Here is a 72,089-nt window from a genome sequence, read left to right on the forward strand (position 1 = left end):
GTGAGAGTTCCTAGTGTACTGAAAAATTGAAGGAAGCATGTGTTCAGCTTCCCAGTATGTGCTCCCAAAGATCAAGGCCCTGGGATGTGAATAAGAACTCACAATATTATCCCTATAATATGGAAGACAATATGAAGGAAGTAATGTTAAACCTGTGCAATGCATTAGCTGAAATATTACTTACAGTATTGGGTATCCCATTATAGGAAGGATGTGTAAGAAGCAGTGCAGGTACTCAGAAGAATGTCATCAATGTGGAGGAGATTCTGGAGGATGTGTGACTGCAGGAGTAGATGGTCAGTGGTCTTGTGCCTGAAAAAAACAGATGACAATCTGTACTTCATTGACACAGGAGTCAAAAACAAAGATTTGTGCCATAATTCAGGAAAATTGAAGGCTCTGCGAATTGACCTAATTCTACGATCAGAACAGTTGCAGAGCAGCTTCATTACGATGCTGCTACAGATAATGGATTTTTATTATAAAGAGAGAAATAGGAAGCTATTTTTCTCTTTCACTGGGGCTGAGCAAGTTAACTGGTGACCTAATAGGGATCTCCAAGATAAGAATGGGTTATTGCATGGTAAATGGTCATTGAATGTTTCCACTGGTTAACATGACTGCAACAAGAGGTCATTGATTTAAAATAATCACTGCTACTTCAGTTCTCTGCCCAAAGACAGGTCCAACCCACAGCTTCACAACCTCCACCCTGGGCAGGGCAAGGGGTCAGGCCCCAAATCCACCCCAGCCAGAACAGAGATCAAACCCCATGCTGTTGGCACCAATCTGTGGCAGTGGCAACATGGACTTTTACATACATGTTGTAGTCCAGGGCTATGAATAGTGATGGTAGAGGCTCCAATTTTCTTTCCATCACCGAGCTAACTTCTCCTGCTCTTACTACCACCTGCCATTGGCATATGTTGGAAGGATTTACAAGTTGATACCCAATGTGCTTGGTTACATTATGAATGCATCTTCCTTGGTCATCAAGGCCTAGAGTAGGGATTTGAACCCAGAGCTCCTGTCTCAGGGGCTGGGACACTACCCACTGTACCACAAGACCACCCAAAGTAATCACTAAAACAATGTAAAGGGAGGTTAGAAAAATATCATTATGTGTGGGATTCAGATTGTGGAATTCTCTGCCACAAACTAGAATGAAACAGTCTATAAATTACTTTAAAAGGCAACGAGACAGTTAATTGAAAAAAAGGAATATTAAAGGCTATTGAGGGCAAGTCAGAGAGTGGGATTAAACTGTAGCTCACATAGAGAAAAGCACCTACATAGAGTTAATCAGTTAAAATGCCCGTGTCTGTTTCGTAGTATTTTATGATTCTATGCTGTTCCTCTTTTAAACATCGTTTATGTCTCTGATGTTAATATAAACCGGGTGAAAGGGTGTGACAGAAATTAAGTGCAATATAAACCATTGAACTAGAGAGCAAAGCAATGCAGGAAGGCACATGTTGAAGAAGTCATAATGGAGTCGAAGAAGTCCGAAGAAGAGTCATATGGACTCGAAACGTTAGCTGTTTCCCTCTCCCAAGATGTTGCCCAGACCTGCTGAGTTCTTCCAGCACTTTCAGTTTTTGCAGAAATTGGAAGTTTTCCACTCCACTGAACAAGAGTTGATGAATCTCAAACCTTAGATCTGGATTCTGAGCCTGAGCAAAATATTCCCTAAATAATTACATGGTACAGAAAGTAATTATTCACTTGCACTTTCATGTGTGTCCATGTAAAAGCATCAAAAGCGTGCCGGTGTAATACTAAACTAGATCAGAAGATGCCGCTCTTCACATACAGTTGAATAACGCGCGAAGGGCAGTGAATTTGAACTAAAGGCGAGGAGCTCTCGAAGTTGTTCAAATGTCACATCCAGTGCATAAAAAGATATTCAATCTATCGTTCAACGTTTAAATTTTGGAATAAAAATATAGAACCTGTAAAGAATAAAAATCCATAACATCAACACATTTAGATATTATGATGTAGTTATTTTAATGTATATACCCTCGGTCTCATTGTACATGGTAGATTGTGGCAGTAATTGAGTTACGGTTGGCGACGGTCGTAGAAATGGATTCCAATTAAAATCGCCTTTAAAAGGTGTATTTTCTTTGAACTCCGCTCGTTATTTAATGAAGAAGTTGCAGTGGCTAGGGATCTGTTCAATTCTTATCAGGTCTGAAAATCATGGAGAATTCCGCTTCCCTTGGGGAAACCGCGAGCAAGGGATCAGCGATGGACTAAACGAACCACAACGCCAGGAAAGTATAAACGCGAAACGTACAGTTTATTAAATAAAGGCTATCACAGAAGGGAAATACACAATTCACCTGCAAATAATTCTCAAAGCGATCCACATCTTATGCCAGGCAGTTTTGTCGATAACTTTCGTTTTGGGTATTCATTTTATATTAAAAAAAAACCAATTCAGAAAATGAGCCTTTTAAACCGTTGTTGAGGAAAGGAGTTGGATTATTTAATGCACTTGATCTTACAAGTGGCCTGATCGATCCCCTGTCCCCACTATTAACTGTCCCAGTCTCCTTTTGATGCTACCCTATATAATAAGCCACAGTTTGCCTTTCGTACCACTTCCCCCCGCCCCGCCCCGGTGGACCTGCTCGCTGTGAACAGACCCGAGCCTCTGGGTCTGATGTGTGTTGATTACATTACACCGGCAAGTAGTAAATTTACTAAATGCCCGGTTCGATGACAGTATTATGGCCCAATATATTACTGTAATATCCATTTGTGTCTTGCTGGTTGAAAAGCGCTCGATTGGTTAGCAGCCACTTGATGTGTAACACTCATGAAGCAGACACGAAAACGAACGTGAACAGCGGCACGAATTAAAAAGTGTGAGTCCGTGGGCAGCCATATTTCACTCCGACAGTTCCGAGGGTATATTTGTTCGCCTTTTTTTAACTTTCCACCTTTTATCCTGACATCATTTCAATGCACCGCACATTTGTTCTTAAGGAGTCCAGGCGGGCGCTCTCCCAGCTGCATCAATCCTACTTACTGCATTTTCTAATCACCCCCTTTGTACTTATTGTGTTGTTTGTTTCTGAGGAATGTCGCTCTTGACCTGTTAGGTGCAACCGCCTTTGTGGTTCAGTGTGTCGCCCTGAAAGGAACGATATTGGCCGACCGCTTTAACAATAGCATGTGCTCACGGGGAGTTCTTGAAAGAAAACTGTTAAACCCCCAAGTCAGCACCGTTTCCACAGACCTCGTTACAATTTTAATTTCCAGAATTATACCCAGCCCGTCTCGTATTTTTTTTTTTCTGTAATAAACGTATAGGTGGCGAATTGGTTAGACAAAGGAGTCAAAGTTCTGCCTATAGACCTATTCTAAAGCACCTCTTACCTGATTAGAATCGATCTGGATATTTCACGTGTCTTACAGTGGAATAACCGCCTTGTGATAATGTTGCTTAGACTCTGCATTGATTTTAAAACGTGCCCCAGTGTGATAAAAATACTGAGCTCGCTTTTTTTTTTGTTAGCTCAAAACTTTACACGTTCAGAAGCTGCTGGTAGGTAAATGCTGAAAACTGGGCAGACAAGAGGGGGGTGGGGGGCCCTCGGTGTACTGCAGATACCAGGACCTCCTCCTCATTATCATCAAATGAAACCCATTACTTATAGAAACAGCAGCTTCCGATATATCAACCACTTGCCCTGACGGATTCTCACATTTCACAATGTAATAATACTCTCGAAGTGGCTTTTCGATCCAACAGCGAGCGCCATTTGGGCGGAAAGGTTTCATGCAAGAGTCTGGAAGAGAACGAGAGGAGGGGAGGTTTCCGCGGACAGAGCGGTCGCATTGCACATTGCAGCCCCGGACCGGACCCCGAATTTCGCGCGGACCCTCAGATGAATGCGGGACAGCGGCACGGGTTATCTGAGGCTGTAGGGAGACGCTGGTCCCGAGCCGGGGTTCAGGGGCTGTTCCTCGTGTATCACTCGCTCCGTCAGGTCATGGGAGGGGTTTAAAAAAAAAACCCCTAAGATTCAAACAGCATGGGGGTGGTGGGGCGATAATGACACCCCCGACACTCACCACCAGGACATGGAAATACATGGTACCTGCTCACTTCGGCAGAAGAGCTGAGGGATAAGTGAAGGAACGTGTGCCATGCCCAAGAAGCAAATATTTTGGAAGCCTCGCATTTGATGAGTGAAACGCAGTAACACAGCGGCATCGAAGAGTCACATCACCCGAGTAGGGGGGTACACCAAGAGGCACTGCTCGCCCAACAGCATCTCCGATCTGTTTGTCCCAAATGTTACACAGCAGATGTCAATCATGTACCAAAAAAACTAAAATCCTAGTGCGAACATTAAACGAGGGGGAGTGATCTTTATGTTTTGGAGTGCAGAATAATGGTTGGAATTGCATCCTTATTCAGAAGTCAGTTGTGAAGTAACGCTATCCCGGGAGTTATTTCTCAACCCAAATTGTTACAAAAAAAAAAGTTATTTTTTTTGGGGGGGGGAAAAAAAGTTTTGCTGGGATAAAGTTTGAGCCAATCAGATTCGCAGTGGGATCGCCCTGCTCCGCGGATGCCTGCCGTTGCTGCAGTTTGAGCGGCGCTCTCTCTCTCTCCAATGTAACCAAGTCAGCCATCCGGGGCGAAGGTGAGTGTGCAAACTCCCATCCAGAGCCATCCAGGCACCGGCTTTAAAACCCTCCCGACCTTGGACACCAGCTCTTCCAGAATGGACATACCGAAGGCTGCAGCCCTTGTGTGGTGTACCCTCTGCTGCTGTTGGGATTTTCTTTCTGTTCTCGAAGCTGCTACGCTGGGGTCTCGGCAGAATTCCTCTCCTCGGGATGGTCCTGGTTCCTCATCATCCCTGGGCAGGAAGCACGAGCGGACCTTCAAGCGCCACCGCGCCGGCACGGTGGTGCCGCATGAGTACATGCTGTCACTTTACAGCAGCCTGTCGGAGAGCGAAAGGAAAGGGCTCAACAGCAGTCTGGTCCGTGCCCGAACCCGTGCCAACATGGTCACCAGCTTCGCGGACCAAGGAACTGGTGGGTAATGAAGGGCATTCCGTTAACTAGCAGAGAACCCGCCGTTTAGCTGGCAATGCGCTTTTAACAGTAGCCGGTAAAGGACTGAGTGGCGCGAAATACAAGTATGTATTGTTTCCATCCCCAGCACTCATTTCAATTCTACTCATTTTTCTCTTACACAAACAATTAGAGGCACGGGTTAATGGCATATCTATAGATTTCGATATAGGAATACAGATAGGGTCAGGGAGATACATGAGCTCATTAACCTGAACTCAGGCAGATATCAGGCTAAATCTACAGCTGGGATAAGTCTAGAGGAGGAGACTTTGATCCAAAGTTACGATAAGAATTCTTAAAAAGTACTCGCCAGAAGCGTTTCTGCAGTTAAATTCATAGAGCGAATGACTGAACCAATCGTTTGTTGTAATGAATGTTTGCCAATATGTATATATATATATATAAATATATGCCAAAAAAACATATATATATATATTTATGGCGCTTGGCAATTTAAATGATCTTGAGTGTGTTCCTTAACTCAAGATTAATTTTATAGATGTATGTTCGCTGACCCACTATTGATGTTCCAGCAAAACTGAGTCGAAAAAGCGACAGCATCTTGTCATTAAGCGTGCCCGAAGCATACAAAGGTAGACTAAAGCTCCACAGATCCGCAGTCAATCGTGTACCCTATTCTGGACAGTGGATCTCAGTTGTATACATTTTAATTTCTGGGTGTATGAGGCCGCTGCGGCGGCCGATCTCACAGTAAGCAATCAGATACATTAGATGTGATCTGCAGATTGTCTGCACTATGTGGGCGACGCATTAAGCAGATACTGGCACGCGTCCTTCAGTGTCGACCACAATATCCTTTGAAAGGTGGAACCCTCTCCAACATTTAATAATAATAAGACAAACACGACACATGTTTCCGGTTTAATGTTCGAAATTACATAAGCCCCACACAATCGCTCAAATCTGCTTAGGTCACTGTTCAAAACCTCTCGACACAAATTCGCCAAAAAAGAAAAAAAAAAACACTTTGGTGGGGGGGAGGGGGCGGCAGCCTTAATTTTGAGAATGATGTGAACGTGTATTGAATGAAACCCATCAAATAATGGACTTTTAAGACAAGGAGAGAGCGTTGAAATCGGGAGGATGTCAACTTGTCAAGATTCTGTTCAAGGGAGACACCGGTTATATCCCGTCTCATTGCGCCCACTTCCCTTGTATTAACCAACAGCAGAACAATGCTAGAAATACACTGTCGGTCCGCCAGGAACTGAAATAAAAGGGCGGTTAACGTTTGGGGTATGGCTCGGACAGCTGTTGTTGGCGCGGTGTGCATCTCCAGCACTTGCAGTTATATTGTCTATCTTTATGCCGGCGAATTAGAGGTTGCCAGGAATAAAGCTGCAGCATTGCCGATTTAAATTAAGTTTAACTGGGTCCCATCTGGGTTTTATTAATCTCTGCTGGAGCATCATTAGAACATGCAGCAATGAAATTGACTAATTTCAGACGGAAATACGATTTTATTGTATTCCTCTGTGGAAGCGTGTTTCCACTACTTAAGGGCTAAATGATGGATCTGTAAGGAAATAAAGCCACTGTGAATGGCCAAGGTAGCGCTGAGATTGAGGTCCCCTACTGTAGCACCATCTTAGATCTCGTTCCGATCAATCTGCTGAAGATCGCCAGTGAAAATGAAACAGGACGCGCGATTACTCCAGATGCCATTTGGAGTTTGTTGACGAGTTCCTGCGCATCCCTTCGAAAGGATAAATAATATTTCAGCTAGAAATACGGCCTTTTATTTTTCAAACAAATAGGTGAGCGATGTGTGGATGCCATTTGAAAGGCAGCCAAAATATATGTTGCATTTTTAACTGTTTCTTAGAAGGTTACACGGCAGTTCTGACGCCCCGAGACAATGTTTGTATTCTGTATAGAAAAGAAGCATAAATAATGGCTGCAGAGAAATGATTTCTGCTTGCCAGGGACTTTGGCTTGTCAGGATTATCCACTCCCTTGCCTTCGAGAGGGGGAAAGCATTACCATATTACCGCCTTCTACACACACACTACTTCACCTCGTGAAATATCGCATTTCAAGAGCTGTAAACAATAACCAACCCCCACACACACACACACACACACACATGTTCTGGGTGAGGTACTCTAATGTTTCAATGCAGCAGTGCCTGGGAATGTGGCACCAAGTAACACGCCAGTGCAATTAAATGAGCCATTGTCAATTAAGTAGGAATGAATCCCAGGTAAATTTAAGGCTGGCCGGCAAGATGCTGTGGTTTATAATTCGCTTGACACTGCAGCTCCGTTAGTACTTGTGCTGAACCGAGCAGCCTAGAGGCTGCTGAAACAGTCGAAGTCAGTCCAAGAAATCAAGAAGGGGATAAAATGCTTGTAAATATGCATTTTAAAAGTCACGTGTCTTGTTCAGACGGGAATCCCTCGACTAACTTTATTTGCGTGAGTTTCTGAAGACTGTTTTGACGACTGGCATTTGGTTTTAACACCACTTTTGTGACGAGGCTTTTTCACCCCGGCTAAGCACCCTTCACAGTGGCTTGTGTCTAACTCCAGTGTCTAACCTCTCAGAAACCTCGCCAGGCAGAAATCCATAAGTCGAGCATGACACCAGTGTTAAAATATTCCTAAATTATTTCAACCATGTCAAATAAAAGTATGATTTGTTTCATTAGAGGGAGGTGTTCTGGCAAAGGTTCGCCCTAAAGTTCAGTAGGTTGGCCACTAAGGCGGCTCATTCGAGCATCTTGACAGCTCAGATGCGAATGGAAGGAGCGGAGAATCTGCTCCCACTCGGACTCTCGGCTGTAAATCACAGTTGTGGCTTCTGCATTGCCTGAATGTATATCCTATACACTCTGTGGAAACTATTAAACGAGAAGCCTCCATAGAACTTCTGGATGGATGTTAGATTTCCAGACATTTGCTGGCGTCCCCTCTCTAATTATTATTACAGGGTGAGCAGCCCAGGCACAAAGGCATCGAACAAAAGCAATTCGCGCCAGATTCCCACCAAGTTTTCTTGTTATTTGTCCTTTTCATTCCATTCCGTCTAGTTAGGGGGTTCAACTTTTGTGCTTCATGCCACCCACTTGATCCACTACTTTGCGAATAAGCCCAGATGCTAAAATTCTCCTACATGGTTCATGCCATTAGTTACCTGCGCTCATCTTGTCGGCCTGTATTTGGGAAAAAAAAACCTAAAAATAAAGGGATAACATCTCTTTGTACAGTACCTTTCGCGACCCCACAATGTCCCGAAAACGCTTCAATAACTAAGTAGTTATTGAAAGTGTCATCACTGTTGTAATGTAGGAATGAATCCAAACAGCGTTTGAATTGATAACGAGTTAATAAATATAGTCTGAGTGACGTAGTTGAAGAGGTAACAGCTGATAAACAATAACCACACACAGGCTCTGAATTACATGTTGTGAGCGAGATACCCCAATGCCTCTGTGAAATGGCAGTAAAAAGGGCTGTTCCCGTAACAAGTGCTGAGCACTTCTCCGGGCAGCTTTGTGTCGCTTACGTTCTCTTGAAGTGACCTGCGATTTTTAAAGCACCGAAGTATTTTCTAAACGAGCTGCATATCTGGGAATTGATGAATACGGACAGTGCTCGTGGGTGAAGGCATTCCAGCCGAAAATGTTAAAAGGAGGTACGACCTTCATTAAGTACCTGTTAGGGCGCACCGTGAGACACAAATCCGGCTTCTCCAGCAACATTCATTGTAGGGCAAGCGGGCATCAGCACTAACATTATCACTAAAAGGGATATAAAGACCGCCTTCTATTCACAAACCGTCTGTTACTCGCGTCACCTGCAAAGCATATTCTATGTTCTGAGAAAATGGTCAGGGACTTACTTGCTCTGACGATAACGCTAAAAACACTGTACGGCTGGTATTGTGCGAAGTGGCTGTATTTCTTCAAACAACGCGCGGACAGTTGACGATTTTTTTTAAACGTGGCCTTGTTTAATATTTGATGACCTCGCTGATAAACGGGATTCACACAAAGGACAATTTGTGCATTCACATTTCAATCATTTTCTGGCAGGAGACAGGCTTGTAAAAAATGTACAATGAATGTGCTATGTGCAATTTTTATATTAGATTACCAGTGACATTAAATAATCGGTTGGGCATTTTATATAGTTCAAACCCGCAGAGAGAGAGAGAAAAGGTGGAGTAAATGGGACTTGGTCCTCACACAGCGCAGCATTGAATCCGGATTAAACCGCGGGTTTAAAGTTTCTGTTGAGTCATACGGACTCGAAACGTTGACTGTGTTCCTCTCCGCAGATGCTGCCAGACCTGCTGAGTTTTTCCAGGTATTTTTATTTTTGTTTTAAACCACGGGTTTCTGTCCATTAGAACAACTTCGGTTTACATGGTTACTCGGTGTAAGGCCCACGGGCACATTAGACAGCCAGTTGGTTGATTATAAAGTTGTAGCGAAAGTAACCCAACCCACTTCACACAAAAGGACGCCACGTCCACATTGTTTCATAAATACAAACTTGAAGTCTTGGATTCGAAGCTCCTGATTCAGATCCTTAACATGTCCCTGTTCAGTGTCATTACTCAGATTTCAGCTGCGGGGGGCTGGGGGTCGGGAATAAGGGGGGAAACCGCTCTCCTGGAGCTGGTTTCCAAGCTATTGCGGGCAAATATATGGTAGCTGCAGACTACCCCTTTAACAACCCAGTTGTCATTCTGATCCAGATTGATGCAACAGAGAGTTGTACGAGTTAGGACTGTTAAATAATCACAAGAATTATATTGGACCTGGGCGTTCTTCAAACAAAATATGCCTTAACTAAAGACCCAGCAAACTCGTGAGTCCAGCGCCATGCCCCTGCATTACACCAATTCAGATTAATTTCCTAGTCAAGTATTGCTGAGATGAATTTACGAGGGGGAAATCCCCGAGGAGACCCGAGCAGGGACCGAACTGTATTTAAGTAACAAGACTATGATGTGAGAAATCGATACGACTGGGGAGCCTGACCCGGTCATTGATTTGTTTAAACGTATTTCTTTTACCCACCCTCCGTAATTTATTATTCAGTTCACACAAAAGCCGAATGACCGGTAGCAGCGGGCAAAAGGTGCGCAGGCAACCTCTTATCTGGTTTGTATCTTAGTCAATTGTCAGAAATAAGTGTGTTCCAAATGCGGTTCACCAGAAGGCAAGAGGCTAACGTGCAATTAGCGTTTCAGCTTTGTGTTCAGCGGCGAGGGATGTCCTGTTCCTCAGCACTGCTTTTCCATCCCTTTTCAACAGGAATCAACGCCCTCCGCGCCCTGGAACGAAACTGTATGAAAGATTTTCCCCTCGCAGCTGGCCATGGCTGCTCAGCGAGGGAGCATGAATGCAAATCAAGGGGCTTCTATCTCAGATTCCAAGGTGCCGGTCTTTTCCCTTGAATAAGTTAAGCGGGGTTTACTAAACGATTCCGCCCCCCCCGCCCCCAGAACCCGGGAACCAAATAAAGCAAACTGGCGGCGGGGAAAGTGTCGCACCGCCTGATGAGTACAGAGCTAAACTTAGGTAAAAGCAAAAATACTGCGGATGCTAGAAATCTGAAATTTTAAAAAAAAAACCCAGAAAATGCTGGAAAAAATTCAGCAGGCCTGACAGCATCTTGTGGAAAGAGTTAACCTTTCGAATCCGTACGACCCTTCTTCAGAGTTAACGTCTGACTTCTCCTACAGACTCGAGACATTTACCTGCTAAGCTCTCTCCACAGATGCTGTCAGACCTGCTGAGGTTTTCCAGCATTTTCTGTTTTTTATTCATGGCTAACCATTCTTGGGCTCCTCGCCTTTTTTCTTTGACATAGCTAAAAAAAATCCATAGCCTCTTATGCTAAACTACCCGCGGACAACCTCGGAAATAAAGTGTCGATTGGTCTCCCAAATACATGCAAACAAGACAGGTGACAGCACTCGATTGTTTGCTTGTGGTGCTCGGTGCGGTAGGACCTTTTGTAAATAGTGTACTATTCAGTGAATACATTAAATTGTACAAATTCATTGAAACCTGTATGTGAGCTGTATTCTAAACAGCAATAGAGCTCATTGTGGTACAGTGGGTTTAGACTGCTATGAAATGGATTTTTTTTTAAAGTTACTAGGCAGTCCAAATGATTATGGTTCCAATCTTAAGAAATTGCAGTGCTTTGTTTACATTCTTGTGATTGTTTCTCTTGTGCCCTTAAATTTTCTTTTGATGGATACCGTTGTGAATAAAGTTTTGATTGCCAAAAAAAATATTTCAATGAAATAGCAGCCAAAGACGTTAAGCGCTGGAAATCTGAAATTTTGAAAAATGCCATCGCTCGGCTTCTGAAAAGAGAGAATACGGCTCATGCTGTTACAGGCTTTGCCGGCATTTTCTGTCTCTGTTGAACTATAATTTCTAGCCTAGTGCAAAGTGAGACTTTAAAAGTGACCAGATAGTCCAATGGAACTCACGGGAATGTTAGAAACATACATCTTTTAATGTTTTTAATACTGTTAAGACTTTGAAACTAGACACTTCTTCCTGCACTTTCTAATGGAGGAGAAAGTGCCACTTCTTCCTGTCCTCTCTAATGTAGGAGAAAGTGTCACTTCTTCCTGTCCTCTCTAATGTAGGAGAAAGTGCCACTTCTTCCTGTCCTCTTTAATGTGGGAGAAAGTGCCACTTCTTCCTGCACTCTCTAATGTAGGAGAAAGTGCCACTTCTTCCTCTACTCTCAATTTTAGGAGAAAGTGCCACTTCTTCCTGTCCTCTTTAATGTAGGAGAAAGTGCCACTTCTTCCTGCACTCTCTAATGTAGGAGAAAGTGCCACTTCTTCCTGTCCTCTTTAATGTAGGAGAAAGTGCCACTTCTTCCTGCACTCTCTAATGTAGGAGAAAGTGTCACTTCTTCCTGTCCTCCCTAATGTAGGAGAAAGTGTCACTTCTTCCTGTCCTCTCTAATGTAGGAGAAAGTGTCAGTTCTTCCTGTCCTCCCTAATGTAGGAGAAAGTGTCACTTCTTCCTGTCCTCTCTAATGTAGGAGAAAGTGCCACTTCTTCCTGCACTCTCTAACGTAGGAGAAAGTGCAGGGAGAAGTGGCACTTTTTCCTACATTGGGGAGTGCAGCAAAAAATGGTACTTTCTGCTACATTAAGGAATGCAGGAAGTGGCACTTTCTATTACAGAGGAGAGTGCAGGAAGAAGTGCAGGAAGAAGTTGCACTATCTTCTGTAATAGAAAGTGCCACTTGCTGCATTCTCTAATGTAGCAGAAAGTACCATTTTTTTGCTGCACTCCCCAGTGTTGGAGAAAGTGCCACTTCTTCCTGTACTCTCTAATGAATGAGAAAGGGCCACTACTTTCTGCACTCTCTAATGTAGGAGAATGTGTAATTTCTTCCTGTACTCTCAATTGTAGCAGAATATGTCATGTCCTCCTGCATTCTTTAATGTAGGAGAAAGTACAACTTCTTCCTCTACTCTCAATTGTAGGAGAAAGTGTCACTTCTCCCTGCACTCTCTAATGTAGGGGAAAGTGCCACTTCTTCTTGTGCTCTCTAATGTACGATAAAGTGCCACTTCTTCCCATGCTCTCTAATGTAGGAGAAAGTGTCCCTTCTTCCAGTGCTCTCTAGTGTTGGAAAAAGTGCCACGTCTTCCTGTACTCTCTAATGTAGGTGGAAGTGCCACTTCATCCTCTGTTCTCTAATGTTTGAGAACGTATCACTTCTTCCAACACAGCTATTTTAGCAGAAAGAGCCACTTTTTTCTGAACTCTCTAATGTAGTAGAAATTGCCACTTCTTCCTGTACTCTCTACTGTAGGAGAAATTGCCACTTCTTCCAGTGCTCGCTAATGTAGGACAAAGTGCCACTTCTTCCTGCACTTACTAATATATAAGAACATGCCACTTCATCCTGTACTCTGACATGTAGGAGAAAGTGCCATTTAATCCTCTACTCTTTAATGTAGGAAAAGTGTCACTTCTTCCTGCACTCTCTAATGTCGGAGATAATGCCATTATAATGTTTGAGTAAGTGCAGCTTCTTCCTGTACTCTCTAATTTTGGAGACAGTGTTACTTCTTCTTGTACTCACTTATGTTGCAGTCTCTAATGCAAGAGAAAGTGCCATTGCTTTCTGCACTCTCTCATGAAGGAGGAAGTGCCACTTCTTCCAGCACTCCCAAATGAGGGAGAAAGTGTCACTAATTTCTGTACCCTCTAATGTAGCAGAAAGTGCCATGTTTTCCTTAACCTTCTAATGTATGGGAAAGAACCCTTTCTCCCTGCACTCTCGAATGTAGGAGAAAGTGCAACATTTCCTTGCACACTGTAATGTAAGAGGAAGTTCCATTTCTTCCTGTTCTCCCTAAGATATCAGAAAGTGCCACTTCTTCCTGCTCTCTAATGTGGGAGAAAGTGTCATTTCTTCCTGTGCTCTCTAATGTAGCAGCAAGTGTGACTTCTTCCTACACTCTAATGTAGGACAAGGTGCCACTTCCTCCTATGCTCTCCAATGTAGGCTAAAGCTCCATTTCTTCTTGCACTCTCTAATTAGGAGAATGTGCCACTTCTTCATGTACTCTTTAATGGATGAGAAAGTACCACTTCTTCCAACACTAGCTATTTTAGCAGAAAGTTCCACTTCTTCCTGCACTCTCTAATTTATGAGAAAGTGCCACTTCTTGCTGTACTCTGTAATGTAGCAAAAAGTGCCACTTCTTCCTATACTCTCTAATATAAGAGAAAGTGCCACTTCCTCCTGTACTGTCTAATATAGATAAGTATAGATGAGAAAGTACCAGTTCTTCCAACACTAGCTATTTTAGCAAAACTTTCCACTTCTTCCTGCACTCTCTAATTTACGAGAAAGTTTCACTTGTTCCTGTACTCTCTAATGTAGGAGAAAGTGCAGCTTCTTCCTTTATTCTGTGATGTAGGAGAAAGGGTGACTTCTTCCTTTATTCTGCGCTGTAGGAGAAAGTGCGACTTCCTCCTTCACTCTCTAATGTAGGTGAAAGTGCCACTTCTTCCTGCACTCTTTAACATAGGACAATGCGCCACTTCTTCCAGTACTTACTAATGTAGGAGAAAGTTCCACTTCTTCCTGTACCCTCCAATGTAGAAGAAAGTATCACTTCTTCCTATACTCTCCAATGTAAGAGAAAGTGCCACTTCCTCCTGTACTCTCTAATATAGATGAGTATATATGAGAAAGTACCAGTTCTTCCAGCACTAGCTATTTTAGCAAAACTTTCCACTTCTTCCTGCACTCTCTAATTTACGAGAAAGTGCCACTTCTTGCTGTACTTTCTAATGTAGGAGAAAGTTCCACTTCTTCCAGTACTCTCTAATGTAGGAGAAAGTGCCATGTCTTCCTGTACTCTCTAATGTAGGTGGGAGTGCCACTTCATCCCCTGTTCTCTAATGAAGGAGAAAGTGCCACTTCTTCCTTTGTACTCTAATGTAGGAAAAAGTGCCATTTCTTCCTGTACTGTCCGATGTAGCAGAAAGTGTCATTTCTTCCTGTACTCTCTAATGTACGAGAAAGTTTCACTTGTTCCTGTACTCTCTAATGTAGGAGAAAGTGCAACTTCTTCCTTTATTCTGCGATGTAGGAGAAAGTGCGACTTCCTCCTGCACTCTCTAATGTAGGTGAAAGTGCCACTTCTTCCTGCACTCTCTAACGTCGGACAATGCACCACTTCTTCCAGTACTCACTAATGTAGGAGAAAGTTCCACTTCTTCATGTACTCTCTAATGTAGGAGAAAGTATCACTTCTTCCTGTAGTCTCTAATGTAGTAAAAAGTTCCACTTCTTCCTGTACTCTCTAATGTAGAAGAAAGTGCCACTTCTTCCTGTACTCTAATGTAGGAGAAAGTGCAACTTCTTCCTGTATTCTGCGATGTAGGAGAAAGTGTGACTTCCTCCTGCACCGTCTAACATTGGACAATGTGCCACTTCTTCCTGTACCCTCCAATGTAGGAGAAAGTTTCACTTCTTCCTGAAATCTTTAATGTAGGAGAAAGTGCCATTCCAAGGTTGGAAAAGTGCCACTTCTTCCTGTACTCTTTATTGTAGGGAAAAGTGCTGTTTCTTCCTGTACTTTCTAATGTAGGAGAAAATGCCACTTCTTCCTGTACTCCCTACCATATGAGAAAGTACCACTTCTTCCAACACAGCTATTTTAGCAGCAAGTGCCACTTTTTCCTACATCCTCTAATGTAGAAAAAAGTGCCAGTTCTTCCTGAACTCTCTAATGTAGGAGAAAGTTTCACTTCTTCCTCCACTCTCTAATGTAGGAGAAAGTGCATCTTCTTCCTGTACTCTCTACTGCGGGAGAAATTGTCACTTCTTCCAGTATTCTCTAATGTAGGAGTAAGTGCCACTTCTACCTGTGCTCTCTGATGTAGGAGAAAGTGCCACTTCTTCCTGCGCTCTCCCATATATGACAACGTGCCACATCATCCTGTACTCTCACATGTAGGAGAAAGTGTCACTACTTTCTGAACTGTCTAATGGAGCAGAAAGTGCCTCTTTCTGTACTCTCTAATGTAGGAGAAAGTGCCACTTCTTCCTGTACTCACTAATGAATGAGAAAGTGCCATGCCCTCCTTCACTCTCTAATGTAGGTGAAAGTGCCACTTATTCCTGCACTCTGGAGTGTATAAGAAAGTGCCATTCCAAGGTAGGAAAAGTGCCACTTCTTCCTGTAATCATTAATGTAGAAAAAAGAGCCACTTCTTCCCGCATTCTCTCATGGAGGAGAAAGTGCTACTTCTTCCTGTACTCACTAATGTAGGGGAAAGTGTCAATACTTCATGTACTCCCTAATGTAGGAAGAAGTGCCACTTCCTCCTGCATTCTCTAATGTAGGAAAAAGGTGCCAATTCTTGCTGTACTCTCTAATGTCACCAAATGTGCCACTTCTTCCTGTGCCCTCTAATATAGGAGGAAGTGTCACTACTTTTTGTACTCTCTAATGCAGCAGAAAGTGCCACTTCTTCCTGCACTCTCTAATTGCGGAGAGGGAGGCACTTCTTCTGGCACCCTCTAATGTAGGAGAAAGTGTAACTTCCTCCTGCACTATATAATGTAGGTGAAAATGCTCTCTAATGGCGGAGAAAGTGCCACTTCATTATTGCTCTCTAATGTTGGAGAATGTGCCACTTCTTCCTGTAGTCTCTAATGTAGGAGAACGTTCCACTTCATCCTGCACTCTCTAATGAATGAGAAACTGCCACTTCTCCCTGTACTATCTAATGTAGGAAAAAGTGGCATTTCTTCCTGCACTCCCTAATGTAGGAGAAAGTGCCACTTTTTCCTGCACTTTCTAATGTACGAGAAACTGCCACTTCTCCCTGTACTCTCTAATGTAGGAGAAAGTGCCACATCTTCCTGTACTCTCTAATGTAGGGGAACATTCCACTTCTTCCTGTGACATAAGTTCAAGGTGAGGGGCAGGAGGTTTAGGGGGCATGTGAGGCAAAACTTTTTTACCCAGAGTGTGGTGATGGCCTGGAATGCACTGCCTGGGAGGATGGTGGAGGTGGGTCGCCTCACATCCTTCAAAAAGCACCTGGAGGAGCACTTGGCACGTCATAATATTCAAGGCTATTGGCCAAGTGCTGGAAAATGGGATTTGGTAGGTAGATCAGGTGTTTCTCACGTGTCGGTGCAGACCCGATGGGCCAAACGGCCTCTTCTGCACTGTGATTTGGTGATTCAGCGATACTCTCTAATATAGGAGAAAGTGCCAGTTCTTCCTTCACTCTCTAATGTAGGTGAAAGTGCCACTTCTTCCTGTACTCTCTAATATAGAAGAAATTGCCACTTCATCCTTTCTTTCTAATGTAGGAGAAAGTGTCACTTCTTCCTGTTCTCGCTAATGTAGGTGAAAGTGCCACTTTATCATTGCTCTCTCATATAGGTGAAAGTGCCACTTCTTTCTGCACTCTCTCGAATGTAGGAGCATGTTCCACTTCTTCCTGTCCTCTCTAATGTAGGACAAAGTGCCACTTCTTCCTGCACTCTCTAATGTAGGAGAAAGTGCCACTTCTTCCTGCACTCTCTAATGTAGGAGAAAGTGCCACTTCTTCCTATACGCTCTAGTATAGTAGAAAGTGCCACTTCTTCATTGCTCTCTAATGTAGGAGAATGTTCCACTTCTTCCTGTCCTCTCTAATGTAGGACAAAGTGCCACTTCTTCCTGCACTCTCTAATGTAGGAGAAAGTGCCACTTCTTCCTGTCCTCTCTAATGTAGGAGAAAGTGCCACTTCTTCCTGTCCTCTCTAATGTAGGAGAAAGTGCCACTTCTTCCTGTCCTCTCTAATGTAGGAGAAAGTGCCACTTCTATGGGCCAAGTGCTAGTAAATAGGATTAGGTAGGTAGGTCAGGTTTTTCTCACATGTCGGTGCAGACTCAATGGGCCAATAGGCCTCTTCTGCACTGTGCTTCTGTGATTCTGTGATACACTCTAATATAGGAGGAAGTGCCACTTCATACTTTCTTTCTAATGTAGGAGAAAGTGTCACTTCTTCCTGCATCTGTAATGTATGAGGAACTGCCACTTCTTGCTGTACTTGCTAATGTAGGGGAAAGTGGCACTTCTTCCTGTATTCTCTAATGTTGGAGACAGTGCCACTTCATCCAGTACTGTCTAATGTAGACGAAAGTGTGACTTCTTCCTGCACTCTCCATTGTAGCTGAAAGTGTCACTTCTTCCTGTACTCTCTAATGTAGGAGAAAGTGCAACTTCTTCCTTTTATTCTGTGATGTACGAGAAAGTGCCTCTTCTTACTTTACTCTCTAATGTAAGTGCAACTTCTTCCTGTATTCTGCGATGCAGGAGAAAGTGCCTCTTCTTACTTTACTCTCTAATGTCAGTGCAACTTCTTCCTGTATTCTGCGATGTCGGAGAAAGTGTAATTTCCTCCTGCACTCTCCATCGTTGGACAATGCACCTCTTCTTCCTGTACCCACTAATGTAGGAGAAAGTGCCACTTCTTCCTGCACTCTCTGTTGTAGGGGAAAGTTTCGCTTTCCCTGAAATTTTTAATGTTGGAGAAAGTGCCATTCCAAGGTAGGAAAAGTGCCACTTCTTCCTGAGCTCTCTAATGTAGGAGAAAGTGCCACTTCCTCCTGTACTCTAATGTCGGAGCAAGTGCCACTTCATCCTGTACTCTGTAATGTAGGAGCGAGTGCCACTTCTTCCTGTAGTCTCTAATGTAGGAGAACATTCCACTTCCGTCTGTACTCTCTAATGAACGAGAAACTGCCACTTCTCCCTGTACTCTCTAATGTAGGAGAAAGTGCCATTTCCTCCTGCACTACCTAATGTAGGAGAAAGTGCCGCTCCCTCCTATACTCTCTAATGTAGGTGAAAGTGCCATTTCTTGCTGCACTCTGTAATGTAGGAGAAAGTGCCACTTCTTCCTGAACTCTCTGATGTTGGAGAAAGTGCCACTCCCTCCTGCACTCTCTAATGGAATAGAAAGTTCCACTTCTTCCTCCACTCTGATGTACGAGAAAGTGCCAATTCTTGCTGTACTCTCTAATGTCGCCGAATATGCCACTTCTTCCTGTGCCCTCTAATATAGGAGGAAGTGTCACTACTTTGTATACTCTCTAATGCAGCAGAAAGTGCCACTTCTTCCTGCACTCTCTAACTGCGGAGAGTGTGCCACTTCTTCCTGCACCCGCTAATGTAGGAGAACGTGTAACTTCCTCCTGCACTATATAACGTAGGTGAAAATGCTCTCCAATGTCGGAGAAAGTGCCACTTCATCATTGCTCTCTAATGTTGGAGAAAGTGCCACTTCTTCCCGTACTCTCTAGTGTAGGTGCAAGTGCCACTTCATCCTGTACTCTCTAATGTAGGATAAAGTGCCACTTCTTCCTGCACTCTAATGTAGGAGAACATTCCATTTCTTCCTGCACTCCCTAATGTAGGAGAATGTGTCACTTCTTCCTGTAGTTTGTAATGTAGGAGAACATTCCACTTCCTCCTGCACTCTCTAATGAATGAGAAACTGCCACTTCTCCCTGTACTCTCTAATATAGGAGAAAGTGGCACTTCTTCCTGAACTCTCTAATGTAGGAGAAAGCAGCACTTTTTCTTGTATTCTCTAATGTTGGAGACAGTGGCACTTCATCCTGTACTCTCTAGTGTAGGAGAAAGTGCAACTTCTTCCTGTAGTCTCTAATGTAGGAGATAGCGGCACTTCTTCCTGTATTCTCTAATTTAGGAGAAAGTGCCACTTCACATCCTGCACTGTCTAATGTAGGCGAAAGTGTGACTTCTTCCTGCACTCTCCATTGTAGCTGAAAGTGTCACTTCTTCCTGTACTCTCTAATGTAGGAGAAAGTGCAACTTCTTCCTTTATTCTGTGATGTAGGAGAAAGGGTGACTTCTCTCTGTATTCTGCGATGCAGGAGAAAGTGCCACTTTTTACTATACTCTCTAATGTAGGTACAACTTCTTCCTGTATTCTGCGATGTAGGAGAAAGTGCGACTTCCTCCTGCACTCTCCAACGTCGGACAATGCACCACTTCTTCCTGTACCCTCTAATGTAGGAGGAAGTGCCACTTCTTCGGGCACTCTCTATTGTAGGAGAAAGTTTCACTTCTTCTTTAATGTAGGAGAAAGTGCCATTCCAAGGTAGGAAAAGTGCCACTTCTTCCTGCACTCTTTATTGTAGGGGAAAGTCCCACTTCTTCCTGCATTCTTTATTGTAGGGGAAAGTGCCACTTCTTCCTGCACTCTCTAATGTAGGAGAAAGTATCACTTCTCCCTGTATTCTGTGATGCAGAAGAAAGTGCCACTTCTTACTGTACTCTCTAATGTAAGTGCAACTTCTTTCTGTATTCTGCGATGTAGGAGAAAGTACGACTTCCTCCTGTACTCTCTAATGTAAGACAATGCGCCACTTCTTCCTGTACCCTCTCATGTAGGAGAAAGTTTCACTTCTTCCTGAAATCTTTAATGTTAGAGAAAGTGCCATTCCAAGGTAGAAAAAGTGCCACTTCTTCCTGCACTCTCTAATATAGTAGAAAGTGTGACTTCTTCCTGAACTCTCTAATGTACGGGCAAGTGCCACTTCTTCCTCTACTCTCAAAAGTAGGATAAAGTGCCACTTCTTCCTGTACTCCCTAACATATGAGAAAGTACCACTTCTTCCAAAACAGCTATTTTAGCAGCAAGTGCCACTTTTCCCTACATTCTCCAATGTAGGAAAAAGTGCCATTTCTTCCTGAGCTCTCTAATGTAGATGAACGTTTTACTTCTTCCTCCACTCTCTCTAATGCAGGAGAAAGTGCATCTTCTTCCTGTGACATATGTTCAAGGTAAGGGGCAGGAGGTTTAGGGGGGATGTGATGCAAAACTTTTTTACCAAAGGGTGGTGACAGCCTGGAATGCACTGCCTGGGAGGGTGGTTAAGGTGGGTTGCCTCACAATCTTTAAAAAATACCTGGATGAGCACTTGGCATGTCATAACATTCAAGGCTATGGGTCAAGTGCTGGAAAATGGGATTAGGTAGGTAGCTCAGGTGTTTCTCGCGTGTTGTTGCAGACTCGATGGGCTGAAGGGCCTCTTCTGCACTGTGATTCTGTGATACTCCCTGATATAGGAGAAAGTGCCACTTCTTCGTGTACTCTCTAATATAGGAGAAAGTGCTACTTCTTCCTGTTCTCTCTAATGTAGGTGAAAGTGCCACTTCTTTCTGCACTAACTAATGTACGAGAAACTGTCACTTCTTCCTGAACTCTAATGCAGGAGAAAGTGTCACTTCCTCCTACACTGTATAATGTAAGTGAAAGTGCTCTCTAATGTTGGAGAAAGTGCCACTTCATCCTTTCTTTCTAATGTAGGAGAAAGTGTCACTTCTTCCTGCATCTTTAATGTACGAGAAACTGCCACTTCTTGCTGTACTCTCTAATGCCAGAGAAAGTGCCACTTCTTCCTGCACCCTCTAATGTAGGTCAAAGTGCCGTTTCTACCTGCACTGTCTAATGTAGGTGAAAGTGTGACTTCTTCCTGCATTCTCCATTGTAGCTGAAAGTGGCACTTCTTCCTGTACTCTCTAATGTTGGAGACAGTGCCACTTCATCCTGCACTGTCTAATATGAAAAAGTGCCACTTCCTCCTGCACTCGCCATTGTAGCTGGAAGTGTCACTAATTCTTGTACTCTCTAATGTAGGAGAAAGTATCACTTCTTCCTGTATCTCTAATGTACGAGAAACTGCCACTTCTTGCTGTACTCTCTAGGAGAAAGTGCCACTTCATCCTGTGCTCTCTAATGTTGGAGACAGTGCCACTTCATCCTATACTCTGTAGTGTAGGAGAAAGTGCCACTTCTTCCTGTAGTCTTACGTGATAGTGACACTTCTTCCTGTATTCTCTAATGTTGGAGACAGTGCCACTTCTTTCTGTACTCTCTAGTACTCTCTAATATCGGAGGAAGTTCCACTTCTTCCTGTACTGTCTAGCATTGGTGATAGTGCCACTTCCTGCACTCTCTAATGTCGGAGAAAGTGCCCCTAGGTGAGAGTGACACTTCTGCTGCCTTTTCTAATCTTAGAACAAGTCACAGATTCCGGCCTACAGTATTTAACATATAAAGTGGACGCTGCTGCGCTTCCATCCCTAACATTAAAAAAAAGCTCATTCGGGCAGCGGAGTCCTCTGCATACATTTAAGTTCCTTTTCCAGCTGACCACAGAGCTATGTGTAGACACACCTGTAGCAGTCTAAAACTCTTTCCACAGCCAGTGCATTGGAACTCTCGCACGGGTGAGTGTGTTTCAGTGTTTTTTCAACCACACGCAGTTTAACTCCAGTCTGCTTTGTTGCGTGTGTAATTGGACTGAGACGGCTCCAACAATATCATTCCATATTCGGAATTTATTATAATGACGAATGCCATTTGGGTTGGGATCCACAACTGAGCATTTACTCAGAAGATATATGTGCTAGGGCTCGGAAAGAACCGCTGGCGACTGCAGCTGAATTTCCACCCTCAACTACAGAGCCGTTGTAGCCAAGCCTAACCTCAGCTGCTGTGAGATTGTAAGGTCACGGCAGAGGACAGTCTGTCTGCTACTCGCGATGAAGCAGATCAAACCAAGTCTTCTGGGTTTTGGACAGTGATCAATTAGTCCCTGCGCTGGAACGGAAAAATATCCTTAACCAGTGATATATATATATATATATAACCTCTGGCAGCAGCTGTTTTCCCGAACCTTATTGAGTCCATTCGAGCCAGTAGTTAACACCCCCACACTCCCCATCCACCAAAGAAATGTTCACGTGGTGATGTTCTAGGAGCGAGTTTATCATTTTGGCTATAGGGCATCACCCGTTTCCCTGGTTCGAAGCTAAGGGATATTTGCACCAAAATGCAGCGATTGTTGTTTCACTTGCACGTGCATCAGCTTTCTGTGTGCCTCTCATTTTACTGTGTTTCGGGAAGATTACACACATTTGCAGACCACGAGGCCCTTCAGCCCTGGGAGTAAAAGCAGATTGGAAAAAAAAAATAAGGTGTAATATCATTACATAGGGCGATAATTAATTACTTTGAAAATTAATGGAAATACTCATTTAAAAATGCTTCCTGTCCAGCCAATATTGTACAATGTGCATTGAAACAATGAATTGATTTAATCAACGGATTAATTGAGTTACTCCTATTTGCTACTTCCTCAAGCAATGCAATGAGACGGCTGTCCAATGACACAGATCCTTCCCTATAAGAAACATAGATCTTAGGCCCAGCAAGAATTTTAGAATATATTTTCTTTAACTGTGTGTGCACCTCATATTTTGCCATCATTTAGAAAATAATACTTAAAGAAACACGCCGCTCGTGAATGTGAGTATTGGCGAGTAGCTGAATTATAGAGATCAAACGGATGCCAGCGAATTCCTTGAGTGAGCTGCTCTTTTAGGGGGTTAAATCGCACCCTTACTATGGGCTTCGTCACTCTTTGTGTTAGGGAGGGGAAATCACGGCGGGACTCCCCCTCTGCATCACTCCAGTGATCCATGCTGGACCTTGTGCCTGTGTGGAAATTGGACAACAGCAGGTCAGGGGAGCTTGGTGATGCCCCCAGTGGCCCAATAGTCTGTCCAAACTCAGCCTTGGCTCATGCATCAATAATAGCCAGTTGTGTGGGGGTTGTGATGAGTGACCCCGGAAATAGTAAATGTCTTCAAAAGAGGGCAAAGTAGAAAATTCGTAAGAAAAATAAATGTATTCGCTAATGCGCTTGAGCAGCAATAAAACTGTTGCCATAATGAAATGTTTAATGCAGAGTGCGCAGGTTTACAACTATGGGCACTCATGATGTCTGTTGGCAAAGCGTTGGTGCACTAGTCATGCTAGGCAGACGTTGCCAGTTTTTAGATATTCATTTTTGGGATGGGGTGATGTTGGCAAGGCTGTGTCTATCGCCTATCCCAAGTTGCTTTGAGAAGATGGTGATGGAGTTTCTCTTTGAACCTGTGCAGTTATGCTGTGCACTCCCAAAAGCTGTGTAAGGGAGTGAATTCCGGGATATTAACGTATCTTTGCTGAAGAAATGGAAAAATATGTCGACGTAGCCTGTGTCTTAAAGGGAGACTTGGAAGTAATGCTGCTCTGTTATTACTGTACTTGTCCTTCTCGATGGCGGAATTGGCAGATGAGGGCGGTGCTGTCAAATGAATGATGCCGTACATCCTGTAGTCCGTACATACGGCAGCCACGGTGCACTGATGATGATGGACGTGAATATTGCGTTCAAGGGTAGGAGTGTCAACCAAGCTCGTTGCTCTGTCCTGGATGGTTTCAAGCTTCTTAAGTGTTGTTTTGGCAGCACAAAGGCAGGCGGCTGATGATTAGGCATAAACCCTCCTGACTCTTGTCTTGTTCTTGTCGCCGCTATGTTAATATTGCTGCTCCATTTTAAGGTTTTGGTGACTCCAAAGAATTTATAGTGGGGAAGTCGTCGATGCCGCTGAAGGTCAGGCCAGGTACTGTCAATCTCTATGGCTCAGCTCCTTGTGTTCTTTATCCTGCTTCTCTGTAACTGCAATTCTCCTCTGGAACAGTTAAACTTTAAATCTTTAAAAATACTGGTCGCAGCGTTTGCATTTTTCGAACGTTTTAACTGAACTCGAGGTGGGTTTACAAAGCAGAGTTGACACCTCGTAAATGGTCTGTAGGATCAGATCAGGCCCGATTGTTGCGCTGTGTGAAGCGGAAACTCCTTTGGAACACAACTACATACATCTTTTGTTTTGCCGCCTGAAATAGAATGAGTGCGAGGGAGGGCGGAGCACAGTTTAAAAATAAAGGGTCTCCCGTTTAAGGCGGAGATGTTTTTTTTTTATATCTGAGAAAGTCGCGAGTCTGTGGAATTGGAATTCTCTTCCCCAGAGAGCAGTGGAGGCAGGGTCACTGAATATGTTTAAGGCTGAGTTAGATAGATTATTGATTAACACGGGAGTCAAAGGATATCGGGAGGTAGGGCAGGAATGTGGAGCTGAGGTCACATTCAGATCGGCCACGATCTTATTGAATGGCAGAGCAGGCTCGAGAGGCCGAATGGCCTACCCCTGCTCCTAATTCATTTGTTCCTGTGTCTAATAATGTGAAGGTACAAACTGTTGAATATTTCAGACAGATGCCAAGAGTAGCAACCGCACCAAACTCATCGGAAGGCCATAATTCTTCTTTAGGTTCGTGATTTGGCGGCGCCTTGAACTTAAATGTCTAGTAAATTATTCAAAATTAACATACAGCAGGTAGGTTAACATTTGATTAACGGTGTGGAGCAGATCCCAAACGAAAATAAAATTATAAAAAAAGATGTGCACCAGGATGACAATAAACAGCGAGCAATTTTTAAAAAATAAATCATAGTTTCCACACCACCATGACAAGTGTGTAGGATTATCATGGACTTGCACGTCCATCGTGTCACCAGGATCGACTTTATTTTATTATTTGCTGGATTTCCAGCATCCGCAGTAGTTTTTTTTTGTTTTTATCGACTTTATTTTAGTTCGGTCTTGATTTTATCATCTCAGTTTGTTGCCCGCACTTTCCTCCCTGCGGCTTTTTTTTCCCACCCATATCGCTTCATGCTGCTCTTTGTTTTTTTTCCAGACGGAACCTCCGTTGGGAAGAAACAGAGGTACCTGTTCGACATCTCCAACCTGCCGAGCACCGGCGAGCTGGTGGGAGGCGAGCTGAGGATTTTCAGCAAGTTCCCGGCGAACCTGCAGGCGGCGCTGTCCCGGGGCGGCAGCCTGTATCGGATTTTGCTGCAGGCCTGCCCGGGGCGGGGAAGTCGCCCGGCGAAGCGGCTGGATTCGCGGACGGTCGACATCCTGGACGCCGGCTCGTCCCGCTGGCAGGTCTTCGACGTGTGGGACTTGCTGAAGAGCCACGTCCCCGCCAGCCCCCTGTGCCTGGAGGTGGAGATTGTTTCTGGGGACTCCCAGGAGGTCCTGGACCCCAGGCTCTGGGGCTTTAACCGCTCTGACCTCCAGCCCCAGGAAAAAGCCCTGCTGGTGGCGTTCAGCAACACGCGGAGGAAGGAGAACCTCTTCCGGGAGATCAGGGACCGGATCAAATCCCTGGGCGGCGGGGCGGGTTCGCCGCCCGCCGGCCGTCACGGGGCCAACGCCACCAGGGGGCGCCGCCGGAGAAGGAGAACGGCCTTTGCCAGCCGGGCCAGCCGGGGAAGCGGGAAAAGGGCCAGGTCGCGATGCAGCCGCAAACCTCTGCACGTCAACTTCAAGGAGCTGGGCTGGGACGACTGGATCATCGCGCCCCTGGATTACGAAGCCTACCACTGCGAAGGGCTCTGCGATTTCCCGCTCAGGTCCCACCTGGAGCCCACCAACCACGCCATCATACAAACCTTGATGAACTCCATGGACCCGGAGGCCACCCCCCCCAGCTGCTGCGTCCCAGCCAAACTCAGCCCCATTAGCATTCTGTACATAGACTCGGGCAACAACGTCGTTTATAAACAGTACGAAGACATGGTGGTGGAATCGTGCGGATGCAGGTAGCACCTTGCGATTGGTCGATCGAGAGGCCAGCGGTTCCCCCCCACCACCTACCCACCCACCCCCCACCGAAGCTGATTTGCCCTGAAGCTGGAGAAACCGCAGCGGGTTGATAAATGCTGATAAAAGCCTCTGGTCCAAGGGAGTGGGAGTTGGAGAGGGGAGCCTGCGTCGATACAGCGAATGATGTCTCAACATTTGGTGATTTGGATTATGGGCCACGCACAGACGACGCCCCCATACATGTTTAATTTGAAATGAGGCGAAGGACTGACCCCAATGTGCCATGTGTTGCTTTGCAGATTTTTTTTTATATACCCCAGGGACGGGCGATGACAAGTTGGGAAGTTCACTTAAACGTAAAAATCCACTCGATCTGCTATTTTCGTAGCGTGACTTAGCGCCCACTATTCAGTCATTATTTGCAATTTGATCGCTGCATTGTCCCAGTGGGGGCATCCCTGTAGCGGCGGAGGAGCGGCCCCGTCTGGTTTGCATCATTATTAACATGTGCTAACAAACGCCAGTCAGCTTGCAAGCGGAAGGCCCGTCCTGCAATCGCTGAAAAGGAAAGCGAAGATAACATATTTACATCTCATAAATTAACCTTTCCAGGACTGAAACACCAATTGCTTTCAATACTACAGCCACCACCATCACACCCTCATCCTCCCCACCCCACCATCCCCAAAAATCGCCCGTTAAAATAGCACAGAACCGTACCCTTCTGTTGAAAGGAAACCAGACCCAGTGATTTATTTTTGTTTTAGGTAGGAAAATTACTCCATTACAATGCTAAATCCGTTATAAACCAGTCCGTCCATGGTGCAAGTCTGATTAGGGCTTTCAATGTCAATTTCACAGTAAAGCAGCGCCAGCGTTAGATTCAAACGGCCCCCGGTGTAAAGGGTTTTATTTGAACTAAGTGTAAATGGGCACTTCCATCATTTCAACAGTAGCACTTCAATGGGACTCAACCTCGAATATTAAAAAAAAAAGCCACAAAAACTACTGGAAACGTCAATCTGCCCCCACTTATGTACTTTTCATTCTAAAACTTTATCTTGATGACATTTTGCTGAATGTTCAGCGTAATTGACTCGTATGAAACGGACGTGAAATTGCCTTAATCCCAAAGGGAGGCTTGCCTCTCCCCCCGTACATGAGGCCGGTGCGAATTTCCAACAGAGGTCATTTGCAGTCACTGAGAAAGTCCGTTCCGCTTATTGACGGTCTGCTCGACTTTGACCTCCCTTCCAATAAACGCAAGCAAATAGTTGAAAAACTTAGGTTTAACTAACCCCCTCATATCGAGTCTCTCGTGAGGTTCCAAAGCATTCGTACCCACTGAATTATTTCTGAAGGGCGTTCACTTCATGTGGACAACAGCGGCAGCGGCAGGGCAAGCCGCCAGGGGCAGCAGTGAGGGGAGCAGAGTGTTGCCCAGCAAAACTGGAAGAACCATTGCTTTGCTGAGAATGAAATGAAGTTAGAAATGTGAACCCCCAATATAAATTTTTTTAAAACAAAAATAACCATCTCCCCTACCCCCCCCCACCCCCCCCCCCCCCCCAAAAAAAAGTGCAGCTTTTGGAGCTCAGTATTTATACAACACAGGCAAGAGGAAAGCGCAGTTCACAGGTGGCCGCATTACTGTAGACTTAACAGAATCTATAGATTTTAAACTTCGCCAAATTGGATATAAATCCAGCAGTTCACATGAAGTCCGAAGTGCATGAATCAGACGAGGCCTGATGCATTCCTAATCTCCTGTTCAGTGTTGTAAAATAACACTTACGTCAGATGGCAGAAGGATTGGCTCACGATCAGAAATTAATGGAGCCTGACACTTTAACGATAAAAAGGATGAAGTAAAAGTAATCGCAAGGCACTGTGTCTTCATTATGGGCTTGGGCAATCCGCTCTGGCATAAGGGAAACCTGAGTTCATTGTTGCGATTTACTCAGTTATGAGTGACTGCTTAGTTCCAGATGAGAAGACGAAGCAGTACAACGAAAGGTTATCTCACTCATATAACCCTGCCATTTGGTTACTATGTTGGAATGAAGTGTCATTCTCTGGCCTTCTAATGATAAAAACCCGACAGTACTAATTCTAAAAAAGCAGTGGACATTCCCCCAATCAACAGAGCCCGAGAAATGCTTGGAATTCGATGTATCTCTACAGACCCACTACACAGGAAATTCGGCGTCTCACTGTGCCAGTCTCCCCTTAACCCCCGTGCACTTCCATAAATCGTTAACCGTGCTATTTAAAACCCCAGCTGAGCTGTTGGGCAAGTTATAGCCTGTCAAATGGGAGCACAGAGAGCTTCTGTGCACCAGAAAGCGGGGGAAGGCGTAGCAGGGAACACCCTTCTCCTCTCGTCCACATGACTACAGCTCCGTTGGTCAGTGCTCACCAAACACTCGGACCTAGTTGCGAGTGTAAGAGGCGTCGTTGCCGCACCACTGTGGATAATATAGCCTATTAAAGGAAAAAAAAAAGCTACCAGTAAAGCCAAGGGGGTGCTCGTGGTCCCAGACCCTGTAAGTGAGCAGCATGTAGCTTCTGGCTGGAAGGACAGTCTAAAACAAAACAAACCCCCATTACTATAAACTGATGGCACTTTATGTGCTCAGCTCAGACTTTGCATATCGACCAGAGAGCAATTGGCCATAAACCTGAGTGTACTGTTACGAGCATCACTAACCACATGATTCTAAAGACCCCCATTGCCCATTACCTCTTCTGCTAGTTAATTGGCCGGATAGACTTTCCTACGTGGCCCAAGGTCATGAACGCAGATGAAGTGTATTCACTGTAGCGCTCAAACTTTGCCTAAAATGACAACAGATGCCCTGCTCATAAAATAAGCAAGGAATTAAAGTCGAAGGATTTTTTTTTGTTTGGTTAAAAACAATTAATTTCAGGATATGCCACACACTCACACACCTTCCTTCAACACCGGCCTGCTTTTATAATTCTCAGAGCTAGAAACAAGATGAACTTTCAGCTATTACCTTTTGTGGTGAAATTTAAAGAACGGGAGTGCATGCATTTCCATTACAGAGGCGATGTTAAAAAAAAATGTAACACCAGAGCATAAAATAGATTTCACTTTGCACATTGTTTTACATCTTTCTAGTGCAGGCGCAGAAACAAATACTGCATCTTTAATGAATTATGTTTTATAAAGTCCTGTTTTCAATATCTGTTGGCTACTTATGGTTTCCTGAATGCAGTAACAATCACCCGTGATCTAATGGCTGCTTGTAATTATCCAAGATTACTGGCATAGAAATGTTGAATATGCAATGCATTAACTTCAAGAAATATATTTCTGGAAATCCTAGTGGAATAAGAGTAAACCCTTCTTTCCCTTAAAATAGGCCTTTCAAAAAGGGCGGTTCACAAACCAGCAACCTCGCGTGCGGGCTGTGCCTTGCGAGTTAAGGCAAAATCCCTTATTACAAAACATAATGACTGGGTAAAATGTTCCGTTTGTAAAATGTCGATGTTCCAATGGGCCACTCCTTAAGGCCATTCCCTTTCTCACTCACAGTCACGCCCGTCCACCTAGGCACACGATTCCTGGTCGAACGTGTATCCGATTTTTTTTTTTGTTGTTGCACGCCCGCAAGTGGCAGAGGGGGTAAACCTGGAATCTGGTCCCGCATATCCGCGACAGGGCCTCGCCCCTGTTCCTGCCATTGGAAATGGAAGGAACCAGCCTCAGCGGTCAGCTGGCCGCTCTCAGCGGGTACCCTGCACAGGCCACGTTCTCTATACTCCACCCCCCCCCCATAAAAACCTTCCTTACCTCTTTTTACATCTTCACTTGTCCTTCAGAATGGTCAAAACATACTTGATCTAACTGATAACATCACATGGTGCTCTCATCTGTGCGGTTTTTGTTTTATAGTTCTCTCTCTCACATATGTGTCTATTTCGAGATGTCCATAAACGCGATTGACATCTTAGTCTAAACTCAACTATGAAACCATCCCGACCTTAACATTTATCCGAATCTTCATCTTAAAGGAAGCAACCATCTGTGTCCTATTACACACACTGTATGCTCGTATAAAATGATCCTGACAGCAGCAAATTAAGAACATTTTGCTGAATTGACTCTACCTGGTCTTTAAGTTAGAACATTTTTTGTGATGGACAGGGTAGAAACTGTCAAGCAATAGTGACGGGGGATTTCCATCACCAAAGAAACACGAGATGAGTTTATGTCGAGTTGGGAGAACCTCTTCACTCTGGCAAAACACTCTCTCCGTGTTTTGGGCTCTTGGGAGAGAGAGATTCGAGAATTCCAGTGTGCTGTTCACGTCCTATCGCAGCAGCACTTAGAAAAATCAAACTTACAAACCGACGCGCTTTTATCGGAATTCAACTGCACTGTGCAACCTATAAGCTTTTTTTTTAACGATGTGAAGAGACTCCAGTGGCTTTAAGCGGGCCAAACCAAATGGAAATAGGGTTCTTCCCCTACTTAACTCAGCTACACGTTTTGTGGTTTAAGCATTAATTGGTCAAACTTGGTGACTGTTCCCGGGGCTTCCTCATCCCGCTTCTGTTTAAAATGTCCCATGCGACCGAAGTTTGGAGGGACGTTTCGGAAAACGGTACACATGTTAGGTCTGGATCGTTCGAAATTTCAATTACGCCTAAAAAGCAGATCCTTTCCTCAACCTCTCTCGGTTGAAGACAATTGTAACGTCAACAGTTTTGCGTGAAAAGTGCACAGTGGGTCCTATCGGCCGTCAGGCGACGTGCTTAATCGGATGGAGTGCCTCCCCATCCCGTTCCTCGCATCTTGGCATTGTGTGGACCCGATAGGAATGTTATTGACACTGCCAGTCATCCACTCTGCTGGTGAAATCACTTCTCGGTCAGCCAGCATGACCCACGCGTGAGAGCGAACTCACTCCTCCACAGGAACTGCGAATGCGCCAGAGCTCAGAAGGCAGCAGCCTCACTGTCACAGGTCGCAGTCCCTGCACAGACTGATGCCACAACTCTGCAGCAGATATTAATGCACTGTCTATATGTATTCTATGCTTTATATTGACTGTATATATTGAACTGTAAATTATATGTAAACGGCGATCTATTTTCCTGGAAATGTTATATAGTAGTATATATGGAAATTAAGCACTCTTTGTATCTCTTCTATTACTCTTTTTTTAAAAAAAATTGTTTTGTACAGACTATAAGTTTTATTAAATATTTTTTATTAATAATTAAAGAGAGCACCTTCAAACAATGCGCGGATTCTTTATTGTCTCTCAGTGTATGGTCACTGTGATCGCTTGGCATCTGGATTAGGTTTGCGGGGACAGTTGGACGGAGGAATCGCTTTCCGGTCGCTTGCTCCAGTCCTCAGACACGGGCCCTGATCTTAGTTTCAAGAAAATTGAAGTTTAAATGAATGCAAAAATTAAACAGAGGTTTCTTAGTGCGACTTCCTGATATGAAAGCTTGGCTGTGAGGTAAGCACTTTAATAGTAGCTCTTACTCTCTAGACAACATTTGATTTGACCGTCGCCCTCGCTTGGAAAACGCTGAACAGCTCAGCTCAGGCGGGGGAAGCAGATTAAAAGAGACTATCAGCCCTTATATCAGTCCTTCTTGTTCGGTCAATGTGTATTCAGAAGGAAGGCGCGCTTTACTTCTTCCTCCGCTCTGAAGCTGATGTTCCCAGGGGACCCTCAGCTCCCTTTTATAAACACCCCGAGTTGGCCATCGTTTGTGACTGAATGTAGGCTTCAGCTGCCGAATGGAAAATCCATCTCCCCGTAGCTCAAGGTTCCCTGAGCAGCCCTCTCCGCTAGCACCCGGCCGCAGGGTCAGCCCGTGAGCAATTGGTGGGCTATTTAACGAAAAAAAACTTTCACAACCCAGGCCAATCCGAACCTCCCACCCCCACCCCTCCCATCCCCATCACCCCGATGTCCACAAGCCTACGTTTTCCAGCGGAATGACCAGTTAGTGATTTGAAAAGGGGTTGGGGTGCACTGGCTGGTTTTACCCTGGTTAACACAAGGTATTGAAGACAACTCTAGTAAGATCACAGACCGGGAATCAAACATTTAACCTTCTCTGGCTCGTGGGACATAGTACACTGTATGTATCGGCTGAACCATCCTAATCAGCATCACTCCCATCTAGTGTCACCTGGATTTCAATGGGTTTCTGGTTAAATTGGCTGGACGCATTCCCGGCTTCTGCTGTGATCTCTATGTCCTGTAGGCGCCGTTTTAGTGGTTTAATCACATTCAAGTTGCAAGCTGACCACCCAGAAATGAAACAATTCTTAATTGAAAACAAATACAATATTACCAGCCTCAGTGGGAAACTGTGGGAAACGGTGAAATCACCTCACCGCCATCATACCTCCCATCGTCTTGTTGGATATCAATGGTTTGGAAGTTGTAGAAGTTTGAAATGACTGCCCGATTTACCAAGACTGCCCACTGGGTGTACTGGGAGAAATGTACAGGAAATGCTTCCGCTTAAAAAAAGAACACCCCAAAACTAAAGACACTGTTCGAACTCCAATTTAAAATGACAGTCTTTAGTGGTAACTTATTGGAACTGGAAAATGGTTGTCACTCTTTTCTTGACGTTTAAGGAGCTCACATTTTTGCTTTGATTACGATTCTAAGGATAGTTTAACAGAGTTCTAGTACTTTTAAAACCAAATTAATTTCGAAATAAAGCCATGAGCGTTTAATGCCAAAATCTATGTCTGAGAAGTGTCAACCCTCAAGAATGCCCCTCGTTAGAAGATGGAGGACTCCGGTGATAAAAGCATGACCGTGGGCCATGACAACAGAATAGAGTCGGCAGTGATTGTGCCAGTAACATTTACTTCCACCAGCCATTTGACCACTAAAGTTAAATCCATGCAAATGTCAGCATTAATAGTAAAAGCCAACATGTCTGCAGCAAAAACTCAAATAAGCATGCCAATGATTAGCAAGAAATGAAAAAAAAACGCAGAAAATGTTGGAAACGATCAGCAAGTCTGTCAGCATCTGCAAGGAAAGAAACAGAGTTAGTGTCTCAGGTAAATGACCTTTCATGAAAATTTTATGTTCCACAGAACTACAGAACATTTTGGAGTTGCTGGTGTAAAGGTTTTTCTGAATAATTATGTGAAAAATAAGAATCAAGACAAACCAAACAAATATTGTAGCGGGATGATGAACATGAACATGATTATAGTGAGGGAGATCTGTTTGCCATCAGCCTCACTCCATACTTTGGTCCAGTGGCAAATTGAGTCTAAAGGGCTGGCGATAGATTCGGGATGAAGGTGAGAACCAATACAGGTGAGTCATTTCAAAGAGTGCAGTGAGTCTGCATGTGAGAAGTTCCCTCCCTCGTAGCCCTGATACCCCAAATATTGTATCATTGTAAGAGTATCCACCTGGAAGTACAAACATTGACCAGTAACTGAAAAGAAAAAAAAACACTCTTTGGCATGTACTCAAATTTTCCTTGTGAAAAGAATATTGAGATACAGTTAGTATAAAGCAACTAAGGAGAAGCTGAATTACTGAAGTAGAACGTTCAGGCTCATTCAACAGCCCAAAGGAACAACTGTTTTCATATGTATTCATGGAAACCTGTTTACAAAGATTGTACAATAATAGATTAAATCTCCCCAATCTAAGTGGTGTACTGTAATAGGTTGTCCTTTATATAATCATGATATCTCACTCCATATTTCAGATTCATTGTTAGGACAGAGACAAATTCATGTTATCAATAGAAGTTTGTTTAAGGAAGCTTGTGCTTTGCTTAAATAACGTGCATGCGATACCTTACTCACAAAGGCAATGAGCCAACAATTCAGTGATTTCGATGCCTTCCCTTTTGTTCTTTCTCTCTCCCCTTTCATTGCCTCTGTACTTGCTTAAAATCTGTCCATTTCTAACTTTTTTCCAATTCTGACACACGGTCATCGACCTGAAATGTTAACTCTGGTTTTCTCTCCAATCATTTTGCCTGGCCTATTGAGTATTTCCATCATTTCCTGCTTCTCCTTCAGATTTCCAGCTTCCGCAGTATTTTGCTATTGTATTTTTGATTAGTAAGATTGCTCAATGAACAAAGAGCAAAGGAGTTAAGGGGCTGAGGATTGTGTACCCATCAATATGGTATTTTAAAAACCGTCTTTGCTTCCACCGCTACCGATCAACCATGATAAGGAAACACCCACAAGAGTATTTTTCGCAACCTAACCTCACAACTTCTATCTCATTTCTATCGCTTTTCTTGATTTGGGGCTGCTTTCTGCTACTTCCCTCTCCCCTTACATTCTTATTTCGCCTAGCTGTTTTCTACACCTGCTTCTCAATAAAACAGAACTCACTGTGCTATGAGATTTATCATAGTTCTCGACAGAAATGTTCACAGTTCTGGCTATAGCATATTTGCTTGGAATTTTGCAGGTGAATTAAAAGTACCAGAAAGGTAATCTATGTCAGAAAGGGAGTTTAGAAATATATTATTTTACTGATAATCAAGTCACGTCTGCTTGTTTGGAATCAAACTTGTTCCCAAGTCTATATAACTGACAATGATTCTCTAGCCACATCGTCACTACTTTTCCCCAGGGCTTGTCTCAGTTTTTCCTGATTCTGTTCCCCATCTTGTTCACTGTTTTTAGTTTGCACTTTTTTGATGCTACTCACTTCCCCGATAGAGAGCTAGGAGTTCCTCCGCGGGAGGCGGCATTTCTCATGCTCTCTACCACTGGCGAAGTGTCTCAATGGCCAGTGGGGAATTTAAATCAGTTCCAATAAGCCATACCTTCAGTCCCGTGGCACAATTGGTTTCCCTTTCCGGAGGGTTAGGAGAAACAGAAGGAAGAGAGGTGAGATAGGTATTGTCACTAAGAAGGAGAAAGTGACGGAAGATCTAGTAGTTAAGGAAAGGAACACTGCAGTTTTTACAGTTTGACACTTGGATTTAATTTACTTCCGTTTAGCATTTCATTTAGAATTCCCAGTCAAGTCCCAAAATACTCAACCACCGATTGGAGATTTCAGGACAGATTCGTTCATTTTATAAAGGATGGAATACTGGTGTTAAATGGTTATTATTGGTGCTACCAGTTCTCTCTGCACTTAGACAAACATGATCTAGATAGAAAAAGAAACTTCTGTCACTTTTGCCTTACTATAAAATGGTGTCACTTGGACCTCCGGGTTACTTTAGACATTGCAGCATGCCTCAGCTGGATATTATGACAGTGGGGAGGCTTCTACCAGCCAGCGAGCATGCAAGGGAAGACTTAACCTCTGTTGGATTCACGAGCAGGAAATGCAAGTCGATAATGTTGGCTATAAATCCACACGGTAGATGCCAATCTGAGTTCAGTTAACCACAGTATTGCTGCAGCCTAAGAAATGAGGAAAAATGAGCCGCACACTCGGAAGCGACAGACGCGAAGGCGGTTTTGTAAACGCAATACTAACTGGAAGAACCATCAGCTCATTCTCACCCCGAAATCCTGATAGTCAGACACCAGCTTGATTGGCGATTGGAAAGGGGCGATAATGCCAGTTCTCCACTGAATACGTATCGCTAAAAGATATGAAATGTAATTTTAAGTCGAATTTCCATGAGCAGTTTGTCATGTGTTGGTGTGTGCGGTTTCTATTGGTATATAAGTGGAGAACAATACATTTTTCATGCATTTTTTTTGGCTAATGCTTTCAATGTCCGCGCACACAAAGCTTATTCTTCACTTGGCTTGGCTTCTGTCTGGGACGAGCTAAGGTAAACATTTACACGGACACATGTCTGTCTTGTTCAGTGACTGGAGGACAGTGGGGTTGGCTGGACCTGTTGGTACACCCTGTTCCATCCTGCCTTCTCTGCTGCCCACTCCTATTGGCAACCGCCTGCCACTGCTCCCAGAAACTGAACAGGAGGATAAGGGGTTTCCAGCAAGCGAGCGGCAAACAGTGCTAACATGGACAGAATTACCTGGAAAAACTCAGCAGGTCTGGCAGCATCGGTGGAGAAGAAAAGAGTCGACGTTTCGAGTCCAACATGACCCTTCAACAGAAGGGTCTGCTGCTGAAGGGTCGTGTGGACTCGAAACGTCGACTCTTTTCTTCTCCACCGATGCTGCCAGACCTGCTGAGTTTTTCCAGGTAATTCTGTTTTTGTTTTGGATTTCCAGCATCCGCAGTTTTTATATCTTTAGTGCTGGCATGGCCCTGCCGAGCGGATCATTCCAATAGCTTACCGAGAAATCAGGAAGTTTTGTGGGAATAGCACCATGCATAATGGGGCAGCAAAGCGACACAGTTCGACACGTGAACATAGCCGCTACTTTTTCAGAAAATCCTGCACCTTTTAGCTAAATCGCTGTTTCTTTTTTTTCCGCACAGCTCGTCACTAGCAAGGCATCATTTTTACAGGGATGCTGGAATATGAAATATAAACAGAAAATGTAGCTGGTCTGGCACTGTCTGTGGAGAGAGAGAGAGAGAGAGAGAAACAGAGTTAACGTTTCAGATAGATGATCTTTCATCAGAGCTGCTCTGCTGAAAGGAGCGGAAATGTTGGGGGAGATTTTGTCCACAGGTTGCTGTGATAACCGGGCATGTGCGCCACTCCCCTTCTCTCGCGTTTCCCTATTTCCCACGCGATTAAAATTAAAAAATCGAAAGAGCCAACACATACGACCGCCAGGCGGGGAAGCTTCTCAGTGGGGAAAGCCGCTGACAGCACTGCAGGTACAGGCTGGCGGTAAGGAGCACCCCTGGTCAAACAGGGAGGCTCTACATCATGGCCAAAACCTCCCTGCCCAACCCCATTGGCATTAACACAAGACTTGAGAGCACAAAAGGTAGCACGGGTGGTTTTCAAAATTAAATTTCGCTTGTAAATATTTCACATTCCATTGGTTTCACTTTATTCACCTGCGCATCGTTTGTTACTTGTCGAGACTGGTTTGGTCAGAGGGCTAAGTGTGCTGGCACGCCTCATGATTGGCACACATTGACGGTTACTGTGGAGTTAGGGACATTTCCTATCTTGTGGAAGAAACTATGCGGTGTTTTCTTTGTTTGCTCTTTACTGAATGTTCATGTTAGTATCCACTATGTACTCGCCAGTCTGTGGGACACGGCTGAACTTGTAGCCTCAGCTGACATTGTAAAGGACATTGACCAAGATCACTGTCAGCAGGTTAATTGGAATGTTGTAGGTGAACTCAAAGCCCTGGGCTGACTCTGCCAGTCAACACCCAGAGATGGACACACATTTGGACAGTATTGACACCACCCTTTATGTTCCTTAACTTCACTGACCGTCCCTGCCACCCTCCACCACACCCAGGACACCAGGCCCTTCCCACTTCACTCCTCCATGCCTATGGCCCCACTCTCTGTACTCCCTTGGACCCCTCTTTCACTCATCCATGTCCTTGACCCCACTACACATGCCTCCTCCCCTCATCACCGACTCCCCCTTGTCGGTCCCGAGCCTCCATGCAAGAGTGCTTTCTCCAGCTCCTCTCCCTTGTATTGCAGAGTTAAACAAGGAAAACTGCTGACCTTTCGCACAACTGCACAAAGACCACTGGTGTACACTACCTTTAAACAAATGATTCTCGTATCCCAGTGACCTTATCTTGAAGGTAGGATGTAATCTAAAAAAGCTTTAAATAGATGAGTATTCATGGCATGTAAATGTATTACAAGTACAAATGCGCCATAGGCTGGCGTGAGGCTCAACACACTGCAAACATGCAGCTGACTTTATCTCTGCATCTCAACCTGCCATCGGGATGAGATTTTGCATCACACCTAGTTAAAGTTACCCCACATGCCACATTTCCCTCTCTTGCAAGCTCCATAAAATTCGCAAGTTAACTCTGTTTCTCTCCACAGATGCTGCCTGACCCGCTGAGCATTTCCAGCACTTTGTGTTTTTATTTCATTTTACAGGGAATTGTAACTGCTACATCAGTCTTAAAAATGGAAAGCTCATTAATTGTTCAGTTATGATATGGATCCACCTTGCATGAATCAGAAGTTGTTTGTAGCTGTGCACCTTGGGTTTAAATAAGACAGGATGTAATGGTGGAATTCAGAATGGAATGCCAGGGGCAGGCAAGATTCATGAGGAACTTGAGGAGGACAGAGAAAATGGAGGGATCTTTGCGGTCTAAGCTGACAGGCGCATCTGTTGAAAAATTATCGCCACAAGACCCAGGGATCCATATATAAAATGGAAATACTTCAATTTAATGGATTTTAGGGCAAGAAAAACTTCCAAATCAGCACATAGGAGTGAGCAAGAATACAATCCTCAAGTCATTCCTCAACGTGTCTGGAACGTGAGGAAGTTGCTAAGGGGTTAAGATGATGAGAATTTATTTTTCACAATGTGCTTTTATGATCTTGAATGCACTGTCTGAAAGAGTAGTGGAAGCCAACGCTATAATAACTTACAAAAGGGAATTGGATAAATGCATGAAAAAGAAAAACAGAAGAGCAGAACTATAGGGGAAAGAGCACAGGGAGAGTGGGGCTGATTGGATTGTTCTTTCAAACAGCAGGCACAGGCACAGTGGGACAAATGGCCTTCCTCTGCACTGTATCATTCCATTCTAAGATCACCTTCCTGTTCAGTTTTAAGCCGCAATATTATTAGTTCGACACATGAATCAAACAGCATGATTTCAAAGTGTATGCATTACATTCAAATAAGTCATTCAGAGTGAAGATGCCTATATCATTTCACAAGTTTGGCATGTCAAATACCCATTTTATATTGCAGTTTCAATTGGATGGCCACTTTTCACATTTCAGAATTCTTCAATCAAATTATTTAAGTTACAGAATCATTAAAACATGGTCTGATATAAAAGAATATTTGCAATGACATCTAGGAATCATTCCAGCTGGAGTCCATTTTACAAATATCTCCGACAACTCAAAATTTCACTTAGGGTATCAAAATATTTATTTGAAAAATGACCTGTTGATCAGTTTAGAAATCTCTCAGCAGTCTAGATTTGAATTCCAGATGCAATGTAACAGAGATGACCTCATGTCACTTTAAGGTGTGTGTTGTGCTACCTAACCAGGTTACCCTGGGTATGGAAATGAGACATATGTTGCCATGTAAACAAGATAACACAACATACTGATCCTTAAAAGAAATTGTAAAGGCAATAGCAACAAGCAAACAATATAGACAGTTACTAATTGTTCAGAGATCGAAGGTCAACATACCAAGCTGAAGATGCCCAAATGTGGAAAATGCAATCACCTGGGTTAGTGAAATCTAGTCGGGAGAGCCAGGACAATTTTGCCCAATTCAAAGTTCATTAACGTTCACAAGTCACAGGCTGCTTCAGATTCTGACATCAAACTGATTAGCGGCTCCCTGACTAAATAAGATCAAGGGCCAGATTTTCAAAGTGGGGTTGGGAGCATGAACCCTGGACAAACTCTGGGTTCCAACCCTGTGCCTGAACTGCATTGTGCCTGCGACACTGTTTTTAAATATAAATGCCCCAATTGGGCAGGAGGCGAGTTCAGCACCCAATTAGTGGCGCCTCGCATCCACAGGTGGCGGGTGCTACCTGCCTGGCACCAGCAGCAAAGGCAGGTGGCAGCCATGTTCAAGCTTGCCGGTGCTTTGCCGAGGACAGCAGGCAGCTTCACAGGGGACCAGGGAGGATAACTTCTTCACAATGAGGATGATCAGGACAAACATAATGTGCACCTTCTGGCGTAGATTACTTTGGTACCCGATAACTTTCACTGATGGAACAAGAAGTTTTACTTGGCCCCGTGGCCAACCTGACAGCTGTGCACTAATGTGCACCAGACTGCTTGAATTCGCCAACATAAACATTAAAAATTGTATTCTGGACTGCATAGGCCCTTTAACAAGGTCCTAGAGGAGCTTAATGGGTCGTTAATTGGCAGAGAGCGGGTCCCCATTTCCTCCCTGCCAGCTCTTTGAAAGTTTCAGAGGGACCCAGAGGCAGCGGGATCCTGAAACAACCTCTAGGGCTATGATTTTCATACCACACCTGCACTGGATCTCGATTCCACTGGCATTTAAAAATCTGGCCCCCAAGTCTCCGCATTTTAGCACAGTGTTGAAATAGGATATTGCGAGTAAAGGGAACTTAGGGCAGAATAGAAAGAGGAACAAATAGGTTTGATTTGCTTCATATGCTTTTTTCCCACGATGGCTGAATGTAGTAACAGATAGCCCTATGAAACCAAGTACACATTAGCTGGCATTAGCCTGATTTGCAAGGAAGCTGGGGATGTTTATGTTGGAGAAGAGAAAGCTCTGGGGTGACCTCATAGATACAATCAAGATCCTAAATGGCATAGGTAGGACAAAGGGAGGAATTCTACAAGAGTGCATAGCCCTAAACATAGAAAAGGGACGATGATAAAATGTTCTTCCTGTGCCACAATTTATGGAACCTGGCCATATGGATGGACATGCATCTAGAACAGGCATACGCCCGACTTAAAGATGATGATGACGTGGGAGGGAGAGCTCCCAGCGTTCTTTATCAACCTTTGGCGCACTTCAGAAGAGGGGTGCCTAAAGATAACTGGTGACAGAGCTTATGCCAGATCCTCAGTGGACCAAAGGGCCTTTAGTGTCCTCTTAGCAGCCTGGAAGCATAAATTTTTAAAGTGTATTCTCTTCTGACCCTGCCAGGCCTGAAGCTACACTCCTGTTTCCACCTCTTCGATCTCAGAGCAGGGTCTTTCCAGGAGTGTGCCAGACCCATGTAAATGCCCTAAGCCAAAAAAATTGCAGCCACCACACCTTTCACAGGTGTGGTATGCAGTCCCTTGCCCATCAGCTGCTGATGATATCATTGATAGAAAAGGCCTGTTGAGAGATCCTAAAGTTCCCCAACCATTATAAATGGGAATGGCCTATTCCTGCTCCTAATTCATGTGTTTTTATGTAATAGACAGCACCACTGGAGCTTTGTTTTAAAATTTAGCTAGAGGTTTCAGATCACATTGTGTGGTGCTGTGATCTAACTGTAGCCAATGTACAATGCTAGAGGCAGTTTTACTTTTGCAGGTAGTTTCATCGTGGTGCAAAACTTCTCATTTCTATTAGGTCAGCACTGCTGTGTTGCGTGCTTAGCATTGGTGCAGTGCAAAAGATTAGTCATACCAATGTGAACTGAATAGGACATGAGTAGGGGCACTGATATTTAGCGGCGGAATAAGATGAACCTTGTTTTATTACATGGGGTTGTGGAGTTATAACTGTGTTTTAGGTGTCCATTTTTCCATGTAAACTACAACAACAACTTGCACTTATATACTACCTTTAAGATAGTGAAACATCACAAGGTGTTTCACAGGACCGTTATCAAAGAAAATTTGACTTCGAGCCAGATAAGGGGATATTATGTAAGATAACTAAAAGCTTGGCCAAAGAGGTAGCTGTGAAGAGCATCTTAAAGGGGAAAAGAGAGGTCGAGAGATGGAGTGAATTAAGGAGGAAATTCAACACATGAAGGCCTTAGCAGCTAAAGGCACAGCCGCTGATGGTGGAGCGATTAAAACTGGGATGTACAAGGGACCAAAATTGACTAAATCAAAGGTTTCATGCTGAGTTTCAAGCTTGGGCATAAGCTCATGAAAGACCACATTTGTTGCTATGTAAAATTGCTTCTTCAGACATGCAAATCTAAACAAAAATTCAAGCAGTTCTGCAGCACAATTTTAAAAATATTTTCTGATCTTGATGTCTGCACAACCCAGGAATATGTTGGTGCATTATTTAGTGGCAGGAGTATCAGATTGCCTAACAAAGTGACCTGAAACTTGAGCACTGCCAAATTCTTTGTAGCTGTTATGTAAAAACGTTGGTGAATAAATATGTGAAAATAAGAATTAAGGCAAACCAACACATTTTGTAACAGGATCTAAAAGCAAAATACTGTGGATGCTGGTGTTCCAAAATAAAAACAGAAAATGCTGGGAAAACTCAGCAGGTCTGGCAGCATTTATGGAGAGAGGAACAAGGTTAATGTTTTGAGTCCAAGATGACTCTCCTTTGGAGATATTTGTAACAGAATTTGCCTGAAAGGACAAACATTGATCATTTAGTGAAAAGAAAAAGGAAGCATTCTTTGGCATAGGCTCAAAATCTTGTTAAAAAATATAGTCAGTTTGAGATAAAGTTAGCATAAAGCAACTTACTAAAACCTGAATTATTGAATTAGAGCCTGGGACTAATTTAATAGTCCAAACTACCCGAAGGAACAGAAATTTTCATGTGTATACACAGATACTTGTTTATGTAAATTCTACAATAGTTGATGAATTAACTCAAATCTAATTGACGTACTGTAATAGATAATCCTTTATATAATCATAATATCTCACTGCACACTTCAGATCAATTATTAGGGCAGAGACAAAATCATGTTATCAATAGCATGACAGTATTGGTAGTAATGACTGCCGCACAGTCCTTGTGGAGACGCAGTCCCGTCTTCATGTTGAGGATACCCTCCATCCTGTTATGTGGCACTACCATCATGATGAATAGGATAGGTTTCAAACATATCTATCAACTCAAGGCTTGGCCACCATCAGGTGCTGTGAGCCATAAGCAGCAGCAGAATTGTACTCAACCACAATCTGTAACCTCACGGCCCGGCATATCCCTCACTCTACCATTACCACCAAGCCAGGGGATCAACTCTGGTTCAATGAAGAGTGCAGGGGGCATGCCAGGGGCAGCATCAGGCATCCCTGAAAATGATATGTCAACCTGGTGAAGCTACAACACAGGACAACGTGTGTCAAACAGCATAAGCAGCAAGCGATACGCAGAGCTAAGTGATTCCACGACCAACGGATCAGATCTAAGCTCTACAGTCCTGTCACATCCAGTCTTGAATGGTGGTGGACAATAAACCACTCACTGGAGGAGGAGGTTCCACAAATATCCAAATCTCCCCATCCTCAATGACAGGGTGCCCAGCACATCAGCGCAAAAGACAAGGCTGAAGCATTTGCAACAATCTTCACCAGAAGTGCAGAGTGGATGACCCATCTTCGCCTCCTCTGGAGATCGCCAGCATCATAGATGCCAGCCTTCAGACAATTCGATTCACTCCACGTGTTATCAAGAAATGGCTGAAGGCACTGAATACCGCAAAGGCCATGGGCCCTGACAACATTCTGACAATAGTACTGAAGACTTATGCTCCAGAACGTGCCGCACCCCCAGCCAATCTGTTCCAGTACAGCTACAACACTGGCATCAACGTGAAAAATTGACCAGGTATGTCCACTACACAAAAAGCAGGACAAATCCAACCCAGCTGATTACCGCCCTATTAGTCTACTCTCAATCATCAATAAATTGATGGAAAGGGTCATCAACAGTGCTATCAAGCTGCACTTGCATAGCAATAACCTGCTCACTGATGCTCAGTTTGGGTTCCGGCAGGGTCACTCAGCTCCTGACTTCATCGCAGCCTTGGTTTAAACATGGACAAAAGAGCTGAACTCCAGAGGTGAGGTGAGAGTGACTGCCCTTGACATCAAGGCAGCATTTGACCTAGTGTGGCATCAAGGAACCCCAGCAAAACTGGAGTCAATGGAAATCAGGGGTAAAACTTTCCTCTGGTTGGAGTCATATCTAGCACAAAGGAAGATGGTTGTGGTTGTTGGAGTTTAATCATCTCAGTTCCAGGACATCACTGCAGAAGTTCCTCAGGGTAGTGTCCTAGGCCCAACCATCTTCAGCTGCTTCCTCAATGACCTTCCTTCCATCATAAGGTCAGAAGTGGGGATATTTGCAGATGAGTGCACAATGTTCAGTACCATTCGCAACTCCTCAGGTACTGAAGCAGTCCATGTCTGAAAGCAGCAAGGCCTGGACAACATCCAGGCTTGGGCTGACAAGTGGCAAGGAACATTCGTGCCACACAAGTGCCAGGCAATGACCATCCCTAACAAGAGAAAATCTAACCATTGTCCCTTGACATCCAATGGCATTACCATCGCTGAATCCCCCACTATCAACATCTTGGGGGTTATCATTGACCAGAAACTGAACTGGACAAGCCATATAAATAATGTGACTACAAGAGCAGGTAGGCTAGGGATCCTGTGTTGAGTAACTCACCTCCTAACTCCCAAAGCCTGTCCACTATCTACAAGGCACAAGTCAGGAGTGTGATGGAATACTCCCCACTTGCCTGGATGAATGCAGCTCCAACAACACTCAAGAAGTTTGACACCATCCAGGATAAAGCAGCCTGCTTCATTGGCACCCCATTCAGAAACATTCACTCTCTCCACTACTGATGAACAGTGGCAACAGTGTGTACCATCTACAAGATGCACTGCAGGAAATCACCAAGGCTCCTTAGACAGCACCTTCCAAACCCATGACTGCTACCATGTAGAAGGACAAGGGCAGTAGACACATGGGAACACCACCGCCTTGAAGTTCCCCTCCAAGTCACTCACCATCTTGGCTTGGAAATATATCACCATTCCTTCATAGTCACTGGGTGAAAATCCCGGAAATCCCTCCCTAACAGCACTGCGGGTGGTTTAAGAAGGCAGCTCACCCACACCTTCTCGAGGGCAATTAGGAATGGACAATTAATGCTGGCCTAGCCAGAGATGCCGACATCCCATGAATGAATTAAAAAATAGCAGTTTGCTTAAGGAGGCATGAGCTTTGTTTTAAAGGTGGCACATGTTATACTTTATTCACAAATGCAATGGGGTTAAAAATTAACCGTACTTTCGATTCTCTCTTCATCTAAGACTGGTGAGAGCGTGACAGAGAGATAATAACTTAGGGTTCAGATCTCAACATGCTAGATCCCAGCCTACCCTAATAGTTTCTTTGGAGCCTTGGGGCCAATAGGCAAACCTCAGGCATTTTTCTTGCAGCTGAGTGGGTGAGAGGCATGCCCTCCTATCCTCGACCAGGAAATCTTCATGGGAGCACCACCACCTACAAGTTCCCTCCAAGCCACTCACCATCCTGATTTGCAACTATATTACTGTTCCTTCACTGTCACTGGGTCAAAATCCTGGAACTCCCTCCCTAACAGCACTGTGGGTGTACCTACACCACATGGACTGCAGTGGTTCAGGAAGGCAGCTCACCATCACCTTCTCAATGGCAATTAGGGATGGGCAATAAATGCTGGCCTAGCCAGCATTGCCCATATCCCATGAAAGAATAAAAAAATGGATTCCGAGCCTTTCCTTCTGATGCTGGCTGAAATGAACCCCTAGCAACATGGGTGCCTTCCCATAATACTACAATTAGCTCTCTGGTTGAACAGAACTTGAGTATTGCTGAAAAAAGAGACATGTTGTTAAAGCTTTCCATTTTGCAGTGCTCAGGACAGACTCAAGAATACCAATTGTCAAGGAATAAAAATTTATACTGCATGAGATGAGCGTACTAATTGGTTGGCAAGTGGACTTTGATTGGTAGAGGTGTTGCCATGGAGAATGCACCAGGGGACAGTTATCTGTTGTTTAAATTCAAACCAGGCAGATCGACTCTGATTGATCAAGGCATTGCCATGGGGAATGAACCACAGAATGGCTGTCCCCCAACCTTTTGTTTTGTTGAAAAAGGCAAAATGCATGGACATGTTCCTTCTGTCTGCAAAGGGCAGGGCCCTGTGTTTGAATAAATGTAGCTTCTAGCATTAAGTGAGCCACAGTGAAAGCCTGACTGATAATCTTTAACTGGTTGTAGGTGTAATTATTAGCACGATCAGGATTGTTTAGCAAGTGTTGTCCAATTGCAGAATCACAATGCAACATTTAGTAAAGAGTGAGGAATCTAATGTAAAAATTGACCACCACAGGGAGTTATTTCGTTTTCAGATCTGTTTCCGACTCTTGTTACCTATTGAATATGAGAAGACAACAAGGTGGCACATTTTACTTGGCTACGTAACTTGGCTTGTTATCTGATTACCACTGAGAATAGGAAAAAGAAATGAACCTCAGTTACTTTTGAACTAAACCGTTCAATTCCAAACTGTATGGTAGCCAGATATTGAAGACAGAAATTTATGTTCTGGAGATATTTGGTAGGCATTGGAGTGCAGTTGTAATAGGAAGTGAGATCAAGTTTCATCATCCACGATACATCCATGCCAAAAAAAGCGACTGCATATGTACTACAAGTAATGTCATAACATTGCTGCCATGCCCTATCTTTCCCCAAAAGTTTGCAATTATTTTGTGGGTTTGGCAAACCACAATTTGAAGCAAACATTAGGAAGTTTTCACATCTGTGCTTTATACACATCCTGAATAATGTTCACAACCTTTTAATAGGCCACAAATGTGCACAATTTGAAAAACGGAATGCCTGTGAACTAATCAATTGCAGCTTTATAGTCTATTACACAACAAAATATATTTTTGATGCCCCTCTGATTGGTTTCTCACCCTCTTTTCTCCTTTCCTCGTCTGATGTTACTAACTCAGGTTGAACTGCACTTCAATGGAATTGGACACTCCCTGTCCCTCAGCCCAAGTGATGTGTGAATTTGGGCAGTGAGTCTTATCAAGCCATTTTACCAGGGATACTAGCCCCATTCTGTCATTAACCAGCATGCACATGCCTGGATTTCACAGTAGGAGACACTGGATAGTAAATAGGAGCAGGAACTCTTCCGAACTTTTCCACACCCTAGCTAGGACCACGAAGGCCAGCAATAGGAGCCATACTGCCATGTCAGCTGAGGTCAACAAACCCAGCGTAAATCCAGGGGTCAAATTTTGTTTGTAAATGACGACTTTGTTGAAGTATACAAACACAACAATTTTTATTTATATAGCATCATAATCATAGAAATAATACTTCACGGAGTTGCAATCAGATAGACTTGGATGTGGAGCCAGATGCAGAGATATTAGGAAGAGCGATCAAAAATTTGGTCCAGGTTATGAAGCTTTTTAAAGGAGGAGAGAGAGGTGGAAATGAAGGATTTAGGGTGAAATCCCTCAGCATGGGGCTAAAGGCACAGCTACTAATCTTGATGAAGAATGGGATTGATGCACAGGAGGTGAGAGTTAAAGGCATGAAGAGTTCTAGTTGGGTTATAAGGCTGAAGGATGTCACAGAGATAAGATGGGGCCAGGCCATGGAAAGATTTAAACATGAAGGTAATAATTTTGAATTGGAAGCATTGGAGAAGTTAGAACCAATCTAGGTCAGTGAAGACAGGGATGATGGGATTGTATCTACAGCTGGCAGTGTTTTGGATGAGCTGAAGTTTACAGAGCGTGGAGGCTGGGGAGCTGGCCTGCAGAGCATTGGAGCCATCAATCTGAAGATGACAAAATCATGTATCGAAGATTCGGATGCAGTTGGGCTGAGGTGGAACCAGAACCTACTAATGGAGCTGAAAGCAAGCTATCTTTGTGAGGGAACATAAAATATTAATCAAAGTGGAAAAAGTAGGGATAGAGGATATAAATGGAAATTTGTGAAAAGTAAATTTACTACATATACTGTAGAAGCTTCTTTAATGAAAGGGGAATAAATGAATAATATGCCAGGCAAGGCAATAATAGAAATAATATTCAGTCTGCCCATAACACTCTGATGGGAGAATTTGAGTGCTAGAAAGATGAGCTTGGATGGGACCAATGGCCATTCTTCTCCCTGATTCTGTTTTTGTTATTCTTGTTTCAACTCAGGCTTACAATAGACAGGGATTTATTAATTTTGTCTACGGGTAGTTGAAGTCGATATTTTTTAGTCATTTTGCACATTCAACTGCTGACATTGTCTACTTTAAGTGCATTTTCTCATTTGTAAACCAAATTGTTAATAAGTTGCTGTCATTCTGACACAATGTTTGGCCACGCCTTTGGAATCCCCAGGGTTTATAGCTCAATGGGCACGATTCTCCTCGTCACAGCATTATTGCAATGGGGTGGGGCTTCTGCCTTTTACCTTGTAAATAAAAACCTATTTCTAAGTTTAGGCTCATTTTCCATGCAGTGAAGACTCTCGACAGGATTTTTACCATTAAGAGGGAGACATACCACCGTGAGGGAGCAAAATCTGGGCGACACTGCACTGGAACCAAGACTGCAGCATCAGAGGAGGCAGCTAGAGATTTAAGGGGACAGAAGAATCTCAAAGAGGGTCCCAATTTTTTTTGCATGAATCTTGGGCCTAATGTGATTCACACATTGCAGTTCCTCAGTATGTAGTCGTGAAGAAAATTAGAAAGGAGTTATGTGCTCAAATGTTTCTCAATAAATAACTTGTCCACATCATTCCTACTATATCAATTGTTTGCATGAGCATATTATGAAACTTATATGAAGACATTTTGGCATTAATTGTCTTTTGATTTAACTAAAAACTGCTCATTTTTTTTATTAGGTTATGTGTATTGCTGGCTAGGCCAGCTTTTATTGCCCATCCCTAATTGCCCTTGTTCATGAGAACATTTTAAAAGTCAACCACATTACTAGGGGTCTGGAGTCATATGTAGTCCAGACTAGCAGACTTCCTTCCTGAAAGAAGGTTAGTGAACCAGATGAGATTTTGTGACAATCAGCAATGGTTTTGTGGTTATCATCAGTCTTTCAATTCTGCCATGGTGGGATTTGAACCTGGGAGCATTACTATGGGTCTCTGGGATACTAGCCCAGTGACAATCCCACTACACCACTGCCTCTGCCACATGCAGAAAATGGTTCAAAATGAGAACATTTCACTGCAAATAATCAACGACTGTCATCTGCATCAACAAAATCAATTGAATAGTACAACTGGAAGGTATCCCAAAAGTTATTATAAAAAGGTGTAACTGGTTCCACAATTCTTCTTTAGTGGTCTGATCTACTTCCTTAGGTTTGGAACTGAAAGAACACAGAGGGGAAATGCTTACAGACCCATATGTTGGAAGCTTTGTTTGATTTACAGTGCAACATATCTCATCTGTTGGACCGTCATGACATTAAGCTTGCACAGCCTGATCCAGCTCATTCCTGTCTTTGCAAGTATTATACTGTTAATTATACTGGATCCTCTTTATAATTTTTTATGTCCATCCATCTGTATGACAGCCCTCTTAATGAGACTTATGGAAATTTGCTTTCATCTTCTCAAACATCTTTCTTCCTTAATGTACACTGACAGCAGATGTACCCAGGGAACTGATTGATGCGTTGCATTCAAAATGTTTCCTTCAATCAACAGCTGGAAATGCAAACTGATTATCCAAATTAGTTTAAAATCTGATGTAGTGAGTTATTCAGTGCTGTGGTTGCAACGGGAAATTGACCATGTAGGGAAAGTACTGACAAAAGTTTAAATTTAAACAAGCAATAATATTCTGCTATATAGTTGGATGTTAGTGGTGCTAAGGATTTGTTAGTTTTAAAAGCCAGTATGGTTAGAAGAGTATGAGATGGTGCAATGAATCTTACTTTCAACACAGGGAGAATGCATGGATATTAAATTAAAGTTTGTAATTTTGCTGAATACAGGTAATAAGATGCAATCTAAAAACCTTACAGTGACAAGCATCAGCATAGATATATTCATTTCGAGGAGCCTGTTGGCAAGCTGGAAGAGGGAATATTTGGTGAGACACTGAGCATGACAGAGAGTGGAAAAGTGCAGATGCAATTGCAAGGAAGGCAATCTGCTGGTTCAAGGGCACACTCAAGGGTTCCTTCAACTGCCAAGGAATTTGAACATCACAATGTTTGCCTACAAACATTCTTTAGTAGTTCAAAAGCAGGACTTCATGAGGTCATTTAAAACTGTGCCATGCAATGTGTACATGTTAGTTCCCTTGAGGACAAAGGTCCACCCCACATCTGTGTAATGGTTCATTAGTGAGATATTGGGCTGCAGAATAAAGTGGCTATTCCAGGGCTCTCTAGAGTGGAGTATGCCATAGCCATTGAGAAAGAAAGGCTCTATGAGAAGGATGCACCAACCGTGGCCAACTAAGGAAGTTAAGGGTGGTATCAAATGAAAAGGTGTACAATGCTGTGAAGATTAATGTTAGGCCAGAAGGTTGGGGAAAATTCAGAAACCAACAAAGGATGGACAAAAAAAATAAAGATGGAGAATTTAGAGCTTGAGTGAAGCTCGAAGAGGGGTGGGATCGCGGGTGAAGGTTGGAGCAGGATAGAGAGCAAGGGCAGGAGGTGGCTCTCAGTGGGCTCACCCCTTCCCGATGCTGGGCCCCTTGTTTAGGCAACCCCCACTCCCCTCAAGGAGCCTGCAAGCACCTACTGACAGGGTTTGCTCGTTGTTCTCCCTGCATGGCAAGCCAGGGTTATGGTAGACAGATTGGAAAGTGGAATTAAAGCCACAATCAGATCAGCCATGATGTAATTGAATGGTGGAGGAGGCTTGAGGGGCCAAATGGCCTATTCCTGCTCCTATTTCTTCTGTTCTTAAGCTTTTCACTTTTCTCACACATGTTTTGACTGACGTTATAGGGACTTCAATCTACAATCTACAGCATTCATTCTCCTTTGAATTAATTACAGTGGAGATTAAGATTGAGAGAGCATTAACACAGACTTTGATTACCCCGTTGCTTCTTAGAGGTTTGCCCTTATACAGATCTGTGCAGGAGTGCTCAGTAGCAGTAAATAGTAGATTTGGTATGATTGATGCTCGTGTTTCTGTGTCCGCCCCACTCAAATGATTCCTGCAGAAAGTAATTGGCAAGAGAAACATTGGTGATATGAGAAAAAATGTTTTCAGGCAGTGAGTGGTTAGGATCTGGAATGCACTATCTGAGAGTGAGATGGAGGCAGGTTCAATTGAAGCATTTAAGAGATAATTGGATTATTAATTGAAAAGAAAGAATACATAAAGCAATAGGGAAAAGGCAGCAGACTGGCACTAGGTGAATTGCTCCTTCAAAGGGCCAGCACAGGCACAATGGGTTAAATGGCCTCCTTCTATGCTGTGACCATTCTTTGATCCTATGATTCATTAGGTCCCTTTGTAGTAGGCAACAATAATCTTATTGCCATGAATGTGTAGTTGTGACATTAGATTTCTGTGAAAAAAGCTAACCTCCTTTTAAATGGACACAAGAAGCCTTAAAGATGGTTGCCAAGTCACCTCATCCTTTTCAACTGCAATTGATCAAGCTCTAGAAGTCTCCAAGTGGGTTGCAGGTAGACATATCCAGATATGTGAAGACATTTAAAATTCAATTTGCATATCCACAAAGGTAAACAGAAACTCACTGTGGTTTCCCTGAAGGTATGAATAGCTCTTTCTTATCTCCTTTCTTATCTCATATCTGAGAGAATGGGAACCATTCAATTAAATGGCTGAGACATTTAAAAGGTCAATTACCTCTGCTAAAAAGACAATGGATGGAACTATGCCCCCTAGACTGGGACTAACTGAATGTCTAATATGGAAGCAAGATTCGACAGTTTGGGATAGCATCCATTTTATGTTTTGGAGAAGAAGAGTCTTACGGACTCAAAATGTTAACTCTGTTTCTCTCTCCACAGATGCTGCCAGATATGCTGAGTTTTTCCAGCACTTTCTATTTTTATTTAAGGTTTGGAACCATATAAAGTCTGCTTGAGCCATTACAGCCATTTTATGTGCAGAGCCCCAGGAAGAACTCTGAGAAACAACTTCAGAGAGGGTTCTTGGCCAAGGGAGGGTGAAGAGGAAGGTATTAAGAAATGAACTGCTGTTCTGCTGAAAGAGTTCAGGTCATCTACAAGTGTTGTAACTGCAGAATTAGTGAGGAATAGGAAACCTTCTCACCCAAAGTCTGCTGACCTACTGAATCCACCCAAAAAAGACAAATACTGACTGGCCAACTGCAGAAGCCATCGGAGCTGCTAAGCTGAACTTCAAGTTTCAACCCCTTCACTTCAGAAAGAAGTAACTCAAGTAATGTGCCCGCAAAAATATCTCACAGAGGCTGATTTGAACTCGTATCTTTATATATCTTTATCCGCTTTTAACTTTTGTATCTGTATTGTCTGCTGGGTTACTTTTAAATTGCTCCACTCATGAATTGGGCTCCATACACACGGACAAATTATTAGCTCACAGATCACTTTAAGGAAACACTGTTTACGTGGTTGCGACACTTACAAACCTTGATTGAACTTTGCTGTAGAACTTGCCCTCATCGGTCTAAACAATGGAATCACCATTCCAGAATGATGAAATTTGTTCCATGACAGTCCTGGTGGATGCATGTGTTAATTGCATATCTCCTGAGCTCTTGTCCTCAGTTGCTGCACTGATGTCATGAGGCAAGGTTTCAAGACATACCTTCTCAAAAAATACCTCCAGAGTCTGCTTGGCCCTTTAAATAAGGCTGACACTGTTGATTGTCAGAGGAAGAATCATGGAAGATGCCAAAGAATGGTGCATTCAGTTGCATGATTCTGTTCCTGCAGCTGCAGATAATCTGTACATTGAATGAATGGTAGGTCTTTCTAGCCATTAATAGAAGCTGTCCTTAGGTTATGTGCGTCCATGGCTACAGGCATAAACAGGGATGTTCACTGTGGGAACCCTGTCAGGTGGGAAAAGTGAAGGACTCCTTCTTGCCATCATTTCTTTCGACAGGAAATGTATTGAAACCTTGGCAAACAATATCCTGGTTTAGGAGTTTCATTGCATTGTGGATTGAGAGTCAGGATATATGATAAAGTTCGCTTGTAGAGAAGCTGTTGCAGGTTTTCTCCAGGAATCAAAATCAGCACTGGCCGATTTGTTATAATGGTTCCAAATGAAGAGACCTATACTATATACACTGATGTCAATGCAAGGATATCTCGAATTTGAGTACCCATGGTGTAATATCATCAGTCTGTCATGCCATCTCAGATTACCATCCTGGTGCTGCAAGAAAATGCTTGGCCATACCCAAAGCAGGAAGGTAATGAGTTCTCTAAGCAATACAACTGTGCAAACAGTCAGTAATAAAACCTGTTGTACAGCTTTAAGGAGTCACCAGGACAGCTTCAACAGGTTTCAATAGCTTTCTTTCTGCAATGTGAAAACAGTGCAGAAACAATCAGTTGCTAAGAGATGCAGCAAGTACAACAAGGTAGCTAAAAACTTGAAAGGGTACAGGCAACAGGTCTGCTAATTTTATTAAAATAAGTTTGTAAACTGTAATAACTTTGTGCACAAGCTCCAAGTGCACAGTGAGCTACATGATGCCGTGGAAGGCATGTTTTGTGTAGGTGAGGCCGAAATCTTCAGCCCTCTGGGCTGGATACTCAGTTTTCTGCTTCGAAGGGGCAACACTGTGATCCTATATAATGGAAATACTCTTATAATGTGCAGCAGAGCAGAGCTTAGGTTGAGACAAAAAAAGGTTAGAATTATAATTTAGAAAGTGCAGCGTTGCCATTGAGTATCAACTTGTAAATTCTCCCGATTCCTGGTCAGCCATGTGATGGAAAGAAATTGGAGCTTCCACTAGGACCACAACATGCATGTAAAAGTATATGTTTCCACCACAACCTAGACCCCCTTGAGGGGAGCTGGCTGCTCAGTTGGCTGGGCGGCCGGTGTGGGTCAGATGGTGGCAGCAGCACAGGGTTTGGGTCCTGTTCCACCTGGCGTGGATTCGGGACCTGCCTCCTTGATCTACCTGTGGTGGAGGTCGTGGTGCTTGTGAGTCGGACTTGCCTTTGAGCAGGCAGCTGAAGAAGTTGACTTTGGCATACAGTGCACAATTTCAAAATTTGTGGATGAAACAACTTTGAAGTATTGTGAACTGTGAGAAGGATAGTAATAAACTTCAAGAGGGCTTACGATGGGTTGGCGGAATGGGCGGACAAGCGGTAGATGAAATTTAATACAGGGAATTGAGGAGTGACTTGTTTTGGTGGGAAGAACAAGGAGAGTCACATAAAATAAAAGGTATAATCCTAGAGTGGGTACAGGAACAGGGAGACCTGGTGTATATGTGCACACATCATTGAAGGTGGCAGGACAGGTTGGGAAAGCAGTTAATAAAGCAGACAAGATCCTGCACTTTATAAGTAGAGGCATAAGAGTACAAAAGTAAGGAAGTTATGGTGAACCTGTATAAAATCCTGGTTCATCCTCAAATGGAGTACTGTGTCCAATTCTGGGCACCACACTTGAGGAAGAATGTGAAAGCATTAGAGAGGCTGCAGAAAGTATTCACAAGAATGGTTCCAGGGATGAGGAACGTTAGCCAAGTGGATAGATTGCAGAAACTGTGGCTGCTCTCCTTGTAGAGGAAGAGATTAAGGGGTTTGGACAGAGTAGATATTGGTGGAACATTCGAGAACCAGAGGAATAAAAGCAAAAAAACTGCGGATGCTGGAAATACAAAACATAAACAAAAATAAAAATACCTGGAAAAACTCAACAGGTCTGACAGCATCTGCGGAGAAGAACACAGTTAATGTTTCGAGTCCGTATGACTCTTCAACAGAACTAAGAAATATAGAAATGAGGTGAAATATAAGCTGGTTTAAGTGGGGGGGGGGGGGGGGGTGGAACAGGTAGAGCTGGATAGAGGGCCAGTGATAGGTGGAGATAACCAAAAGATGTCATAGACAAAAGGTCAAAGAGGTGTTGACGGTGCTGATATTATCTAAGAAATGTGCAAATGGGGACATTAAGGGTAGAATGCAGGACGAGCAAGGTACAGATAGCCCTAGTGGGGGTGGGGTGGGGGGAAGGGATCGAAATAGGCTGAAACGTAGAGATAAAGCAATGGATGGAAATACATTTAAAAATAATGGAAATAGGTGGGAAAAGAAAAATCTATATAAATTATTGGGAAAAGGGGGGATCGGAAAGGGGGTGGGGATGGAGGAGAGAGTTCATGATCTGAAGTTGTTGAACTCAGTATTCAGCCCGGAAGGCTGTAAAGTGCCTAGTCGGAAGATGAGGTGCTGTTCCTCCAGTTTGCGTTGAGCTTCACTAGAACATTGCAGCAGGCCAAGGAAGGACTTGTGGGCATGAGAGCAGGGTGGAGGGTTAAAATGGCAAGCGACAGGGAGGTCTGGGTCATGCTTGCGGACAGACTGAAGGTGTTCCGCAAAGCGGTCACCCAGTCTGCGTTTGGTCTCTCCAATGTAGAGGAAACTGCATTGGGAGCAGCGAATGCAGTAGACTAAATTGAGGGAAGTGCAAGTGAAATGCTGCTTCACTTGAAAGGAGTGTTTGGGCCCTTGGACGTTGAGGAGTTGGGAAGTAAAGGGGCAGGTGTTGCACCTTCTGCGGTTGCATGGGAAGGTGCCGTTGGAGAGTGCTCAGGTGTAGGGGGTGATGGAGGAGTGGACCAGGGTGTCCTGGAGGGAACGATCCCTGCGGAATGCCGTCAGGGGGGGTGAAGGGAAGATGTGTTTAGTTGTGGCATCATGCTGGAGTTGGCGGAAATGGCGGAGGATGATCCTTTGAATGCGGAGGCTGGTGGGGTGATGAGTGAGGACGAGGGGGACCCTATCATGGTTCTGGGAGGGAGAGGAAGGTGTGAGGGCGGATGCACGGGAAATGCTCTCATCTGGACCTGGAAAAATTTATTAATTTTGCTTCCAATTTCCACCCCTCCATCATTTTCACATGGTTCATCTCTGACACTTCCCTTCCCTTCCTTAACCTCTCTGTCTCAATTTCTGGTGATAGACTGTCCACCAACATTCATTACAAGCCTACCGACTCCCACAGCTACCTTGATTACAGCTCCTCACACCCCGCTTCCTGTAAGGACTCCATCCCATTCTTTCAGTTCCTTCGCCTCCGTCCCATCTGTTCTGATGATGCCATTTTCAAAAACAGTTCCTCTGACATGTATTCCTTCTTCCTTAACCGAGGTTTTCCGCCTACGGTGGTTGACAGGGCCCTCAACCGTGTCCGGCCCACCTCCCACGCATCCGCCCTCACACCTTCCTCTCCCTCCCAGAACCATGATAGGGTCCCCTCATCCTCACTTATCACTCCACCAGCCTCCGCATTCAAAGGATCATCCTCCGCCATTTCTGCCAACTCCAGCATGATGCCACCACCAGACACATCTTCCCTTCACTCCCCTGGCAGCATTCCGCAGGGATCGTTCCCTCCAGGATACCCTGGTCCACTCCTCCATCACCCCCTACACCTCAACCCCCTCCCACGGCACCCCTTCCCATGCAACCACAGAAGGTGCAACACCTGCCCCTTTACTTCCCCCCTCCTCATGTCCAAGGGCCCAAAACACTTCTTTCAAGTGAAGCAGCATTTCACTTGCACTTCCCTCAATTTAGTCTACTGCATTCACTGCTCCCAATGCAGTTTCCACTACATTGGAGAGACCAAACGTAGACTGGGTGACCGCTTCGCGAAACACCTTCGTTCTGTCCGCAAGCATGACCCAGAACTACCTGTCGCTTGCCATTTCAACCCTCCACCCTGCTCTCATGCCCACATGTCCTTCCTTGGCCTGCTGCAATGTTCTAGTGAAGCTCAACGCAAACTGGAGGAACAGCACCTCATCTTCCGACTAGGCACTTTACAGCCTTCTGGGCTGAATATTGAGTTCAACAATTTTAGATCATGAACTCTCTCCTCCATCCCCACCCCCTTTCCGATCCCCTTTTTTCCAATAATTTATATAGATTTTTCTTTTCCCACCTATTTCCATTATTTTAAAATGTATTTCCATCCATTGTTTTATCTCTACGTTTCAGCCTATTTCGATCCCTTCCCCCCACCCCACTAGGGCTATCTGTACCTTGTTCATCCTGCTTTCTACCCTTAATGTCACCTATTAGCACATTTCTTAGCTAATATCACCACCGTCAACACCTCTTTGTCGAGAACCAGAGGAAACCGGTTTAAGACGACTGTCAAAAGAAGCAATGGCGACATGAGGAAAAACTTTTCAACACAGTGATGGTTAGGATTTGGAATGCTTTGCCTGAGAGTGTGGTGGTGGCAGATTCAATTGAGGCCTTCAGAAGAGAATTGGATAGCTTTATTGAAACCAAAGAGTTTTGCAGGTCTATGGGGAAAAGATGGGACTAGGTGAGTTGCTGTTCCAGAGAGCCAACACAGACAGGAAAGGCTGAATGATCTCCTTCTGTATTGAAATTATTTTATGATTCTATTTAAATACAGCCCAATTTCTGTCCCTGAACTCATTTTTTAAAAAATTCACTCATGGGATGTGGGCTTTGCTGGCTTGGCCAGCATTTATTGCCCATCCCTAATTTCCCTTGAGAAGGTGGTGGTGAGCCGCCTTCTTGAACCGCTACAGTCCATGTCATGTTGATACACCCACAGCGCTGTTAGGAAGGGAGTTCCACGATTTTGACCCAGCAACAGTGAAGGAACGACGATATATTTCCAAGTCAGGATGGTAAGTGACTTGGAGGGGAACTTCCAGGTGGTGGTGTTCCTGTCTATCTGCTGCCCTTGTCCTTCTAGATGATAGTGGTCGTGGGTTTGGAAGGTGCTGTCGAAGGAACCTTGGTGAAAGCCTGCAGTGCATTTTGTAAATGATACACACTGCTGCTACTGTGCGTCAGCGGTGGAGGGAGTGAATATTTGTGGATGTGGTGCCAATCAAGCAGGCTGCTTTGTCCTGGACGGTGTCAAGCTTCTTGAGTGTTGTGGGAGCTGCACTCATCCAGGCAAGTGGGGAGTATTCCGTCATACTACTGGCTTGTGCCTTGCAGATGGTCGACGGGCTTTGGGGAGTCAGGAGGTGGGTTACTCGCTGCAGGATTCCTAACCTCTGACCTGCTCTTGTAGCCACAGTATTTATATGGCTAGTCCAGTTCAGTTCCTGGTCAAGATCCCCAGGATGCTGATAGTGGGAGATTCAGTGATGGTAATGCCATTGAACATCAAGGGGTGATGGTTGGATTCTCTCTTGTTGGAGATGGTCATTGCCTGACACTTGTGTGGCGTGAATGTTACTTGCCACTCGTCAGCCCAAGCCTGGATATTGTCCAGGACTTGCTGAATTTGGACATTAGTTGATGCTTGAAATAATATAGGCAGAGAGACCGATTAACTGAGCCAACACTAGTAGTTTATTGGAACTAAGAATGGAGCATTAACACCATATGTGCTTCTTCAATCACATCCAACTCTAGACTTCCTGTTACCCAATAAACCTGCGTTGTGTAGCAATTCATCAATACAGTCACATGGTCAACTAACTACATTCTCTTAAAGGTACATAGCACTTCACTTTACCACATCCCTTCCCCTTTACTTGAAAATACAACTGACAAGCATCACAACATCCCAATTATTTACATGAATAAGTATTTACAAGTCAAGTCTGTCAGGAGGCTTCCTCGGATGTGTTGAGCGTAGTAGCTCAATGGCCCCGGGTGGTTTTCTGAGACCCCCTTCACAGGGGTCAATTGTCCACCAGGTTCTTCAGTGGAAGTGGGCAAGTTTGTGTCTTTGACCCTCTCGGGTCCAACAGGCCTCACCGGTGCTTCCAAATCATATGACATTTCTTCCACTTGCGGTGCAGACTCAAACACAGATGGCGCCTGCATTCCTTTTTGTGGAACTGTCTCTTTTCTCAGGAGGTGATCCACATGTTGTCTAATTATTTGGCCGTTTACCGACACATTATAGGAGAGAGGTCCTGTCACGGCACTCACTTCGCCCAATAGCCAATTGGGCCCATCTCCAAAGTTCTTCATGCGAACTGTGTCTCCCACCATGAAATTTCGTTCATGATTATAGCTATCCTGTCTGGCCTTCTGGGCCTCTTGGCTTCACTCCACCCTCCCCTCTAAGTTCGGATAAGAGTAAGATGGATGTGGAGGTGTCTCTTCATTAGTAATTCAGCAGGGGCAATATGAACGGTATGCGAACAGGAACCATGAGAATCTGGTGCTGATGGAATCCTTGTCCAGCTTTTTCATCCCAGACTTAGAAGTTTGGACTGCTCGCTCAGCCAAAGCATTAGAGGCGGGCGGTAAGGCAAGGTCTTGATATGAGATATTCCGTTGAGGGTTGTAAACCTGTGGAACTCCCCGCTGGTAAATGCAGTCTCGTTGTCTGACATGAGCATCTCTGGTAAACCGTGAACTGCAAAACTCTGTCACAAACGGTCTATGGTGGCAGCAGACGTGGGTGACTGGACTTTGTAGACATCCATCCATTTGGAGTGGGCGTCTATTAGTAAAAGGAACATTGTATCCAAGAAGGGCCCTGTGTAGTCAGCTTGGAGGTGCACCCATGGCCGCCCTGGCCATTCCCAGGGGTGCAATGGAGCTAAGGTGGGTAGCTTTTGTACCTGCTGGCATTGAAGACAACTTTTGACTAGAGTTTTGATGTCTGCATCCATCCCTGACCACCACGAGTAGCTGCACGCGAGCATTTTCATCCTACTAATGCCAGGGTGAGCGCTATGTAATTTGGCCAGTAATGGCCTTTGCCCTGTCGGGGGCACGATAACCCTTGCCCCTCAGAGCAATATGCTGTCCTGGCAGGTGAGCTCATATCTGCGATTGAAATAGGGCTTCATGTCATCAGACCTTGGCTCGCCTGACCATCCATTCAAGACTTGCTCCCGAACATGAGATAAAAGTGGATCTTGACTTGTCCACTCACGGGTTTGTTTGGCCTGGACAGGGGAAGAATCCAAAAAGTTTAGTACTAAGACAAGTTCCTGGGGAATTGGAACCTTCACGTTGTTATCTGGCAGGGGGAGGCGGTTCAGAGTGTCAGTATGTGTGACCTGGCTTCCCGATCAGTGAATAAAAGTATATTCGTAAGCAGCCAATATCAGTGCCCACCTCTGGATGCGAGCAGATGCGATGGGGATATTGCCTTATCCTCTCCAAATAATCCCAGCAGAAGCTTGTGGTCGGATATAATGTGAAAATGGCGACCGTGAAGGTATTGTTGGAATTTCCGAACACCAAATACAACAGACAAGCCTCCTTCTCAATTTGAGGATATTGTTGCTCTGCTGCACTGCGCGTGTGAGATGAATAACCAGTGGGTCATTCAGAGCCATCCTCCTTCCGACGTGAAAGTACAGCCCCTATTCCATAAGGGGATGCATCGCAAGTTAAAATCAATTCTTTCTTTGGGTCAAAGTGGAGCAGTAGGGCTGATGAACTTAACAATTGCTTTACCTTCAGAAACGCATCCTGATGTGGAGCTTGCCAAATCCATTTATGGTTTTTCTTAAGCAATGCATATAACGGAGCCATTGCGGTTGATAGGTTTGGGAGGAATCGGCCATAGTAGTTTATCATGTCTAAGAAGGCCTTTAGTTCTGTAGTGTTTCTCAGTGTAGGTGCCTCGCGAATAGCTTTGACCTTTTCTTCCACGGGACGCAGACCTTGCACGTCGACCCTATGGCCCAAGTAAACTACCTCTTTGGCTTGGGAAAGACATTTTTCTCGCTTCAAGCGCACCCCCGCTTGTGAGAAGCATTTCAGCACCTCTTCCAAATTAGTTAAGTATTCTTCGTCAATTCGTCCAGTGACTAAGACATCATCCAGATAAACGATGACATGGGGCAGTCCCTGAAGCAGATTTTCAATGGTATGCTGGAAAATAGCACACGCCGATAAGACCCCAAAGGGGAGTCAAGTATATTTTTACAATCCTCAATATGTATTGATGGTTACGACTTCCCTAGAGCCCTCTTCCAACTCTACCTGCTGGTAGGTGTGGCTCACGTCGAGTTTTAAGTATGTGATTTCCCCCTGCCAATTTCAAATATAATTCGTCAATCTTCGATATTGGGTGTCTTCAAGTTTGGCCACTCTGTTTACAGTTAACTTATAGTCACCGCATAAACGAACACTTTGGTCTGGCTTCAGTACGGGTGCAATGGGTAACAATTCCTGTAAGTTTCTCGTTCTGATTTGAAAAATCTCAGCCTGTTGAAATTTAATCTTTTCGAGCCAGTTGCGACAAATTAAACCGGGACCCAGCAACTACTATAAGGGGTAAATTTGCAGGCTGATCCCCATACTGCACCAGGACTTGACATATCCCTTTCACTCTTATCTCTTCGCCAGTATATGCCTTTAATTTAGTGTACAATTCTTCCAAACTTAAAGGATAGACTCCTTTATTCAATTATCTGAACGTATGTTCTCCTGTGACAGACATTGATGCCCCAGTATCGACCTCCATCTTGATGGGTTGTTCATTGAGTCTAATGACTACCTGGATAGGCTCAGTTCTACCCAATTTCAGGTTGTATAATGAATAGAGGTCAGGCTCTGCTTCCTCTGGTTCTTCAATGAGACAGGTTTCATGATTTCGACCTTTGTTTTTAAGATGCTGTCTCAGCCGACCTTGACAGTGCTGCATTCTGTGACCATTGCAGTGGCAGAAAAATCTTTCGATATTTCTGAACTGTCGATCGTCTGCAGGCTGCCTGGATGCATTTCTCTCATTAATGTTGTGGGTTTTCACTGTAGTACTGTTGATCTTCAATGGTCTGTACATAGTGGGCGTTCCCCACCTTTCTGTGGAGCCAGGTGTTTTCGTGCCTTTTGTTTCCAGTCCTTCCCGCCCTAGCAGATGGATGGCGCCATTTTGTCCATCTCTTATTGCCTCCAAGTCTCTAACTGCACCCTCCATGGTTGTTGCCAATGATAATGCCTTACTGAAGTCTAGATTAGTTTCAGATTGCAATCGCTTTTGAATAGCATCGTCCCCGATTCTGTATATTAATCAGTCTCTCAACATGTCGTTAATTGAAGTTCCAAACTCACAATATTCCATTAATTCCTTTAAAGCAGCTACATAGCCAGCGATTGTCTCTCCTGGAATCATATTCCTCGAATTGAATTTAAAACGCTGCATAGTGACTGAGGGCTTTGGCTTCAGGTGGTTTTTTTACAATATTTACCAACTCGTCGAAAGTCTTCGTATCAGGAATGTTGGATGACATGAGGCTGCAGATCAGCCCATACGTATTGCTCCCACATGTGGACACAAGGATCGCCCTCTTCTTGTCCTGCCATGCAATGTCATTAGTAGTAAAGAAGAACGCTTGGCGTTCGACGTAATGAGACTAGCTATCGGAAACGGGGTCGAATGGTTCAAGATACCCAAACCGCAGCATACTTGATGACTAAGGAGACTGCGCTTTCAAACAGCTTTCAAGGTAGTGGCGAAGTAATGTAGCTGGCTTACCGCGGCTTTCTTGATTGCCGTCAATTAGTCCAGTTTATCCTCGTGTCCAGTTTTATGTTTTTGGTTATAGGTTCGCTTTGTCCGGAGAATGCTAGCTGCGTCCTTGATATGAACACATTAGTTGATGCTTGAAACAATATAGGCATAGAGACTGATTAACTGAACAAACACTGGTAGTTTATTGGAACTAAGAACAGAGCACTAACACCACGTGTGCTCTTCAATCACCTCCAGCTCTGGACGTCCTGTTACCCAGGACGCCCGCGCTGTGTAGTGATTGGTCAATACAGTCACATGGTCAACTAACTACGTTCTCTTAAAGGCACAAAACACTCTACCACAAGTAGTTTATTAGCTGCTTGCCAAAACTCTTGACTAATGCTGATGCGGCCTGAGCACACTCACGCTCTGAAAGTATCTTCCCAGGTCTGTCTATTGATATCCTTCAGCATACAACTGAGGCTTACAGCTGGAAATACAGGAGAAACTTAATTTCTCTCATTTTAAATTAATATGCACACAATTGCTGCATTCGGGTATATGCAATTTATGCTACTAGTCAATTCGCTAAGCAAAAGGAGCAGCAGGGTGTGGTGGGGTCAGACAGTGTGGAGGAGGGGGGTGGTGGTGCAATGAAGGCCGGCTTATGCAAAGTGCCACCACAAGTAAATTTCTGCCTTTGCCCCTTTTAGATCTGCTGAAGAATCAGCTGAGTGGGGCGGGGTGGGGGGGGGACAGAAAATCTAGACCAATAAGTTCCTATCTTCCTTTGTAGTGTCGTGAGAGGGGAGGTGCTGGTAGTAAAGGTCAGTTGGTTTTCTACAGCAATGGGAAGGGAAAGTCAAAGGACATGGTTCTGGTGCCTGCTGTTTCAGTAACAAATACTTCAGAGGAGGCTTGAAGGAGCCTCGCGCTCTGCCTCCTTGACTAGAAAGACATAAAGCAGGAATGATGAGGTAAAATAAATAATGTATAAAGTTGGGCCCAAAATACGAACTCAAATAAAGTTACATTGTCAAAAATTACTTCATTTATTTGTGATTTATATTAATTTTTATGGTTGATCCTCAATAAACATCATTTCTTTTTTTAGTAGCTATATCAAAGACAATAGCCCAAGTTCTACTGGGCATTATTTGAAGTAAAGCTGTTCCAGGAGGAAATAAATCCTTATCAGCACCATTGCTGCAGCATTTTATTTTATTTTAGACAACTGTCAGTGCCTGTAACAAACACCAGACACAATTACACAATGCTTCTTCCTACTGGAAATAACTTAACGGCTAATTTGGTCTTGACAAGTTTCTGGTCAGGTGAGATCTGATGAATGTGAATTTGATGAATACAGCAGAATGATTTCAAAGCATATTGTAATAGTTTCCCTTGCTGGTATTTGGCAGGGTTCTGGAAGAGTTCCATCTATGCTTTGCAACAAACCTACAATGCTCTTTTGATTGAAAATTAAATCTAACCTAATGAACTACAAGCAGACCGCACATCAACAATTATTATCCCATAAAAACAACCCTGATATAAAACAGATTTACTTACATAGGGGCTGAACGTAGATATAAAAATTAGAGCAATCACAAATATTTTTAAAACTGTAACCAAGAAATCATTCTAGTAAATTATTTTCCAAGCCCTTTCTGGGAGATATATCTAAAATTTAATTTATTTTTGCTTAAATAAGCTAGCCGTAGTTCAATTCTAAAACGTATCAGACTTACAAAAGTATGTAATGTGTCATATATTATGTAATTTAAAAAGCATTTATATTTTACATTATACACATACTACCGCTCTGTTACATTTTTGCTAGATCTGTACACAGCCAGTCTTTAAGCATTTGAGCCATCTCTGCATTGGCATCCAAAACAAAGGCATGACGAATTCCTTTTTGGCAGAGATGAATGGTCCCGTCAGGAAAGCTTCTCTTCATATCTTCATAATACTTGACTGGGCACCAGTGATCATTAGATCCATAGTAAAAGATAAGCTAAAATGGAGACACAATGGCAGACCTTCAGGAAAGATCTGATTACCAATACTGTATTACATGAAATTTAACATAGAATTGTGAGATACTTAGAAACCATTTTAGGCCAAGATTTTCCAAACATTAATGATAGGATATATACAGGAACAGTATGTGAGTTTTAATCTGCTGGCATCACAAGATACAAGTAAGCTGGTATCTTTTGAGAATCAGACTTTTCCAAGTACAGTTTCTAAAAGCACCACATCTTATATATCGGCATTTGGCACGTCATTTTCTTCAATTTTACATTGGTGATTTGCAAATTATTTTACTATGTTGGCTTTGAAGGTTATGAATGCAGTTTCAGTACTTTCATTATATATGAAGGTACTAGAAACTTCACATAAATAATTATAGAGAAAATTAAGCTGAAAGGAATGATTTACAGCATACTCTGGGTGAAATTGAGCTTGGAAAGTCTGTTCACTGAAGGCAACATTGAGTAGCTTGGTTTAAGAAATTCCGATTGGAAAACGTCTGAAGATTCCTCTAAATTTCCAAAAAAGCTTTGTCGACTATTTACTAGACCCTTTATTTTTACAGAACTCAGGGGATCATAATCAACAGAAAAGTACAATTTGAAAACTGTAATTATGAAGAATTTAGGCAAGCTACGCTTGAGAAAACTTCCTATTTTTCACATGAAGTTCATGTTTCCAGTGAAGGGGCAAACTGTAGCTGGTTTACAAAATAGAATCTGCGCATTCAGCAATGAATAATCAAAGTAACTTTACATTTCAATTGTTAAATGGTGTAGCTTGCAATTACTTTTTGACAGTATTCATAATAATGTACTATGACCATAAGCAGGAAAGAGGTTAACTGTTATTTACTATAGCTGTTACAGGAGCAAGTGACCAAAAGTTCAGAGCTCACAACATGTCCAGATGGCTGGGTACCTGGTCAGGAAATGATTTAGAATGGTGTCAGAACACATAACTGGCAAGACTTGCATTACATCTCAGCGATGATATTATTTTTGGACACACACAGGACATTCTTGGGACCCGTGCCTATTTAAAAAGAGCTTCAGCTGATCTGCAATTTACTTTTAATCCATTAAACTGAATGTGGTACATGGGTGCTGTTGCAAGCAGGATGCAATAAAGTATAGATTTGCAGGATCTAGCATAAAATTTGCATTTTTAGTTTAAATGAGATCAAATGACACATTTTAAAATTTGTTAAGTACAATTTCCCAAAAGGTTTGGTTTACAAAACTATATTTAGGAGGTTGAAATATTATCTTAAACCAGTGTACAAAGGTGACAGTGACAGCCCAAAAGAATATATTTTTCCAGTTGCTAAACCAGTGGTACAGGAGAAGAATTGTTGCTGGGGGAAATAGAACATTTGGCGCAGATCCATGAGATTGGATTTACCAGATTTTGTGGGCCAAATGCAATCTTCCAGCAGGTTTTTAGGCTGGCATAAAGTTGTCTTGCTACAAAGGCAACATAGTTGTATTTGAATATAATAATGTATTAAAATTAAACCAGGTGGACCAGGTGGTTGGAGGAAGTCAGAAATAAGCATCATCTGGCCGTGATTAGATTGAGATTCAGCGCTGCAGCTACACAATGAATCATGCAGTAAATTTGCAGCCATCTAGGACAAAACATGTCCTTTGTGTATCCGATAAATTCAGATTTCAGAATCCCTGGAATTTAGTAATGATGACAAGGGCATTGAAAGATACAGAAAATGCCAGCATAGAAGAATCAAAATTCCTAAATGAGATTATTTATGAAAATAGTTGCTTATTCACAACCGAGGTTTATTGAGGTTAATAACCAAGCATACTTTACAATGGTAGCTGGTTCTGCTGAGAGCCCATTTGCTTAGAATAGGATTGGGCTTTGCCTACGAGGAATGAGCCTACAGGAGGTTTCATGAACGATGGAGCTCTTAAAGAGTCCAAGGCTTGGTGTTTGCCAAGTCCAATTAAAAATAATGATGCTCACTGATTTCAAAACATCACAAATGCAGTGTTTCATGGCTGAAGTGATACAAGATGGAAGACTTTGCTTCCATGGGGACCCTGATGTAACCTACATTAAAAATTTTACTACTGGCTTAAACTTAACATCCAAGGGGTTCGACTCACAGCAGGGCAGAGGTTGGGTTTTGCCAGCTCTTCGTTGGCATCTAGAAGATCAAAGTAAAAGTGAAGGATAGAACCAGTTGTGAGCTGGAGGGAATCCTTCAATATCCGCCCATCCTTTATTGCCTCCATGTCTAGAAGACTGGAATGTTCTTTCCACATAAAGGGTGGAATTTTCCCTTCATGAAACTAAGTGCGGTGGCAAGAGATTTCGGCAGCTCCCACCCTGCTGTCCGGAATGACAGGAACTTGCGCCCGATTCTGTGCTTGGAGGGTTATTAAATATGCAAAGGCACTTATTGGTCCGGATCACCTGGTGGGTCGGGAGCTGGTTCGTCCGTCCAGTGTCCGCTAGCGGCTTCGAAGGTTCGGGCACCATATTTAAAGGTCGGTCCAACACAAAATCTCACTCTCTCCAGCCCACCAGAGATGTCTGGCAGGCAGACGAAGAAGGCCGAGAGCCTGAAGAAGGCGGCAGCACCCCGCTTCACCCACCTGATCAGAGGGGTGCAGGAGCACAGGCAAGTGCTCTATCCCAGGGATGGCTGCAGGAAGCGTAGCAACCTCACCTCTCCAGCCTGGGAGGCTGTTGCGGAGCAGGTCAGAGCTGCTGACAACCGTGCTAGAAATGCCACCCAGTGCAGGAAGAGGGTGAATGATCTCATCCGCTCTGCCAGGGTAAGTCATCCTTCAACTCCCTCCAATATCAAACTCTCATCATGGCACCATGCACTCAAATAGCTACTCTCTTCAGGGATTTCACACAACCATTAGCGGGGGACTCATATCAACACTCATTCTCTCACCGAGATGTTCACATCACCACCATCCCATCTATCATGTTGCTCACACTCCATCCTCTGGCCCTTCTGGGCCACAGCTCCATCACCTCATCAAATCTTGACATTCACAGTGAGTCACGTGCAGTCTTATCTAGCTCATGCTCATTAACTGAAACTCTATTTTCTATTTTCTAGGCACCAGCTGATCAAGGCCACCAAGCCAGTCCAGCACCAGTGCGAGCCCCCAGACTTCATCCGAAGAGAAAGATCTGGAAGAACCATCACGGCACTCACACACACCCTCCACCAGCTCAGAGACACACACCTCAGTGGGGCACAGCTGTAGATTAGGCTTGGGCTCACTTTCTGGGGAACACCTCACTGACACGTCCCCGCAGCAGTCAGAGACAGGGACAGCCCAAGCCTCCGGCACTCAGAGGGCTGCTGGAGACCAGCAACCCGCTCAGTCCGATTCAGGTGATGAGCCTCTGGAAGCAGCCGCCAAATCAATGCTGGTGATGCAGTGACAGGTGGTGGAACATCAGGCAAAGATTCGGCAGTCACTCAGCAGACTAGAGCGAGTGGTGGAGGAGTCCGTCCGTCTGTCTGATATCGTGGCTCTGACATGCGAACACCTCGAGGCCACCATGGGAAGGCTGGTGACTACCATGGAGACCTGGGTCCAGCAGGTCTTGCCGGATTTGCACTCGGCCCTGCACTCCATGGCCACGCACCCTGGTGGGCACCATTAAGATGCAGGCAACATTTTTTCATTCGTGGGATGTGGGTTTCGCTGGCTGGGCCAGCATTTATTGCCCATCCTTAGTTGCCCTTGAGAAGATGGCGGTGAGCTGTCTTCTTGAACCGCTGTAGTCCATGTGGTGTAGGTACACCCACAGTAACTGGAAGGGAGGGAGCTCCAGGATTTTGGCCCAGCGACAGTGAAGGAACGGTCATATATTTCCAAGTCAGGATGATGAGTGACTTGGAGGGGAACTTCCAGGTGGTGGTGTTCCCATCTATCTGCTGCCCTTGTCCTTCTAGGTAGCAGTGTTCATGGGTTTGAAAGGTGTTGTCTAAGGAGCCTTGGTGAATTCCTGCAGAGCATCTTGTAGATGGTACACACTGCGGCTACTGTGAGTGGAGGGAGTGAATATTTGTGGATGTGGTGCTAATCAAATGGATGGGGACGAGGAAGCTTGGTCTCCCTCCAGGTGCACCATCTCCTGCAGGACTCAGGGCGGGACCCTCGGGCATTCACAGGGAGGATGACCATCAGCCGGACACCCCGGGGGGTCTCCTCTCAGGACGCTCCAAGGGTGTGCAGTTGCTCATAGCCTGTGACCCCATCCACTCCAGCTTCTTAGGCTGCTGAGGGTGTTTCAGCACTGAGCACGTGGCCCTGACCCGCCAGGCCTCGGGCCCCCAGAGAATGACCACCAAGGTCATTGCAGACATAAGGCGTAGCAGTCAGCAGGCTGTCTCCACCTCTGCTGCGGATGTCGGGGCTGCACTCAGGCATTGTGGTAGAGTTAGGAAAGTCAAGATAAATTGATGCCACTTTTGGGTCACAGGTGTGCTATACATGTAAACATATTGCACTTTGTGAATACATTTGATGGTTATGTGAACGTCCTTGTCAACTGAAGGCGTTATGATTTTGTACTTTGGAATCCTCCTATTTCGAGGTTTAGCCTTGCTCCCACTCAGTGATACTCTCCCACTGTGAGATTCACATTCCTGTGATGTCAACCTCAGTTGAACTACCTCAGTTGAACTAGTCTTCGTGCACTTGCGTGATGTCAGGGAGATGTGTTTAAATATTTATTTGAAGTGTGTGATGTAAGCATTTCTAACCCTTCTTCCTCAAGGAACACCATTGAGTGAGGGCAGCTCATCAGCATTGTTATTCTAGTGGAATTTGTGCCTCCTCAGTAGTGGTGGTAGAAGAAAAGACATGCACGGGAGGAGGAGATCCCGCGGCATGTCCACATCTCAGTCACTGCAGTGACTGCATCATTAGATGGCGGTGAAGGCATTAAGTCTTCTCTCGCATCGTTCTTGTTCCTTAAGTGGGCTCTCAGTTCCCAGAGTGAGCTCATTCACAGGGCCCCATGAACCAAAGCAAAGATCATGGCCTGGCGATTCGTGAGGCCAGAACGCACAAGTGTGAATGCAGGACTCGTTCTCGCTGCAACACGCTGGACACCCCATGATTTCAAAGAATATGATATTGAGGGCTAGGAGAGATATGGCCATATTCCCTCACTTTACTCTTACTGGAACCTGTCAGCAATTAACCTATCACGGGTACATCGCTAGCGTCTTCCTTCCTCCATGGCGTGATCGGGCTCATAGTGAGCCTTGGCAGCCTCCTGAGGCTCCTGGGCCTCCAGATCTTCATCCTCCGATGAGCTCTCATCCTCCTCCAGCTCATCCTTTGGCGGCGGTTCACCGCTTTGCATTGCCAGATTGTGAAGGACGCAACACACTGCGATGATGTGAGCAATCTGTCGGGAGTGTATTGTATTGAGCCACCTGAGTGGTCCAAGCATCTGAAGCACATCTTCAGGAGCCCTATGGTCTGCTCTAGAAGAGAGCGTGTGAACTGTGAGCAGCGTTGTACCTCTCCATGAAACGACTCGGAGGGTGACGCACCAGTGTCATTAGCCAGTGCTTCAGTGGGTTCCCCTTATCCCCAAGTAGCCATCGCTGCAGACGTAATGGCTCCTCGAAAATCTCAGGCACCGGGGAGTGACTCAGGATGTAGGAGTCATGGCAACTCCCAGAGTACTGTGCCCAAACATGCAGTATGTGCTTCCGGCGATCACACACCAGTTGTACATTGATGGAATGGCAGCCCTTGCAGTTTATAAACATTAGGGGCTGCTGCCATGGAGCCCGTATAGACATATGGGTGCAGCCTATTGCATCCTGCACTCTTAGAAAACCGGAGATGGCGGCAAAGCCGGTGAATCTTGCAGCCTGGCTATCTTCATCCAGAGCAAACCTGACATAATGATGGGCCTTCCTGTACAGGGCATCAGTGAGCTCCTTTATGGATCGATGTGTTGTGGATTGATGGATGCTACACAGGTCCCCTGTTGATCCTTGGAAAGGATCAGAGGCCAAGAAATTGAGTGCTGCGGTCACCTTCAAAGCCACTGGCAGGGGGTACTCTCCAACTCCATGTGGCATCAAGTCTTAAAGAAGGTGGCATATGTGCTGTATCAGAGCTCAGGACAAGCGCAGACGTGCACGGCATTGCCTCTCACTCATTTGTAAATAGGCGACTCTTCTACAATAAACTCTGGGTCTAACAAATCACCCCTGTTGTCTGGGTCTCTCGTCCTGACCCTCCTGTTCATGCTGTGGCTCCGCTGGGCCATGTCCCTCCTGCTGGAGCTGCATGTGGAGTTACCTCTCCCTCCTTCGCCTCCTCCATTGCATTAGGACCCTGACAAAAGCAGTATTGAGCCTTGGGTCCATTCCTGTCTTTGCCTCCCCACTGAAATGAAACATTGAAGACATTAATGATTCAAGGGGCAAGAAAGTGAAGCTCGGAAGATGACAAGTTTGGAAATTGCAAGGGTCCATAGTTTTTCCTGCCTGACTTGAATGGTGGCTGATGCCTCCTTGTCCCTGAGACACTAGCACACACATCAAGGTGACTAAGGTGGCATTGCAGACATGTAACAGCTTGAGCCCTGTGTGGGATGCTAAAGTTTTGGTGAGATGAGTGACCCAACCTAGCTCTGTGCTCCAATCTCTGATGTGGCATATTAATGACCAATCAGTTGCTCATGGTCAATGAGTAGATGTCCTTTGGCCTATTAGGAGTGTCAATTCTGGGGAAAACATGACAGGTCTTCATTGGTGGAATGCCATACATGATCCAGCTGTGCCTCCTTCACTATTGGCTGCATTCCCAAATTCTACATTCCAATGTGTTACTCTTGAGATGCAGCGACTGTGATGTGAAGCCACTGAGTTCTGAATAGCCCTTTAACATAATGACAAATCACCCCTGTTGTCTGGGTCTCTCGTCCTGACCCTCCTGTTCATGCTGTGGCTCCGCTGGGCCATGTCCCTCCTGCTGGAACTGCATGTGGAGTTACCTCTCCCTCCTTCGTCTCCTCCAGTGCTAATGATGCCATTGGCTTTCAGTGGCTTTCATTGCAAGGAGGTCTTCTTCCTTTCTTTCTAAGCAGACACCTGCTCACTCTGGTGGCAACAAGAGGTTAGAGGGTGACCTCAGAAAGGCCCCCCTCATGTTTGCCCTTCCCCCTCACTGCCATTCCACAGCCTTCCCTCCCTGTTGACCCTCTTGTGTCCATCAACTCTGCAGGATTGGAATCCCCTCCAACTGGACTTTATTAAATATAAAAATCCCAAAGATCTCGTTTCATAGACATAAACACTGTAAAACAAAACAGGCCAAGCTTCAACACAGAGGCAGGCAGTGCCACAAGGGGTTAATCTTCAAATATGTCAATATCAAAACCAAATTGATACTGTGTAAAGATACTGGGACATCATCATCTCAAAGACACAAAGCTGGTGCCACCAGACAATCCAATTAAAGAAACTTGGGAGACCATCACAGCAAATGGCCCTAGACAACAGCCATCACATAAACAAACATCGACAACAGCTAAGGAGAAATGAATCTTATCACATGCACATTAACTTGAGATCCAGAGACATCACCCCGGGGTGAGGTCCATCGTTTCAGTCGTGGAAACAACATCGCGATGAATG

General features: G+C 44.2%; 2 protein-coding genes across 2 annotated transcripts in view; one reads left to right on the plus strand and one right to left on the minus strand.

Annotated features, from left to right (window-relative positions):
• Positions 1-4,748: 4,748 nt before the first annotated feature.
• On the plus strand, positions 4,749-26,191 carry gdf7 (growth differentiation factor 7). Its single transcript, XM_078541271.1, has 2 exons — positions 4,749-5,067; positions 25,278-26,191. Exons 1-2 carry the CDS (start codon positions 4,749-4,751, stop codon positions 26,189-26,191), a joined length of 1,233 nt encoding a protein of 410 aa, XP_078397397.1.
• Positions 26,192-63,408: 37,217 nt separating this feature from the next.
• The window catches only part of ldah (lipid droplet associated hydrolase), a 344,701-nt gene continuing 336,020 nt past the window's right edge, over positions 63,409-72,089 (minus strand). Inside the window, exon 7 of the mRNA XM_078541547.1 lies at positions 63,409-64,400. Coding sequence (XP_078397673.1) covers positions 64,209-64,400 — 192 coding nt within the window. The 3' untranslated portion in view covers positions 63,409-64,208. The remainder of the gene's footprint in view (positions 64,401-72,089) is intronic.

Source organism: Cetorhinus maximus, chromosome 5 (assembly GCF_964194155.1).
Source record: "Cetorhinus maximus chromosome 5, sCetMax3.hap1.1, whole genome shotgun sequence".
In the NCBI taxonomy this organism is placed as follows: domain Eukaryota; kingdom Metazoa; phylum Chordata; class Chondrichthyes; order Lamniformes; family Cetorhinidae; genus Cetorhinus; species Cetorhinus maximus.

Coding starts and splice junctions, on each gene's coding strand:
- gdf7 (XM_078541271.1), top strand. CDS start 4,749: ATGGACATACCGAAGGCTGCAGCCCTTGTGTGGTGTACCCTCTGCTGC. Junction 5,068..25,277: donor CTTCGCGGACCAAGGAACTG/GTGGGTAATGAA, acceptor TTTTTTTTCCAG/ACGGAACCTCCGTTGGGAAG.